This window comes from Schistocerca serialis, chromosome 9 (genome assembly GCF_023864345.2).
Source record: "Schistocerca serialis cubense isolate TAMUIC-IGC-003099 chromosome 9, iqSchSeri2.2, whole genome shotgun sequence".
Lineage (NCBI taxonomy): Eukaryota > Metazoa > Arthropoda > Insecta > Orthoptera > Acrididae > Schistocerca > Schistocerca serialis.
The window spans coordinates 226,859,007-226,931,095 of NC_064646.1; positions in this window are offsets into that span (position 1 = coordinate 226,859,007).

Sequence of the window (72,089 nt, forward strand, 5' to 3'; positions counted from 1 at the left end):
CACAAAGACAGGGTTATTACAATTGTAGTAGCAATAGTTACGAAACGTTTAGAAAAAGATAGCAATTTAGACTGAGGTTCTCTCTAGTGTTTCTGCAAGACGTATTTTAATTAATCATGATGTCACGAAATATAAAATGAAAAATCAGTAGTTGTTGTAATACTGAGCAGATCGTAGTGGCATTTATTCTTCTTAATCTCGGTATACAAAAATGACGAATAATTTGCTCGTAATAACTAATGACGTCTTTGCACTATAATGAGAAACGAGTGCTAACTATTTTGTCTTACTTTGCGTTGTCAGAGTCATCGAGTAAAATTATAACACATTTAAATAACCGTACTGCACCTCTTATGTAGCAGACGTAAGTTCCGAGACCAAAAGACCCTCTTTATTCTCTTTCACAAAACATCGTATTTAAAATAATGACTGGGATGTTACAAGGCCTCCAGTGTGGAAAGACGCTTTTGTTTATAAACATGCTTGTCACTATTCTAGTTGCATTCGCTTCTCATCACAACTAGTTTAAAAATCTTTCTTTTAGAATATTTCTTTCGCTGAAGTTCTTCTTTCACATTGCAAAAAGTGTTTTTTTTACATACTATCGGCGTATTGGACGATTTATTACATATAAGGGTAGCACCATTCATATTTACAAAAATTAAAGTGTGCATAGAAAGTCGGCCCCGATAGCTGAGTGGTCAGCGCGACGGAATGCCATACAAAGGAGCCCGGGTTCGATTCCCGGCTGGGTCGGAGATTTTCTCCGCTCAGGGACTTGGTGTTGTGCTGTCTTCACCTTCATCATCTCATTCAAAGGGGTAGCGACAGGCAGGGCATCCGGGCCACCCCTTGAATTAACCATGCCAATTCGGACCTTAACCATGCCGACCCAGCGAAAATGCTGGACAAAGACACAAGAAAAAGTAAGTGTGCACAGAAACATCGGATTAGCGTAGGGCAAAGACAAGATATCTTACATACAAGAGTATGGCCATACAATATATACACGTGTTCAGTATTTATACGCCAGAAGCATGCAAACACTTCTTTTTTTACATGTCGAGATTTCTCTTGAGCAAAGACCTTGGTCTTGTTTTGTTAAGCATCCCTCTCTGGAAAGGACCATCAATCGAGATCTGAAGCTAAGTATCTTGAAAATGCCATCCAGGATATCAGATGTCAGCAGTACATATAACGGCTGTACAACAAATGTCAGAAAACTTGTTACATAGTTATCTTCCAGAAACTCATATCATAGAGTAAGAATTTGTTTTCATACTGTTAAATAAGACAGAAATACATATATATCATTATTATTATTATTCGACTTTAAATAGTTAGGGTTCAGTGGGAAACAGTCTAAATGTGTACTCGGTAGGTGCCTCTTCTGTTATTAAATTTTCACCAACTTCACCAGGTGGTATAGTTTGGACATCATCAATCTAGCAGTTGTGTACTCTGTTCACAACAGCATACAAGAGCACTCATAAAACGTCTTTGTAGTTTGTCATTCACATTTATTTAAATTACGACACTCAAATTGCTATGGTGGCCATTTCGCTAAGTTGTGTAGCAACAATATAATTTGGCAATCTGTAATTCTGCCATCTCATCACAAATCCCAGACCAGCTAATAGATCAATATCACAGGCAAGAAGCGCAATCAGACGCTACCTAAATACAAGTAATGTGTCTAAATAGCAGCATCCAAAATTCAGGTATTTGCTTACTTGTGCATAGGTTCCTCATCAAATCTTGTTTGAGATCCTGGTGAGAATATAAACATTTTATTTTCTTATGCCCAGGACAGCATAGTAAATATGCACTAGATCTGGTATTCTCGTGTTCGTAAATGGTCTAGTATGCAATAACTGCCATTTTTTGTTTCTCTTGCTGCTGAGAAACAACTTTGGATGATTTCTTATAAATAGTTTATCTTCCGCAAAAAAATTTTGTACCTTAGACATTTTAATTTCAGATAGGCGTTTTCTCTGTCATGCCTTATCTGTAAGAGTGACCATAGCCTGGTGTACCCTCTCTTATCATGACGTTTCATTCCTAGCAAATTCTGGTATTGGATTCGCCTATTCATACTTCTCATATTTGCTTAAGATTAGTTCATATGGTGTACAGCTGAGAGAAGAATGTGGTAAGCTCTTCATGATTTCTTCAAATGGTGAATGGCAGGTCACCCAGTTGCTTCGTTTGTTGGAACAACGTGTTCCAATAACTTAATTAAATTCCTCAAACACTGGTCTTTTGGTTTGCTTCTGGATGGTACTGCGATATTAATACTTGTTTCATTTCCGGTTCCTGCAGGCAACACATCCAATGTGCACTATTAAGGTTACTGACATTGTCTGAGAGACGTGAAATGGATGCAGCAAATTTTGGAATATAATCCTGCACAAGTCCTCTAATTATAGGAATACTTACAGCATTCTAGATGACGTAAAACTCTACATACTTTGAGAACATGTTGTACAGAGCAACTATATACCTCACTTCTGCACAACCAATTGGAAGTAGTCCACATATATTCACAATCACTATCAGTAACGACCTACCAGCGAGAATTAAAAATTGATCTTTTTTACATTTGTTTGACAGTTTAGTTTGCTAACATATAAGATAAATCACATATTTACAAAGTAATAATAAATGCCAATATTTTTTGTGCACATTACCACAACAGAATGGCTTCACACATGATGCACGTACTAGATCAATTACTTCTCACCAGCAATGGGAACATGTGCACACTAACCTCCAGTTTGAGGATTTTGCCAATAAAACAGTATGTAATTATATACCCTAAAGTGAGCCAAAGTTTTTGTTTTACATGGTCTCAAACAGAATCAGCGTCCTGTAATCTAGCCATGTCATGGCAAACGTACAAGTAGTATTGTCTGTGAGCTACAGCTTCATTAGTATAACTTATAAATCACAGGGTTTCTCACTACAACAAGGTAATTTTTCCAGCCTATAATGCGTGCTGTTATATTATTCTAGCGTTTTACATGCTGAATGTTGAACCACCTAGCCAGCCTGGCATGCAGTAATTTGCAGTTTAACAAGAAGCTAAGTGCCTGGTGGTCGCAATATACCTTTGTCTTATTTCCAGCTAATTGACAGTGTAATGTCTTAAATGCCCACGCTACCAAAAGTGCTTCCAACGTGGTAGTAAAATAAGCATTTTGCTGCCAGACAAAACGCAGCTCGTGAATGCAGTAGTACTAATTACAGCTTTTCTGTCTTTATTTCTAATTGCACCATGCACCAAAGCACACATTCGATGCATCTGTTGATAAATTTAAATCCAGACACATGTCTGGGTGAATCTAAATCTTGGGGGATACAAGAGTTTGTTTTATATTGTCAACTTCTGTCTGACATTCTTTTGATGTTCATCACTGTGATCGCTTCTTAAAAAAATATTAGTGTGACCCCGCCAATAGACGCACTGGAGCTGGAATGCTGAGACAGTTTCTGACTGGCGCCATGGACTGTGCTTTGAAGTCGCTGTCAACCATAAGCATGACCCAATCAGCAACGCCAACGAAATAGATTTCCGTGTTGTGATAAGTGGCAGCAACTGGTGGGGGGGGGGGGGGGGAGGCTCATGTTCAGCGTTAGTTTATAACAGTTCTTGTATGGAGTTCCAGGTTTGCTGTTCATGTCTACAGTTTGTAGTGGAGGTCAGCCTGCGAGACTTAGTCTACAAGTGGAGTCGTCTATAGCCTGATAATAGGAACAAGTGTTTGATACAGTGTGTGACACTCTGGTACCAAATACAGACATAGTCTTGATGACATTGTTTTCAATAACACGCGCCTCGAAAGGCCGCTGATTAGTTGTATTTCTATGTAAGCTCATCCAACAAGTTGCTGTGCAACTTTAGTTAAGTATTGCAGCACAATAAAGTGTATATTTGTGTGTTGCTAGTGTTTGCACTGTCAAAATTCCTCCATCCACCTCAGAGCACCTAAACCTAATGCGACAGGTGCCAGCCATTCTATCTAGATGTCCCATACACATCAAATATAACAGTGCTTCATTTTCAATAATCGATTATGTACAAAATGACAGTAGACTGACGCCAACCCAAGGAGTACTGTATATTGTTGTCTTGTTCTGTCAACGGCCTTGCCACAGTGGTGACTCCAGTTCCCATCAGATCACTGAAGTTAAGCACTGTCAGGCTGGGCTAGCACTTGGATGGGTGACTATCCAGCCTGCTGAGCACTGTTGGCAAGGCGGGTAAACTCAACCCTTGAGAGGCAAACGGAGGAGCTACTTGATTGAGAAGTAGTGGCTCAGGTCTCGTAAACTGATATACAGCTTGGAGAGTGGTGTACTGACCACATGCCCCTCCATATCCACATCCAGTGATGCCTGTAGGCTGAGGATGACACGGAAGCTGGTCGGTACCATTGGGCCTTCCAAGGTCTGTTCAGATGAAGTTTAGTTTTAGTTTTTTTTAGTTGTCTTGTTCGAGGGGCAGAAAAATTAGTTACTGTGCTGATTTTGCGCTAATCAGAGTAAATATCACAGTGTTATTAAATGGACAAAAAACTTCATCTCTTTATGCCCAAACTTAGACATTTGAAGACTGACATTAACTTCTGCCTTCTGGAACTTATTTAGAACTTTCTCAAGCAAATCCAAATGATCATCTGATGTTTGTGACATTGTGAAAAAATCATCAAAAAACATAGTCACTCTAACAAGTAATTCATGTCCAAGTATAGGTGTACATAAATATCAGGAACACTTTCAATCATTTATTGCACAAGAACTAAATACTGTACACATGTCATACATATTGCATATTGAAGAGAAATTCGTTTTTTTTATAAGCATTCGATATGCAAACCGTGAGTCACCTGGCAGATATCAATATGGTAATCGAATTCTTGCCATACCCATCCCAGCATGGCATTGTCAACAGCGGTAGTCATTTCCCGTATCCTCTCCTGGAACTCTGCTACATCACATGGTAGAGGCGGTACATACACCAGATCTTTAATGTGTCCCCACAGAAAAAAGTCACACAGAGTGAGATCTGTTGATCGGGGAGGCCATTTCATGAAACAGCTCACTCTGCACCTGAACTGACTATGTTTAAGACTAGTGCTGACTCTCGGCAAATTACTAAACTATGCTGTGGCGGTATACATGAAAGAAACTTTTAGAATTTCTCCTCAAAATGACATATGTATGATATCCGAAAATGTTTGGTTCTTGTGCAATAAATAATTGAAAGTGTTCCCAGACTTTATGTACACCACATACAATGTCTAATGCCACAATAAATATTCCAAAACTTACATCCAGACTGAATGACAACACCTTTAACTGATAACGTCTGCCAGAGTAGGTCAAGGCAGTGTGTTTCCTGAAATCTTTTGCCGTAGGAATTTGCCAGTAGGAATCACAGAGATATATGCTAGGTAGGGATCTCACACCATGGGTCCTTTGAATCTGCTCATCAATACTTTCAGGGCGCATTCTGACAGCTAACATAATCTTATCAATTGCACTGGCATCTAGTATTAAGTTTACATTTCCTCCAGATTTCGACATGGCCAGGAGTGGACTACATTACAGATTTTTAGATTACTCTGTAGTGTTCCACTCCAACATTTTACGCACTACTCTAGTGATGACTGATTTCTTTGTCTAGGGTATGGAGTCAGTGTGACAATATATTTTATGACGAAATGTGCGAAGCTACATTCATATCCACAAGTTTTCTCAGGTTTTCCTTCAAATATATTTGTGTGCTTTAGCAGAGTTTCTTTCAGTTCATGTTGCTGAATACTGTCTAAATAATCGGATATGTTATTTTTACTGATTACTTGGTACAGAATATTTTGAACAGAACTTAATTCAGGCTACAGAGTATGGTGACTGTGAGACTCATTACTAATGATTTCCACCAAAATGCTTTGGCAAAATTTACTGTGGTCAGTATCCTCGTCCAATTAATCCACTGCTATGTCCTGACCATCAATAATAATTTAACACTTTCCTGAGGAGAGATCAGTTCTTGCGTTCCTCCCAAGCAGAAAGCCATCCATTAAAGTACAATCCTCTGCTAAATTTTCAATTACTGGGGAAGTGTCCAGTTCTTGTGTTCCTCCCAAGCAGGAAGCCATCCATTAAAGTACAATCCTCTGCTAAATTGTCAATTACTGGGGAAGTGTCCTGAATAACTACATTTCCTATTTTCAGTGGCAAGTGGGCAACTATTTTTTTTAATCTGGTACCGATTGCTCCCATGATTTTTCAACTGGTAACTGTCAGAGTAGGTACTTTGACAGATCTGAATCACAACAACGATATCCCCACATGTGCTTCACTTAGTTCCTGATATAATCCATTTGATATATCACTCCTGTCATTGTAACAGAGCATGTTCATAACATTCTCACTGCAGTTACTTCTGCCCATGACCAACATTCTGGGACTTCATGCTGTCGCTCATAGTTTTCCTGTAAACGTCTCCATGTGAGCCGTTCCATTGGATAGCAACCTTTAGTTTCCAGAATGGAATTTTCACTCGGATATGAAATTTACTGGCAGATCAGAACTGTGTGTCTTCGGTTTTGCTGCAATTCTTAATGACTCAAATGTTCAGTTTACTATGCCCAGAGAGAAACATGGACAGGAGTACATGACATTACAGCGGTGTTTCAATGCCAAAGAAGAATGTTTTTTTCAATTTCAAATTCATAACTACGGTCCATATGTATCTGTGTGTCACGTATTCATGTCATATCTTTCCTGTCCCCACTGTCATCTGCTGATATGAGTGTGTGGTTTGTCTGTAGCTGGCACCTCAGGTTTCCTTAGTTGAAAGGAGGTTTACTTGAATGCTAAGGGTAGTTTAGCCAGCCTTTGTGTAGAGCTTTGAATACAGCTACGTTCAGGGCCGGCCTTAGCCATCCAGGTGCCCCGGGCGAGTCGTCCAGTTGGCGCCCTTTATTGTATAAATAGCGAACCTGGCAGTGCTTTGCAACACGGTATTTGACTGTTTTCTAGAAATCGTCTTAAGTGGTTAATGGCGTCATCTTATGATCATAACATGGTTTTTTCCATCGTAAATTTGAGTATTTTATTTTTTTAAATGGAAATGAAATCCAAATAATCTGAAAGCCCGCTAAGACGCTCCATGTGAGTCTTGTGTAGCCTGTGACGTCAGTCCAGCATGCTGCTGTCGCTGCCGTAACAGTCAGTATAGCAGTGATATATTGTTTGGGCATTCACGTTTTGGGAAATTGTCTAAAAATATTGCGTAGTACTGCACTGTACATCTACAACAACTCCAGAAAATTGTTTTTGCGTGTTCCAAACAAAGAAAAGATGCGTAAAATGTGGTTGAAACAGGCTCGTATATCCCAAATATTTCTTTTCTTTTCTGAAGCACCCCTGTACTAAAGCGAACAAAACAAAACAAGAATTATTCAGATTGGTCAAGCCATTTCTTTGTTTTGGTGAGACTAACACACAATTGATTTTTATATATAGGAGGTAATATGTATAACGAAAAAACACTAATTTTGGATTGGGTACCATATTTTTATTGAATTTAATATAACTGTAAGCCATAAACCTATATTTTCTGTCAGTCATCTGAACACAAAACATATTACGCCTAATGAAAAACAATTATAAGCGACTAAAATTTTACTTTTCTCGCTTTTCTGTCGGCAAAGTCTCTGATCAGATTAGCAAAGTCCAGGTTTTCTGCAACTTCATTTTCAATGGACAGTGAGGCCAAACTGGTTAGTCTTGTTTGAGACATTGTAGACCGCAAGTACGTTTTTATCAACTTCAGTTTGGAAAAACTGCGTTCGCCGCTTGCGACAGTCACTGGTATTGTTAGCAAAATACGTAACGTTATCCAGATGTTGGGATATAACTCTTGAAGATTATGCTTTTTTATGAAGTTTAAGGCTTCAATAGGCGTTGCCTGGCTGTCTTCGAGATAGTGTTGCAGGCCTAAAATTTCGTCGCACAGCAAATTTCCATCAATATCTGACTTCATGTTGACAGTTAACTTTTCTTGTAATTTAGAACAGCATTGTATTAGTTCTTCTTTATTTTGATTTTTTTAATGTCAAACAAGAAACTCCACGTCGCAGAAAATTCTTGCATCTGTTCAAATCTTTCTTTCATGGATATGTGCACGGTGTCCAACAGTGCATTGAAAAACTCTACTTTAAACTTCTTTTTTGGGTCAGTTATTTGATCATCAACAGCCTCTTCACCCGGCCTGCGTTTAATACGTCTTAATCGCATTTGTGGTTTAAATAATGGCTGCGTATCAAGATCCTAAGCCAGTTCAGTTGCTGTTACAATAGCTTGTTCGAAACCTGTTTGTCTATATGTTTCCAAATAAGAGCAACATTTGTCAAGGATTCCCATAAACTCGACAAAGTTGATTGTGGGTGACTGACTTGCTTTACTCACAACGTTAATTTGAAACAGAACATCATACTATGTCACGAGAGAAACAATGAAGCTGAAGTCTTTTAATTGTCCTCCTAGTGTTGTCGCTTCGTGTGACACCGCAGCATCGCTTTGTTCAGTAGCTTCGGCCAAGGAAACCAAAGCGTCATGCATTTCGCATAATTGATAACGAACCGCTTTGACGCTATCAATTCGAGCTTCCCAGCGTGTCTCACTTACATTTTTCAGGGTGTATATCTTCAAATGGTCGGTCAAAATTTTCCATCTATTTACCGATCCAGCAAACAGATTAAACATTTTTTGTAACATTCCGAACAGTGTCACGGATTTTACTGATGATTTTGCCGCATCACACAATACCAAATTATAACTATGGCATCCACATGGCACAAAAAAAGCTAGTGGATTTAACTTCTTAATTCTGTTCTGGACGCCTTTATTTTTCCCCTTCATGTTCGCGCCGTTATCGTAGCCCTGTCCTCTGCAGTCATTAATGTTAAGGTCAAGATCACTCAATGTTTTTAAAATGCTTTCTGTGAGGCCTTCACCGGTTGTATCATCTATTTGCAGAAATGAGATGAAATGTTCTTTTACACTTACGCCATCCTCTGTTATGTCGGCGCATCTTAAAGTTATCGAAAGTTGTTCTTTGTGGCTTATATCTGGAGTACAGTCAGCTATGATTGCATAATACTTTGAACCCTTTATGCGGGATACGATTGTAGTCATAACGTGTGATGCCATGAGTTCTATTAATTCATTTTGTATATTTTTGCCGCAATAATTGTCAGCCAAATCACCATTCAATGCCAGTCTGACGTGCTCTTCCATGATTGGATCAAACTTTGCCAATAACTGTACAAGACCTAAGAACTTTCCATTATTTGGGGTAAATAATTTATCTGATAACCCTCTGAATGCCATATTATTTTCAGCCAAATACAAAGTAATGTGCATCAATCTTTGAAGCACATTGCTCCATCGTAAACTTTCTTTAGAAATTAGCTTTTGTTCTTCCTTGTCAATAGTTAATCCAGCTTTAAACCTGATTTCAGCTTCAGTCCATTGAGTAAATGCTTTTTTGTGGTTAGGACTATTTTCATGCAGTTTCAGAGCTTCACTTAAATGTTTCCAATTTCTGAAACCCACAGTGGTAGTCAAATTAGTAGTTGACTTTAAATCAAACAGTCGACAACAAAAGCAAAAGACACTGTCGTTTGATACAGAATAAACTAGCCACCGTCGTCTGATAGTTTCTTCGTTTGATAGTTTTCTTGTGTAATGAGTTGAAGAGAAATGACGCCCATTTTCATCTTTTGGAAAGTTATTTAGACATACTTGTGAGGGTCCACATATTATAATGCGATCTATATCTCTAGTATTAAGTACTTTTGGCCACGTACCTACATCAGAAACGTTGTATTCTTTTATTGCAAGAACGTTGATACTTTCATCGACCACAGATGTCATGTGTTGATTTTGACTTGGAGAAATATCTGAGGATTCATGCAAAGATGTACTGCGCTGGTCAATTTGATCACCTTCAATAGGTGATTGTATATTTTTTGTGTATAATTGTTCACAGTCTGAAGAAATATTTGCTGATACATGGACTTTTGATTCAGTATCTGAAGTATTTGCCTTAGAATTTCCTTTAAGGTACTTATAAATATTCATGTGCTTTTTAGTTTCTTCAAGAACTTTTTCTTTTTCAGCTTTTCTTTTCCGATTTTCTGAACCAGAAAGCTTTTTTTTAATCATTTCCTTCTCTTCTGGCATGATTTAATAATTTGACAAATTATTGCTTGGACACTGCTCTATTTCGCGACCACAATATTCGATCTATAACAAATAAAGAAATTCACCTATCAGTAGACGTAACTAGGAAAAAGCCTGAACTGAAAGATAAAAATGTTTTCCGCACCTACCAGAAGACACAGTCACGACACTCGTTTCACTCACAATTATTCAGCCACGAAAATATGACCGCTGCCTCCGACTCTTACTGACAATTACTGACATGCGGGTGCAAATCGTAGCGCTGCCAACATATGCAGTCTAACAAACATTGTGTGGCGCTGTATTATTTCAGTAAGTTAGGGGAGAATTCTCAATAAATGCAGTGCACGCATTGCATGATCTATTAATTAATGTACATGAGTCATTAAGTCACAAATATTCGATATAAATACATTCGTATTAATTAAATCGTAATGTAATGTATATTTCACAGTCTGTATTTTCTTTTATTTGGAGCGACCGGTAGTTTCTGCTGTAAACGAGAGATGGTGCGGCTGCATGGGCTCTTCCTTGTTGCAGTTCTTCAAACAAATAAGAGAGGCGCTTTGGTAGAGCCCGTGCTAGCCCGCGTCAAACATGGATGGTTGCAGACAATACGAAGATTGCATTCAGCATGATTTCTCTTCTGCTACCCCGAATTCATCGCGCATTCGTGAGATTAGCGACGTATGTTGAATGAGACTGATTAATATTTTAGTTTCGCGAAATGGGTGATTGTAAATTGTAATTATTTTTTTTTTTTTTACATGCGTTTAGTATGTGGCGCCCCTTGGGCCCCGGCGCCCTGGGCGACCGCCCGAGTCGCCCCACCCTTAAGCCGGCGCTGGCTACGTTGGGTCATAAAGGTATTAGTGGCCATTGGTCAGCAAACATTGTGAGGTTGATACAGGTAGAAACCGTTTACGCTCGCTGGGCCCTTATGGGCTGCTGTGTAGACCCCGGCGCTGGGGCAGGTTAGTTTTATTCTTCCATAGGGCGCCGATGGGTAAGGATACTCTGAGCAGTATCTCTAGTTGCTACATTTATGTGTGTAAGAGTTAGCATTGTTTGAGTTTCTGGTTGTCACTCTGGTGTGTGGCATTGATAACCATGCCGCAACACTTATTTTAGCCAGGGAACAGTATTAATTTCATTCGTATTCAATTTATTTGATGAGATATTTTCGCAACTGCAGCTTGGTGTGTTAGTTTCGTGTATCATGTATGAATGTTAGCGCGTAACTTTTTTTAAAAAAAGTGAATGAAATAAAATATCCTGTTAAATTTGGAATGAAATGTTTTGTTAAAAAATCTCTTTTGTGTTCGTTAAGAGCCATGGCTAAGTTTTTTCAGGGTGCTATCGCCGGAAACATCATACGTATTCCAACGTGAAGACGTCCATCTTACTCAAGATTGATAAAAAAAATGTCTTTCTTTGATGTTATGCGATAAGCAAATGAATTATAATACTCAATTAATTATTTATTTTTCTCTGTGATCCTTGATGCTCCAGTATAGCTGCCTAAGTTCAATGGCAGCGTATGCAATTCAGATAACTGTTTTTAATAAAACTATACCTCTGGCCTACAAAAAGAAATGAAAAAAATTACAAGACGCCGTTCTGCATTTATTTAGATTATTCTCTTTAATACCTTTTGTAATTAAGTGATTATTAAAATAGGTTAATCATTTTTAACACCAATGGTGTCGCTGCAACAATGGAATTACACAAAATGGCCAGGGCAACATTTAATTATTACGTAAATAATAATTATTGGTCAGAGAAGGTACTTTTTGCTTCTAACGAAAAACACATGCTACCAAACTATTTGCACCTATATTTAACAAAAATTATCATGACACTACATATGATTGAAATAATTATTTACAGACCGTGTCTACATGCGACCGTCACGAAGGACATCAGAACCAACCAACCACAGAAGACAAAGAAGAAGACAAGAGCGTGAAACAAAGAAATCTTTTTCTTATATACTATGGTACAGAGATAATAGTAATTACAAATCTATGAGCACGTATAGCGGTTCAGTCGAAGTTACATATCGATAAGTTGATTTACATTACTTTTTTCAAGAAGCGATACTATAATGTGTCGTGTACTTTATGGAATGCCTGTGTTAAATTTCATGTAATTTATCGTCCAGTTTGTATTTCATCCCCACAGACTTAGCAGCCCGTACTCTGCTCCACTACGTGCGTTTCTTGGTAAATCATGAGGCTCCAGTTCGACATAAACGCCTCTCATGTTCGAATTGAAGCTTCAGATTGCGTTCATGTTTGGTAAATTTATTTACAAAATTACTGAGTTGTGTGGAATTTCAGAAGTGTACTTTTTCTCTGAAACTGACCACTGAAGCCAGTTGCGCTCTGACCCAGTAAGCTTACTTGTGAAGTAGGGAAACTTTCTTCTAAATTCTATCTTTCGTTGTGTGAGCGATCATGTGAACGTGGCGAGTGTGATCTTCATATATCGTAACCAGTAATTTATCAGACAACTCCTTAATAATGTTTAAATGAAATTTATCATGATTATTTTATATTGTATACGTGGATTGGTATTTTATTAAATCATCAAATGATCTTTGAGGTGGCGCCTTTTATCAGTTTAACTAAGTAATATTTATATAAATAAATAATAAATCAGAAATTTTGTGTTTAGTACTTGTTCAAGGAAAGGTTCTGCTTGCATAGTCATCTTGGGATTTAGGAAATCAGAAAAGACATATTTTCCGAAGCTGATCCTACAAGTACCTTGGAGTAGTAAAAGACGGCACTTCATAATGTTCTCACTGCAGTTTCCTTCTACCCATGACCAGCATTCTGGGGCTTCATGCAGTGACTCATAGTTTTCCTGTCTGGAGATATTAGGAAAGTTATGGACTTCTTTACCCTCATTTCTGGAGCATTACTGTTCCAGTTCTGATTTTGTGGCCACTCCTACCCGTTATCTTTCCAAAAACATGAATTTACGATTAATGGCATTATACTAATTATAACAATGTTATTGCCTCTTTTTTGCCAGGGCATTGGTGAGCTAGATTGGCTACAGTTGGACGTCTCCCCTGACAATTTTTTCTGCCCATTACCACAGAAATTCAGTTGCCGTTGCCACCACTACCAACTGATCCATTATTATTATTATTGTGCCGATTGTTGAGCATGCCAGGTTTTCGTATCATGACGAATAGTACTGATTCCTTCTTTCACCTCTTCTTATTTGATGTCAGTGGAGTTCAACACTGACATAAACTCCTCCAGGTTGCTTTCTGGGGCAATGATTAGTCATGGTGTATACGACCCGGGACAACCGGAAGATCCGGGAAAAACCCGGGAATTTTTTCATATGGGAGAAAACCGGGAAAAACGCGGGAATTTTTTAGAATTCCGGGAATTTCTCATTGTTTTAGTTTACAGTTAAATTTTTGTAACTTTGACTGGTGAGAACCAACACTCTAACAAAGAATATTAGTGTATCTCGCTACTGCAGAATAATACTGCAGCAATAAAAAACGAACGAGAGAAAAAGAAACGAAAATAAAATTTAAGTTGCAGAGGAAATTCACCATATACAACAACAAAACACAGAGCTCTTACAAGCGTCTGCCAACAGCAAAATGTGTCAAAGCCTTTAGAAAGACTACGCAATGTTTCATAACAACAAATTGCCTTCGATTGGCGTGACGTCACAACTTTGCATTAGATTCGTTTGAGCGGTTGCGAGCGAGTTTATCCGTGTGGCAGTTAGCTGTATAAGCAATAGCAGCAAGCAGCCAGATGCTATCCGGAAAAATTTTACTGGTGCTCCTCAGCTGCCAGATTCGTGAGTATGCGCAACAGGCCCGGAACTAGCGGGCGAGGGCAAACCGGGTTATCTGCCCCGGGCGGTAGTTTCAGGGGGGGGGGGGGGGGCGCCAAATTCATATTATTGAGGAAAAACCTTGTTTCACAAAGCCCATAGCACCAAGCGCACGTCGGTCTATCGATTTCTCATATGATTTTGAACGCATCCCTGTTGGTTTTTGAACGTTTTTGAACAAATTCTAAGTCGATTTCTGAAATTATCGTAAGTTGAATTTTGAATGCGTGCATAGTGTACGTGATGTCTCTGCTAGGGGAATCCTCGTCGTATGTAGAAATATACTTTCCTGCAGACAAATGTGGACGGGCCTATACGAGCTGAGCTGAATAAAGCCGAACGGATGAATGCCAGTCGCTGTTTATGTGATTGACTGGGTTTGCAAATGATCAGTGTTGTTATAACTACACTCCTGGAAATTGAAATAAGAACACCGTGAATTCATTGTCCCAGGAAGGGGAAACTTTATTGACACATTCCTGGGGTCAGATACATCACATGATTACACTGACAGAACCACAGGCACATAGACACAGGCAACAGAGCATGTACAATGTCGGCACTAGTACAGTGTATATCCACCTTTCGCAGCAATGCAGGCTGCTATTCTCCCATGGAGACGATGGTAGAGATGCTGGATGTAGTCCTGTGGAACGGCTTGCCATGCCATTTCCACCTGGCGCCTCAGTTGGACCAGCGTTCGTGCTGGACGTGCAGACCGCGTGAGACGACGCTTCATCCAGTCCCAAACATGCTCAATGGGGGACAGATCCGGAGATCTTGCTGGCCAGGGTAGTTGATTTACACCTTCTAGAGCACGTTGGGTGGCACGGGATACATGCGGACGTGCATTGTCCTGTTGGAACAGCAAGTTCCCTTGCCGGTCTAGGAATGGTAGAACGATGGGTTCGATGACGGTTTGGATGTACCGTGCACTATTCAGTGTCCCCTCGACGATCACCAGTGGTGTACGGCCAGTGTAGGAGATCGCTCCCCACACCATGATGCCGGGTGTTGGCCCTGTGTGCCTCGGTCGTATGCAGTCCTGATTGTGGCGCTCACCTGCACGGCGCCAAACACGCATACGACCATCATTGGCACCAAGGCAGAAGCGACTCTCATCGCTGAAGACGACACGTCTCCATTCGTCCCTCCATTCACGCCTGTCGCGACACCACTGGAGGCGGGCTGCACGATGTTGGGGCGTGAGCGGAAGACGGCCTAACGGTGTGCGGGACCGTAGCCCAGCTTCATGGAGACGGTTGCGAATGGTCCTCGCCGATACCCCAGGAGCAACAGTGTCCCTAATTTGCTGGGAAGTGGCGGTGCGGTCCCCTACGGCACTGCGTAGGATCCTACGGTCTTGGCGTGCATCCGTGCGTCGCTGCGGTCCGGTCCCAGGTCGATGGGCACGTGCACCTTCCGCCGACCACTGGTGACAACATCGATGTACTGTGGAGACCTCACGCCCCACGTGTTGAGCAATTCGGCGGTACGTCCACCCGGCCTCCCGCATGCCCACTATACGCCCTCGCTCAAAGTCCGTCAACTGCAAATACGGTTCACGTCCACGCTGTCGCGGCATGCTACCAGTGTTAAAGACTGCGATGGAGCTCCGTATGCCACGGCAAACTGGCTGACACTGACGGCGGCGGTGCACAAATGCTGCGCAGCTAGCGCCATTCGACGGCCAACACCGCGGTTCCTGGTGTGTCCGCTGTGCCGTGCGTGTGATCATTGCTTGTACAGCCCTCTCGCAGTGTCCGGAGCAAGTATGGTGGGTCTGACACACCGGTGTCAATGTGTTCTGTTTTCCATTTCCAGGAGTGTATTAGCGAATTCCAGAGATTCAGACTATCAGAGTGGAAAAAAACGACTAACAGGAATAACAGGCAACAAAGATTGCGTATTGTCTCTACCGTGTGTCCAAGAAAATGAAATTTTGACAGAAAATTTTTGGCCAGACCGCTACACTGCTAAGGGCCAGTTACACAGTCCCCGGCTAGCAGTTGCTAATGTTCTATTCTGGGAGTAGCGTGGAAAACGCGTTGTACGAACACGTAATAACGCCCAACCGGATAACTAAACCGGTGACGAAATTAACCAGAGAATAAGTTTTGAGACTGGCAGTAATAGTTACAGAATTAGTGATGAGATTGTTTGTTAGAACGAGGAAGGAGAAGAAACGGGGCCTCACACAAATTACGGGAGAATATGACGATTCGAAATTTATTTAAAAATTTGGTACTACTACATTTCGATCTCGTGCTTCAGAAGCTAGAGAGTATGAGTGAAATGTGAAACTATTTCCTAACACAAAACTTTTTCTTGTAGTATGCCTAATAGGCATTTGATATTGGTACTTCGTGAATTGTATTCCGTCGTGTTATAAAAATGACCACTTGTGCCAAAACAGTCTCGTCTATTTGGTGTGTGTAACAACTGCTGCAATATTCGGTAGGTCTATTTCGTTTTGTATAGCAGTGACAAAATACACGTAATCACATCGAGAAACCACACCAGTCTTGGGTACAATTTGTATTAACAGCTTTTCTAGTATTAGACAACGACATTTCGTTTTCTCATATAGCAAAACGTTGATGAGGCAGTAGATTCTTTCCCAGAAAGGAAAGTACGCCATATAAAGCTGTGCTAAGATTAGAGAGAAAAGAAGCTAGGACTTAACGATTGAAGAAACGTGTACTGTCTTGCTTATCCTATATTTAATTTTATGTCACACAAATCAGCAAGTTATTAGCTAATAGGCAGTAAAGACTGCAAATTTCTGAAGAGTTCTTGTTCTGCCGGTTAAAAATAATCCCAACCAGTATTAATTCCAAGATTTTTTTTTAAAGAGGAGCAGGATGTCAATAAAGAGGAGCAGAATGTCAAACCGGCCGACTGGGAGCAGGAGAGGCACCACAGGAAATTTTAATTCCCACTGGGGTGAATATAGTTTGATGGCACCCATTCCGTTACAAAATATTACATGTTTGAATTCCTCAGAGCGAAATACAAGATACATGCGATGGAAGAATACTGTGTGGAGAGGCGTGGCACTGCACTTTGCCACACTTAAGACCAAATAACATGCCCTACGTTCCCTCGAATTTATCTGTTTTATGTATCAGACTCTTCAGGAAGATGTGTGCTACAAAATGATATTTTTGAAAAGCCGATTTTTAAATTTTTGGCGTCCTACCCCAAATGCTCAAAGAAGGAGGGAGCGCCACTATCTAATATCGCCCGGGTTCGTAAATATCCCAGATCCGGACCTGATTTACAGAGCAGTCTGAGTTGTAGTGGAAGGTGGTAGTCTCCACGTGACCCGTGTTTATGTTAAGTGATTTTGCTGTTTCCTCTTCGTTTATTGCTCTCACTTCAAATGAAAACAAAGCGGATTTCTGTGGCCAGGAGCTATCAAGTGAATTAAATTACATTCACATAGTTACGGAAGGCTAAAATATGTAATTAGTTTCAGATTTTATTTTGTTTCCACCTTTCTGACAGTCAAGCGTTAATCGCCTTGCAGAACAATGAAGTTATTTTTGTCGGTTTGTTAAAGAAATTTGACTTTTACTAATCTTTTCTGCTGAGGCAGTCAATTTATTTGAAACTAAGTGTTTAATTCCACACTATTGGCTAGATTCAACTGTTCGCTGCATTTCAGGTTCACATTTTCATCATCTAGCACGTATGGCATTTTGCCTTAATAAAGAACCAAACATGAGATAATACAGTACAGGTACTCCAAGAAAATTTACATCTGAATCTGGACATACGAATGTGCACTTTAAGCCGAATGATGCATTTTAGTATAGTTCACAAAAGTGCCATGCCCTTGGAGTGTCCTCTAATGTCTTGTTTCTTTTATGACATAATGTAAGATCTTTTAATGTTTTACACGTACGAACGTACGGGCTTCCTGCGTCATCGTAGTTGCGCAAGCGCTGCGACACCTGTTATTTGGCGCGCTCTGGTAACTGCTGAAACGATTCTATTTCCAACAGGTCGCGGGAAAATATTGCGAATTGTCGTTTGGAAAGCGTTACTTTCAAAGTAAATTTCCTTTCACGCAAGATGAACTCTGTGCGCGCGAATGTCCGATGAATTTCTTAAATCACAGAGCATTTGACTCTCATTCAAAAATCAAATCTTTGAGCGCGACCATTTAGAATATTTTCGAGCCCAGAAGATCAGACATTTATGTCGTTGTTAAATAATTTACTGGAACATTTTTGTGACGTATCCTTAAAGTGTAACACTCGCAAAAATGATCATTATGTGTTAAAGCTTAGCTTCTCTTGCAGCTTATTAATCTTAGTGACCAATATTAAACGTAAAAGCTTTTCTTTCCTTGTAGCTAAACTATATATCTATATATGTATATTAATTTAAACATTACCTTTTCCTATTTGTGTGTTCGCGCTACTTTACAGTGATGTTGCTGTTGGCTGACTACATCACGTGTCCTACATCTGAATATCCGCTGTCATCGGCTGGCGAGATCGCTTGACATGCTGGCTTACAAAAGCGCATCGCAATCTCGATTTCAACCCTTCGGAAAGTAACATGCAGTATTTCGTGGAAATAGAATTTATACTTTCGTAATACGAAAATATGCAGTGTACATGTTTCTGTACATCAGACATCTTTCTAAAACGTGTTTTTTCTCCTGAGTTTCGTTTCCAAAAGTGCCGGTAACTTCTACGCCGGTGTATGAAACCACAGCCATTTAAAGGATTGATAAGTTTTACAGTTTCGAGGAATTGTATACTGTTACTTAACACAGAAAAAATGTATTTTCATCCGGGAGAAAGTGTATTTTTAACCGCTAAATCCGGAAAAAATCCGGTAATTTTTTTCGTCGTCCACGTATACACCGTGTTAATGTTTCCCCTATTTCAATAAGCAATTCGTAAATCCTGTCTGTTTGAGATTAGTTGATACTAGTACTTGGTTTTCTTTGTATACTTTTCAAGATATTTGCTGAGATTGCCTTTCTTTATGTTGTATGGATCAGGATTAAATACTTCCTTGCAAAGCCTCAGCACATTTGAAATCCTCTTAACTATCACAGACTCGGCTGCCTCAATGGTCCAACCCATTATATGCATCCTAGAAACAAATTTGACCCTGCATATGTTTCTCCATGAGTGCTGCTGTACAAACTCTCGTATGAATACTACTGGAAGCTGCTTCCCTTATCAGATACAAAAATCTGCAATGGCCTCTGTCTGATTAGATTTACTTCTAATAGTGCAGACATTAGCGATGGTAGTGTGGCATCAAGCAATAGGTTTGTTCAATGGGAATCTGAGCTGCTGGCTTTTTATAGTTGTAAAACTATTGTAGGCTACCAAAGATTACCACAAGTAAGTGTAGACTAATGTGGTTTATCAGCCTTCGTCAGTTAATATCATAATAGCATTATCTATGAATTAGGTATATTGCATACTTATCGAGTGTTAGCCCATTCCAATCACTTTGTTTGAATATGTGCTCAGTACCTTACCTGATTCCCCCACAAACTGAAAGCAATGAATGGTCTAGAAACTACGTGAGGATATATAAAGGGCTGCATAACCTATGGAACATTTTTGTTGTATATAGTTACTGTCCTGTCAGTCACTTAAAAACAAACAATATTTGCAACAAAATTAAAAATGTTCACTTCAGGATTTATGAGAAAATTGATGATATGTAATGTAAAACAGAGGAACGTTGAAGGAAAAAAATGTAGATTTATCATATAGCTCTAGAAAAAGCAATGTCTTCAAAATAATTTTAAAATTTTGCAAAATCACTTCATGGAGCTTTTATAAAACATGTTCTTGTTACTCATAAACAGCTTTCCCACTTATCAATAGTAAATGGAAATGCTTGCCTTTGATTATGATGAAGTACATTCTACTGAGTACAAAAACAATAATTACATGAACGTTTTTATTTTTTTGTATTTAAACTGCTCTTGCATTAAAAGAAATTGCTTTGTCTATGTAAAATCACATAAGGTATGTGATCAACTAATTTTTATTTCTCATAAAAAGCGATTTGTATATTTTGTAAGGATGTAAAATACATAAAGGACTGAATGAATTGCAGCTCTAATTATGTGCAAAATAGACAAATAAACAAAAAACCAAGAGAAATCGTCACCTCCCACTTCCTCTTCGACAAACCCTTTTATGTTTCTTTCCTTACCGACGCTGCTAACATTGTTGGTAATCCTACCACTTACTACATCGTTTATGTGCAGTGCCAAAACTGCTGAAACCTAGATTTGATAGAGCGCAATTATACTTGAACCATAACTCTTTTGTTGTATTGTAACTCAGGGCAAACTGAGATGTTGCATCAATGCTAAGTGCAACTGACTCCGTATCCCACATAACTGCTCACATTTAACTAAATTCCTTTTCAACTGGCCGAATGTTCTCTCTAATGGCATTCAGCAGAATCTGGACCTGCGGTTTCTCTTAAGCCTTGCCCAATACAGCGCTCTTTATCAGAGTGGACGTTCGTTAAGTTGCTTGTCACTGCTTCTTTAAATTTATTTTCAGTTTCTTCTTTGTTAGTTGTTTATCAGCCTTTTGCTCATATTCATTAAATTTTGTGCCAGTTATTTCGCCACTTTATTTGTTCTACTTCTCCTTTTTCCCACGCGCCATTCGAGAATGGTATGGTAAAGAAGTAGTATGAAAATGGTTCGATGAACCTTCTGCCAGGCACTTAAGTGTGAATTGCAGAGTAACCGTGTAGATGTAGATGAAGTCCATTTACAAAATTTCAGGACTTGTTGACGCTTATGTGAAGCAGACTGCTCTTTGAAAATTCTTTCCTCTCAACTGAAATATTACTTACTTGAGCGCGTAATTTCTGGACAGATGCTGCTACCGCCGTCGGTCTTAAGTTAATTTGAGAAACCTGACCTGATGTCCTAACCAGCACTGTCGAAATTTCACCTATGTGCTTTAGCCCAGTAGACATGGTTCAGGTCAAAATATATATTTTCTTATAGATATTTGCCAGCTGATCGGTCGCTTTGATTCTATGAAACGATAATACTTCCACTTCCATATCATACACAACATCACTTAATTCTTCTGTGTCCTGTTTTTGTTTTTGTTACTCTTTACTAAACACGATAACAATAACAGTCACAATCATAATCTTCTTTTTAAATTAATTACCTTTCCTAATAATTCTAATTTTAATTTAAAAAAGTACGCACCTAATGGTGTACAATGTTATGAAACAATCTAGCAGCCATCTTGTCTCCACAAAATGCTTCGAGTAATAGGTAAAACCACGCTATTTAACAAAAAAAACCATTAGTTCTACCAGATTAATTTTGAATACTGAGAGCACTAGTGCAAACTCAGAAGCAAACGAAAGACAAGAGTAGTAACACTTCCTTAATTTGTATGGCTCAATCCATCAAAGTTGATCTCATCTTAGAAATTTGTTTTTGATTCTTTTTCCTGGATTCTTCCAATCAATAATCTAACAATAACATTTTTCTTCTCTAGTACAGCATAATTTTTTGGTCATGAAAAGAAGTAGGTAATATTTGTAATTACAAACGGTATCATAAACTTTCACAATTATTATTACTTCACAGTAATATAATGATAAAAAGTTACAGGATATTGCACCTTGTATTTACCGTTCCTGCAACTTTGGAAACCATTTCTAATATTCCTATCTCTTTTTCTATTTTAGTTCCTATTATGTAAATATGTTACCAGTTCAAGCATGAAATTCAACCTTTGGTGACCAAGTAGGAATCTTAACATGTTAAAGAGAAAGCTAAATCCGTGAGATACCGATCGATGTGAGAGAGAGGGGCATGTGAAGTGGCTATGTACAAGATGGCAGATGATGTCGCCTCATGTCAACAGCGAGAGGTTGTCACTCGCTGCGAGTGAAAATGGCGACGCCTGTAGAAAAGTACTGTCTTCTTCTCAAGGTAATGGACAGGAAAACTGTAGTCTGGCTCTAGACGGTAAGTGCCAAGAACAGAGTGAGTTCTCTTCTAAGTTCTCTGACAGCGCCAGTTTGTCCGAAGAGAAGATGGCAAAGTGGGAACTGGGATAACAGTGCTCCAGGGTTTTATGATCTCAGTGTGCCCACTCTTCAGTGAGCTTCTGACCTCAAAACACATGTCTGGTACCTGCTGCTGGCAGGAGCTGTGACCAAGCAAGGACTAGCTGCTGGAACTTTTAGAGAACAGACAACATATTCCATCCACAGAGGTTTCACATCCTAACTTGGACCCAGACATCAAAACCCAGTCGCCATGGCGTTAGTTTGCCCCCTCAAAGAAGAAGAAGAAGAAGAAGCTGTTAGAATTTTTATCTGAATTTCGCTATTGCCGCCATCTTTACCATATAATTAATTGCTCTTAAAATGGGCAATTTAGAAATGAAGTTCTGGAATTCTTTTCCTCAGTATGTCAGGAAACTATTTATTATTGTTTCCTTCTTCTCTGAAATTTTAGTAATGGTTTAATTTGCATTTAAATTTTGGGAAACATAGAAATAAATTAATAATAGAAAGTTCACCAGCGATTTAATCACACACATTGGGTTCGTAATATACAATGATGTGTGCGAATTATTAACTATTCGGGATATTTTTGTTTGTCAGAGGTCTCTCACGGAATTACATGTAGGATTGGCGACATGAGGGCAGCCTCGGTAGCGTAGGTATATTACAGTTTCTTCCTTGTTGGTCGTTGATAGGTTACATTTGTAGTGTAAACTAAGCTCATTAGTCTGGCCCAGTTATGCAGAAGATATCTATAGTAGGCACTCGTCTTGAATTTATTTTGTGAAAATTCTGTTTTCTCCACAAGTATAAAACAGTTAATTACGCCAAATAATAGTAAACTAGAAAGAACATCTATATCTCATTCATTCGTTCAAAGTTCAGAGACAACATGAATAATCAAAGAGTCTGTACTGCATATAAGACATAGCAGATGATTTACTCACAGTTAACAAAATATTCAGGACTATTATGCAGTGGTCGGACGAACTTCACATTAAACCCAACATTTCGTCCCCATCTGTGGAGGATAGTTTCAAGGTGGATGGTAGCTTCTCTGAGCGTTCGAGACCATTAGCAGCAGGGTAGTAGCTTCGAATTCAGTTCATTCCAAGCAATGTTGACAGTGATTTAAAGAGATAAGGCTTGGATTGTTTGCCCTGATCGGTAGTGATGTGGAGGAAATGCCGAAGCGCGAAATCCACTAATGAAAGAAGGTTGTGACTACAGTTACTGTTTTTGCATCTTTCATATATTTCATTGGGTAGGCTTCAGGCCAACGAGAGGAATGATTAATCGGTGTCAGCAAGCGTTGACACCCTTTTAACAGCGGTAAAGGTGCAATGATGTCGACGTAAACATTCTCAGATCGTTGATTCAGTGCTTTGAAAGTATCGAGCGGAGATGTAACGTGCAGAGTTAATTTGATGTGCTGACAAACACTGCACTAACGGACAAATGACTTGCAATCCTTCTCGATATTTGGTCAAATAAGTAACTTTTTTCACTTTTCTTACAGCAATGCTTACTTCTGGATGACAGAGGATGAGGAGAGAGAAAACTGCTTACTTGCGAAAATCTTCTGTAACAAACGGTCCCACTTGTGACGTTGGTACGTTGCAGTGCAGAGCTACATTCATATTTGAACACGTCAGAGTTGTAAGCCTGACATGGCCATGTCTTGTCTCTCTTCTGAAGGGAGGTGAATATGAGCTGCTCATGATCTGTGATAAGTGTGAAACATCTACCTTTAAGTGTGAGCCTACACTTCTTGGCTGAGGCATGTACTATGTAGGCCTCATGGTCGTGTGTTGATCAATTTCCCTGTCAAGGTGGTTTTTTACTTAAGAAAGCTAGAATTTTTTTGTCATGTAGTACATGTCATTGTAATACAGCTCCAATGGCGGTCGATAATTCTTTTATCATAAATACAAGAGTTGTGTCAGGAAGAGGTTGAGTTAATAATGCAGCCATTGCAGTAGGAGTTTTCACTCTGAGGATGGATGCTTTCTTCTCACTGGTCCACTGTAGCTCTGCCAATAATGAATGGTTGGCACAAGACGTCGAGAAAAATTTGTCAAGCCCAATAAAAGGAGTAATTCACGTGTTGTAGTTGGCTGGGGAAATTGATAACTACCTTCCACTCTTTTCTGGGATAGCAGGATTCCTTGTACACGTTGCCCTGAATAGTTTATTTCTGTTACTCACAGACAAATTATGATGAGTTGATCACCAAGCCACATTCACGTAGATCATTGAACTGTTGCTGTGTGGGTGTTAGATACTTTGCCTTGTTAGATGACATTACCAGCAGGTTATAGATATACACCTACCAGATATCTAAGTCTCTAGTTATTTCATCCATGAAGCACCGTAAAGTCTCGGCGGCATTGATCTATGCGAATCATATTTTCAGAAATTCCTTAAGTCCAAATAGAGTGCAAACAGTGGTTTGGGTATGTTATTCGGTATGGAGGGTAAGTAATAAAAAACATGGAGAAAATTCTTTTTATGAATGTACATAGTAAAGTACAACATGTGGCATAGGGAAGCTATCAGATATCTTTCTGGCATTAAGATGGCGATATTAGTAAAGCTATCCGAAATCTGGAACGCAATGACCAAACTTGAACCCTGGCAACATTACGTGCAGTCATTGACCCTCAAAGTACGACGTCACAAGTCATGCCCTCTTTTCAGTTACTACACACTGGTGGGATATCCCTGTTCAATCCAAAAACTGGTTTTATGTTTAAAAAATAAATAAACCTCACCTGAATTGCAGAAAATGGCGCCATGTCCAAAAAACTGTTGCCAATATAACAGTATTCCCATGATGGTAAAAAATGTAAGCTTCACCTGAATTACATAAACTGGTGCCGTTCAGCAAACCTATCGCTCTCTCTCTCTCTCTCTCTCTCTCTCTCTCTCTCTCTCTCTCTCTCGCCCACTCTCTCTTACACACACACACACACACACACACACACACACAGATACATGCATACATACACAAACACACGTACCTGCATTTTGCGCCATGTTCAAAGATTTTCCAAACGAATTGCATTATGTGTCAAAAATTTACAAGCTTTTTTTAAATTCCGTAAATTGGAGTCATGTTCAAGGTCTCCAGACGATCTGTATAATTTATGAAATATACGTTTATCACATGTACCTCCACATCTAAAATGCATGTCAAAAATACACGACCAACACAATTTTTGTGTCAAGTGTCACAATCTTATTTTCAGGTTTAAAACATGTAAAGGGTGTTACAGTACTTCCGCATCTCAATTGTTCTATTATTTTACAAAGCACATGAGGGTTATGTATAAATACGAATTTTGGAGGAAGGCTGCAACATTTATTGACCAAAACTACGAGATGTAAACACACAACATATCCAAAACAAAAGAACTGATCAAGCATAATTTTGGATGGAAAGAAGGCGTTTTGATGCCTATTTCTTTAATATGCAAATGTAATTTCATAATGCTGCGAATATGAAACGTAAACATACAGCATTGCCAAAGAATATGTTCGACAAAATTCCACAGACATAGAGCAACGCTCGATAATTAGGAAATACCACCTTTGTGGCGAAATAAAATTACTAACCATATAAGTAAGAATTTCGATTATCAAAATGCAAGTTAGTTATTGTAATATTTAAGTTTAATTCCAGATCTCTGATCATGAACGGAAATTCGATCTTGCAACAATTGTTACTCAAAATGCGTAAGGTTTTGTGTACAAAACACATATGGCATTAACGTATTAATTTAACCGTTTTGTAAACTACCAAAATACACATCAGTCATACAAAAATCTCTAATAAAACTTGCAAGTTAAGCAGTATTTGCCGATGACTAGAGTACAATATTTGTACCACACTTACTGAGGCACATTTATCCATTAAATATTTCCATAGCTAAATTATCTGTATTACTTATCAAAACACTCGCAGTCTGCTCATTGACACTACTCCGACGACTTACACGTTTGTCGATGACCTCAGTTTTATCTCTGCACCACACTTTAAAGAAATTGAAATACATAAAATTTGTTCTGTAATACTACTGCTGCTCTGACTTCCAGCTTGAAGTGCCGCTATTGGTAAGCATATTTTGATGTTTCTACCAAAGTAAACTAAGCTATTTCTACATCTAAATTTGTCAAAAACTCGTCCTAGTTTTATTAACACCGATACCAGTCAGCCAAACATTTTAGAGACAACACCTATGCTACGGTATTAACATTATCCTTCAGTACAAAGCATTTATCATCGTTTCCGGATAATTCTATGGTAACTTATTTTGCCACACAGAGGAGATTATGTGACACTTCAGTGAAATAGCTTACTTAAAATCAGTAATAAACATTTTAATGGATAATAAATGAGGGTTGCTATGCTTTCAAGTACTTTTCAAAGACACTCAAACTTTATGGTGGGGTGTTCGTCTCACGGTATAAAACCTTCATCATCATCATCTTCTGATAATGTTAACTTATCTTGTTACACAGTGTAGGTTACATGACACTTTGCTACTCTGTAGATCAAGATGTTACAGCAAAATTGCGACAAACTGCATGATAATTCTGGAACAAAATTCTAACAAAATTCTCCATATAACACAATGTTTCCAAAACATGTGTGGGTTTCATATAATGTGTTTAAAGTAATTTTTAAGCTTGGTTTGTTCTTTTTCCAATAGAGACAGGAAGTAAAACAAAAACAAGTTCTGTTGTAAACATTATTTACTGATGCGTATGATTTGTTTTTTACCATTTTTGTATATTTTGCATTTTTACACAGTAGTGGTGGTAATGGTAGTAATAGTAATAGCAGTAACCGTAGAATATCCTTCTTTTCATAATACTCCTTGGAAGCTGTTGATGTCATAACATATGGCACATACTCCCTCCTTTGTCTTTTATAAGTAACACAGCATCTTCAGGGAGTCATTGTCTCAAATTTTTTGTGCCATGTCTGAGCGTCTTAGCAAAAACAATTCTGTCCACTTTTTTACACGTTTCCAATCTTTGAATGAGTATGCTACTTCAGCTCTACAACTAGTTTGTGAAAACCTTCCATCAGTTAACTTCTGCCAATAGGGAATCTATTCTTTTAACTCTTCAAGATTCGCGTAACTAACTAAGTTTCATATTTTTCAATCAGTGTACAGGAGGAGCCATTTGTATTCGAACTGGACATTTTTCAAAATTTTTATACTTCACATTTGTTATGGGATATTTGTACTGTTTACTAGCACTTGCTATGGGCTATCAATCTTTTTACTGCTCCCAACACACGAAGCAATTGATGTTATACATAACTGAGGATCATTTTTTTTTATTTCCCCTACTCAATCTGCATATGGAGAACTGGAACAAAAAGTATGATAAGCAGGAAGGCAGCGATAGTTGACACAAATAAATACGCAATCATAACTGAAAGAGTGTTCTAACCTGAAAATAGGTGTCAACTACTCGATCTTAAAACTGCATCGCTACAACAGAACTTGATAGTGTGTTTCTGCAGTGCGTGGCAGCTACTGGATATTAAAACTGTATTGTAACATCAGTAGCTGAAAGTGTGTATGTGCAGTGTATGTCAGCTTCTGGATCTCCAATTGTAATGTTATACCAGTGTGTACGCACAGTAGATGATACTATGGGGAAATTATGGCCAATTGACAGGGTGACAACCATTGCACCATGTACTATTGGATGCAGCAAAGATGGCCGCTTTATAAGGTGACTGCTATAACCCTGAACTCTTGACAGTAGTAGATGTAACGTAACTTGACAATGAGCCTCGGCTATTGGATCTTAAAACTCTGTTCCACCATCAGAAGCTGACAGTGTATGTGCTATAACTTGGTAGTGGATGTTGGCTACTGGGTCTTCCTCATTTTGTATTTGGTTCCAGTTAAGCATCAAATGAAACTGTATCATACATCATTGTCTCCCTACATCATTGTGTTACACCAAAACCTGTAACAATATACTTCCTGCATAGACAGCAAAATAGTCAGAAATTGCCGCATACATCGCCATGTTACAGTAAAATTACTACATACATCACCATTGTTACTCGAAATTTTAATAAATGGCCCCTGTTATAGCAACAATTGAAACAAATCGCCACATACAGGAAAGTCTGACCCCATACATCACTGACTAAGCAATCTCAGAACTGTTTCAGCAAGTTGCAACTTGTTCCACTATGAAAAACTGAGTGCTAGTTCCGCAAGGTCTGCAGGAAAGCCGGCCGGAGTGGCCGTGCGGTTCTAGTCGCTACAGTGGAAAATATGATCATGAACCTGGTCAATCAGAACAGGGAGTTCATTATCATTTGGGAGGGGAATGTGCTCAACAAACTTGGCAGGAAGGATTAGGGGATCGCCATAGAGAACGTTAGCCAGTAAATCCTATAAATCTTCTTTGTAGCTGGTGCATACTCTGAGAAGAATAGATGGAAGCACCTCCACCCAGGCACCATTGTGGCCGGCCGAAGTGGCCGTGCAGTTCTAGTCGCTACAGAGTGCAACCGCGCGACCGCTACGGTCGCAGGTTCGAATCCTGCCTCGGGCATGGATGTGTGTGATGTCCTTAGGTTAGTTAGGTTTAATTAGTTCTAAGTTCTAGGCGACTGATGACCTCAGAAGTTAAGTCGCATAGTACTCAGAGCCACTTGAACCAAGCTATTTTCTGCAGGAAAGCTTCTGTGAAGTTTGAAAAGCAAGAGACGAGGTATTGGCGGAATTGAAGCTGGAAGGACGGGTTGAGTCGTGCTTGAGTATCTCAGGTGGTAGAGCACTTGCCCGCAAAAGGCAAAGGTCCCGAGTTCGAGTCTCGGTCCGGCACACAGTTTTAATCAATCAGAAAGTTTCAAAAACTGATTAGTGAGCAGGTTGAGACTTTTGATGGCAGTAAGTCAAGACTTGCTCCAGCAACCAAAAACACTTAGTCAGATTCGTGATGTCACGTGTATAGGTCACTATCCTACCCACGGGATCACAAGTCATGCCCCCTTTTCTCTGTCACATGCGGGGTCATTGTCTTCTAACACATGATGTCATAAAGACAAGGCCGGCCGGTGTGGCCGTGCGGTTAAAGGCGCTTCAGTCTGGAACCGCGTGACCGCTACGGTCGCAGGTTCGAATCCTGCCTCGGGCATGGATGTGTGTGATGTCCTTAGGTTAGTTAGGTTTAATTAGTTCTAAGTTCTAGGCGACTGATGACCTCAGAAGTTAAGTCGCATAGTGCTCAGAGCCATTTGAACCATTTTGAACCATAAAGACAGGTGGTAAATAAATGTCGTGTGACTAGGGTCTCCCGTTGGGTAGACCGTTCGCCGGATGCAAGTCTTTCGATTTGACGTCACTTCGGCGACTTGTGCGTTGATGGGGTTGAAATGATGATGATTTGGACAACACAACATGCAGTCCCTAAGCGGAGAAAATCTCCGACCCAGCCGGGAATCGAGCCCGGGCCCTTAGGGTTGACATTCGGTCGCGCTGACCACTCAGCTACCGGGGGTGGACAAGACAGATGATGGAATCCATTATATCATGGTGGTGTTGCATGGGTAATGAAAATAAATCAGCCATTCACACTGCAGTATTTGACTCGCCATTAAAACGATTGTCACTGTGATGTCATGTATTCTGCCATCTTAGATTGTGACATCATACAGTCAATCGCAGTGATATGCACGTAGATGACATCACAGTAAATCTGGTGTTGTATCACCACATCCCCCTTTTGGGATGTAATTTTTTAAACAGACAACATCAGCAGATATCTTTCCTTACACCCAGCTGATGAAACCTTTCAACCAGGTGCGTATAATAATTCAGCTTGACTGTTTCAGACTTCTTTCCCAGACGGGCATCACAACGAATTTGAATTTCTGCAATGAACTGGTTAAATTAACTTCCTGCAAGCTTGGAAGTAGAGAGAGACAAAAAGTGAATCATTCGCATAACATCATTTTCATGAGAGTTCCTTGACTTCTCAAAAGTTGACACAATTCGTAGTAAAGGGAGTGTTGTGTCGCCACGTCCCCCTTTTGGTATCTTATTATTCAGACAGACAGCATCAGTAGACATCTTACCTACACCCAGTTGATGAAACTTTTCAATCAGCTACGCATAATAATTCAGCTCGACTGTTTCAGATTTCATTTCCAGAGCGGCGCAACTACGAATTTGAATTTCCTCGATGGACTGGTTACGTTAACTTTCTGCAAACATGGAAACAGAGAGAGACAAAAAGTCTGACATCTGCATAACATCAATTGCATGAAAGTTCCTTGTCTTTTCAGAAGTTGACATAATTCTACTGTCCTCAACAAAACTCAATCATGAAAATTATCAGTCTTCTCCTGGGGAAATCAGACGCAAAGTCCATCTACCGATTCCATATAGACTTTCACTTTAGAAACCTTGATAGACAAGAAACAATTTTTCACTTCACCAATGCTTTATATATTAACATAGTCTTTTCAATAACAGTGATGTTTATCATAAGTAGTCAAGCCAAGGACAAAAACACAGCTAACTACCATTACATTTCCGCTACAGTACTGACCGTCCATTTTTAACTTGTGTCATACAATTAAATACATTTAATTTATTTGAATCAGAGGGCGATAACACACACCAGCAATATCTTATACCATGCAAGGCCTTCACCTGGTGAATGATAATGGTCAGTTCTCTACTTGGCAGCTACACCAAAGTTACTGTCATCGTCCTGTTGTTGTGCTGTTCCATGACATGAAACGCACACAAAACAAATAATTTAAATACACTATTCCAGTTTTACAAATGAACAAATACATTGAACACCCAAAGAAACTGGTACACCCGCCTAATATCGTGTAGAACCTCCTCGAGCAGGCAGAAGTGCCGCAACACGACGTGGCATGGACTCGTCGAAAGTTTCAAGTAATGCTGGAGAGAACTGACACCATGAATCCTGCTGGGCTGTCCATAAATCACCAAGTGTACGACAGGGTGGAGATCTCTTCTGAACAGCACGTTGCAAGGCATCCCAGATATTCTCAGTATTGTCCATGTCTGGAGAGTTTGGTGGCCAGCAGAAGTGTTTAAACTCAGAAGAGTGTTCCTGGAGCCACTCTGTTCCTATTCTGAACGTGTTAGGTGTCGCACTGCACTGCCCGAATTGCTCAAGTCCGTCAAAATACACAATGGATATGAATGCATGGATGTGATCAGATAGGATGCTTACGTACATGTCACCTATCAGAGTCGCATCTTGACGTATCAGGGGTCCCATGTCACTCCAACTGTACATGCCCCACACCATTACAAAGCTTCCGCCAGTTTCAGCAGTCTCTGATGATATTCAGGGTCCATGAATTCATGAGGTTGTCTCCATACCCGTACACGTCCATCCGCTCGATACAATTTGCAACGAGACTCGTCCGACGAGGCAACATATTTCCAGTCATAAACAGTCCAATGTCGGTGTCAACAGAAAAAGGTGATGAATAAAGTTTTGTGTCGTGCAGTCATCAATGGTATCTGAGTAGGCCTTTGGCTCCGAAAGCCCATATCGATGATGTTTCATTGAATGGTTCGCAAGCTTACATTTGTTGATGACCAAGCACTGAAATCTGCAGCAATATGCCGGAGGGTTGTACTTCTGTCACGTTGAACGATTGTCTTCAGTTGTCGTTGGTCCCGTTCGTGCAGTACCTTTTTCCGGCCGCACCGATGTCGGAAATTTGATGTTTTACCGGATTCCCGATATTCACGGTACACTTGTCAAATGGTCGTACGGGAAAGCCACACTTCATCGCTACCTTGAAGATGCTGTGTCCCATCGCTCGTGCGCCGACTATAACACCACGTTCAAACTCTCTTAATCTTGATAACCTGCCATTGTAGCAGCAGTAACCGGTTTAACAACTGCGCTAGACACTTGCATTATATAGGCGTTTCCGACGGCACGCCGTATTCTTCCTGTTTACGTATCTCTGTATTTGAATACCCATGTCTGCACCAATTTCTTTGGCGCTTCAGCGTAACATTGACAACAGCCTTACTGAATATTTAGCGTTATGCTTGTAGAATATATACAACATACGATTACCTGCAAACTGAGCAGCAGAAGACATGGTGTAACTGTTTCAATCTATTGTTATGTGGCCTAATCATTAATTCTGACAAAAGTAGTGCACTTAATAGAAGAATATATCAGGCAGAACATTGTGTATCGGCACCTGAAGACGGCAGCAATATGATAGATAATTTTTCATATAAAAGTGAATGAAGAATAAAAGTTATAAATTTATATAAAAATTTTTTGTTACTTCAATTTAGATACTTTTTGTACTTCTACTGACAGTCAGGTGCCCTATCTTATTTTAGAAGAAGAGACAGACGTTTTGATTAGGTCATACTCTCCTAATACACTTTGTAGTCTATTTCTGTTCTATCGCTAGTTACCATCTAATACCGTTATGACAACAGATGTTACTATCCCTTTCAAGTAGACAACAATAATTATCTGTACTTCCAGTATCACATCTTCTAATGCTACTACCATTTATTATAAATGTTGAATACAGTAAAATACCTTCAATACTTATAGTTCTGTTTTGGCCAAATTTACAATTATCATTTTATGTTCTGTCATGTAAAATATTTAAAATAAGATATTACCTTATTGCAACTGGTTTGGAGCATTCATTTCCATGATGTCTTATACCATTTATCATTTCTTAAATTCTTTTTTGTTTTCAGTCTATCAAATAAGTAAATTAATATTAAGCTGATGAATGCATACAAGGAATCTACTTAAGATAATTCAACGGTTAAAAATGAGTGGCTGAAATAATACTTGAGTGTATTTCTCTCGAATTTTTTTTTTCGTGAGGACCTACCTAAATCTGAATCTGCAGCTGAAAACATGGAGAAACTGCACACAGTGTTATTGGACGATCGGCAAATAATGTTATGTGAAAATAATATCTTAAAAGTATTGGGACAAAATCTAAAGCACAGTTTAGATAATAAACCATAGGAAATGCAATGTAAGTTCAAAAAAGTAAAGAAAAGAAAGTGAAGTGAATGTAATCTGACGACCTGGTCTCGAAAATTGTGAAATCGGGGATCATCTTAAGGAAAGATTATAGTCCTTGTTTTCCGAAATTCAGAGCATAGTTTTATTGATTATATTATGAAGGAAAAAACAATAACTGGCTAAACTTTGAAATTCTTGTGGACCAACTGGATAAGAAAAGTAACTTCTTTATAAGCCTGGATTCCAAAAGAAAATATGCTATTCCTTCAGAACAATGGAACTATGCACGAAACTGTTTGGCAATAGGAAAACTGAAGAGTTTGAAGTGTGTATTGTTGGAACGGACACCCGATTCACCATGCTTAGTGCTCTCTGATATCTGCCTCTGCCAACATTTAAAATATTTGTAATTTGTGGCTGGATAACGTTGTTGTTGTTGTTGTGGTCTTCAGTCCTGAGACTGGTTTGATGCAGCTCTCCATGCTACTCTATCCTGTGCAAGCTTTTTCATCTCCCAGTACCTACTGCAACCTACATCCTTCTGAATCTGCTTAGTGTATTCATCTCTTGGTCTCCCTCTACGATTTTTACCCTCCACGCTGCCCTCCAATACTAAATTGGTGATCCCTTGATGCCTCAGAACATGTCCTACCAACCGATCCCTTCTTCTGGTCAAGTTGTGCCACAAACTTCTCTTCTCCCCAATCCTATTCAATACTTCCTCATGAGTTATGTGATCTACCCATCTAATCTTCAGCATTCTTCTGTAGCACCACATTTCGAAAGCTTCTATTCTCTTCTTGTCCAAACTATTTATCGTCCATGTTTCACTTCCATACATGGCTACACTCCATACGAATACTTTCAGAAATGACTTCCTAACACTTAAATCAATACTGGATGTTAACAAATTTCTCTTCTTCAGAAACGCTTTCCTTGCCATTGCCAGCCTACATTTTATATCCTCTCTACTTCGACCATCATCAGTTATTTTGCTCCCCAAATAGCAAAACTCCTTTACTACTTTAAGTGCCTCATTTCCTAATCTAATTCCCTCAGCATCACCCGACTTAATTAGACTACATTCCATTATCCTTGTTTTGCTTTTGTTGATGTTCATCTTATATCCTCCCTTCAAGACACTGTCCATTCCATTCAACTGCTCTTCCAAGTCCTTTGCCGTCTCTGACAGAATTACAATGTCATCGGCGAACCTCAAAGTTTTTATTTCTTCTCCATGAATTTTAATACCTACTCCGAATTTTTCTTTTGTTTCCTTTACTACTTGCTCAATATACAGATTGAACAACATCGGGGAGAGGCTACAACCCTGTCTTACTCCCTTCCCAACCACTGCTTCCCTTTCATGTCCCTCGACTCTTACAACTGCCATCTGGTTTCTGTACAAATTGTAAATAGCCTTTCGCTCCCTGTATTTTACCCCTGCCACCTTTAGAATTTGAAAGAGAGTATTCCAGTGAACATTGTCAAAAGCTTTCTCTAAGTCTACAAATGCTAGAAACGTAGGTTTGCCTTTCCTTAATCTTTCTTCTAAGATAAGTCGTAAGGTCAGTATTGCCTCACGTGCTCCAGTGTTTCTACGGAATCCAAACTGATCTTCCCCGAGGTTGGCTTCTACTAGTTTTTCCATTCGTCTGTAAAGAATTCGTGTTAGTATTTTGCAGCTGTGACTTATTAAGCTGATAGTTCGGTAATTTTCACATCTGTCAACACCTGCTTTCTTTGGGATTGGAATTATTATATTCTTCTTGAAGTCTGAGGGTATTTCGCCTGTTTCATACATCTTGCTCACAAGATGGTAGAGTATTGTCAGGACTGGCTCTCCCACGGCCGTCAGTAGTTCCAATGGAATATTGTCTACTCCGGGGGCCTTGTTTCGACTCAGGTCTTTCAGTGCTCTGTCAAACTCTTCACGCAGTATCGTATCTCCCATTTCATCTTCATCTACATCCTCTTCCATTTCCATAATATTGTCCTCAAGTACATCGCCCTTGTATAGACCCTCTATATACTCCTTCCACCTTTCTGCTTTCCCTTCTTTGCTTAGAACTGGGTTTCCATCTGAGCTCTTGATATTCATACAAGTCGTTCTCTTATCTCCAAAGGTCTCTTTAATTTTCCTGTAGGCGGTATCTATCTTACCCCTAGTGAGATAGGCCTCTACATCCTTACATTTGTCCTCTAGCCATCCCTGCTTAGCCATTTTGCACTTCCTGTCGATCTCATTTTTGAGACGTTTGTATTCCTTTTTGCCTGTTTCACTTACTGCATTTTTATATTTTCTCCTTTCATCAATTAAATTCAATATGTCTTCTGTTACCCAAGGATTTCTACTAGTCCTCGTCTTTTTACCTACTTGATCCTCTGCTGCCTTCACTACTTCATCCCTCAAAGCTACCCATTCTTCTTCTACTGTATTTATTTCCCCCATTCCTGTCAATTGCTCCCTTATGCTCTCCCTGAATCTCTGTACAACCTCTGGTTCTTTTAGTTTATCCAGTTCCTATCTCCTTAAATTCCCACCTTTTTGCAGTTTCTTCAGTTTTAATCTACAGGTCATAACCAATAGATTGTGGTCAGAGTCCACATCTGCCCCTGGAAATGTCTTACAATTTAAAACCTGGTTCCTAAATCTCTGTCTTACCATTATATAATCTATCTGATACCTTTTAGTATCTCCAGGGTTCTTCCAGGTATACAACCTTCTTTCATGATTCTTAAACCAAGTGTTAGTTATGATTATGTTGTGCTCTGTGCAAAATTCTACCAGGCGGCTTCCTCTTTCATTTCTGTCCCCCAATCCATATTCACCTACTATGTTTCCTTCTCTCCCTTTTCCTACACTCGAATTCCAGTCACCCATGACTATTAAATTTTCGTCTCCCTTCACAATCTGGATAATTTCTTTTATTTCATCATACATTTCTTCAATTTCTTCGTCATCTGCAGAGCTAGTTGGCATATAAACTTGTACTACTGTAGTAGGTGTGGGCTTCGTATCTATCTTGGCCACAATAATGCGTTCACTATGCTGTTTGTAGAAGCTTACCCGCATTCCTATTTTCCTATTCATTATTAAACCTACTCCTGCATTACCCCTATTTGATTTTGTGTTTATAACCCTGTAGTCACCTGACCAGAAGTCTTGTTCCTCCTGCCACCGAACTTCACTAATTCCCATTATATCTAACTTCAACCTATCCATTTCCCTTTTTAAATTTTCTAACCTACCTGCCCGATTAAGGGATCTGACATTCCACGCTCCGATCCATAGAACGCCAGTTTTCTTTCTCCTGATAACGACATCCTCTTGAGTAGTCCCCGCCCGGAGATCCGAATGGGGGACTATTTTACCTCCGGAATATTTTACCCAAGAGGACGCCATCATCATGTAATCATACAGTAAAGCTGCAGGCCCTCGGGAAAAATTACGGCTGTAGTTTCCCCTTGCTTTCAGCCGTTCGCAGTACCAGCACAGCAAGGCCGTTTTGGTTATTGTTACAAGGCCAGATCAGTCAATCATCCAGACTGTTGCCCTTGCAACTACTGAAAAGGCTGCTGCCCCTCTTCAGGAACCACACGTTTGTCTGGCCTCTCAACAGATACCCCTCCGTTGTGGTTGCACCTACGGTACGGCTATCTGTATCGCTGAGGCACGCAAGCCTCCCCACCAACGGCAAGGTCCATGGTTCATGGGGGGGTGGATAACGTTATGAGTTCAATTAAAATATTGTGGCAGAGGCAGTTGGACATTCTGCAAAAGTTTAAATCAAAGTTAGAGTATACTGTTAGAAAAAGTCAACACGTTGCTGATAAAAGAAGAATGCGTCGCAAAGTAATTACAGTTTCGACATAAAAACGGTTCTTTCCTGTAAGGTTTGTCTAGACACGACTGGACGAGCTTCCAGGTTGGTTCCGAAAGCGGTAACTACATTCTCTTGTTACCATTTGGCAATGAACATAACTCTTTCTTCATGATTCAAAGGAATTCCACACCTACTGTGAAAACTATATTTATAATTAGCACTGATCTTTTTGCTGGTTCACTAACACTTTGTCCCCCTGTAATGTTTTAATTTCTTATGCTGAAAAATAATATCTCTTTTTCGAATTCATTAAACTGCATAGCGCCGTAAGAGCAGAATAAACCGTCAAATTGAGCTTAGAAAATATATGACAGGAAGCAGTCCTTAAACATATCGTTAGTTAATCGCTAAACCGATATTTGTATTGTAAGGAATGAAACGATGAGTAGGCAGCAAGATGTAAGGAAAAGGGCAGTGGGAGAGATCTGGTCTACAGTAGTTGTTGAAGGGACGTAGAGATGAGTCAGCAATGGATTTTAGCGCGTTCACCCCCACATCGGCGGAAGTGGCTGCTTCAGTCGCTCTTCAGCTTGAGAAACGTTTGAAGCACATGAGAGAGTGTAAACCGGGCCGCCGTCGTAGCCTTACCGGACGAGCACTGAATTTAAGTGCTCGAGGATACGTTTCTCTTCCCAGAGGCTGCACTTTACCACTTGGCCCATTTATTACAAAATATTTGCCTGCAGTGACGAGAAACTAGTAAGTGGAACATAGAAATCTAAGGATTCTGATTTAAAATTTGTCTTGGAAAGACTTTCCTATACGCTTAGTCATTCTTTCCACTAATCTTTTCGTTTTCGATTTCATCACATTTCTCATGCAGCCATTTCGCCTTAGCTTCCCGGCCCTTCCTATTCATTTCATTCCAAAGTGACTTGTATCTCTGTATTCCTGCATTTCCTTGAACATTCCTGCACTCCTTCTTTCATCGATCAGCTGAAGTATTTCTTCTGTTACCCATGGTTTCTTCGCAGTTACTTTCTTTGTACCGACCGATTCCTTTTCAAGTTCTGTGACTGCCCTTTTTAGAGGCGCCCATTCCTCCTCAACTGAACCTCCTCATTGACAGTCCCCTTCCAGATATCTGAATGGGGGACTAGTCCGGAATCTTTTGCCAACGGAGAGATCATCACGACACTTTTTCAATTACAGGCCACATGTCCTGTGGTTACACATTAAGTCTCTTTAATATAGTGGTCTCCATTGGCTTCTGCAGCCTCATTTCGTTGATCATTGGTGATTCTTCCGCCCTTAGGAGCAGTGTCCCACTCCAAGGGCAGCAGAGTGGCCTAAACCTCTGTCCGCTCGTCCGCCCTCTTTGACGAGGCCGTTGGCTGAAATAGGGGTGACTTCTTAAGCCGGAAGTCTTCGGCAGCCACTGGTGACGATTTTTATTCAAAAATTAAGCGGGGACGAGGTTTGAACCTGGGACCGAGGATAATCTAATAGCCAACCAAAGACACTGCCCTTAGACCACTGGAGCCTCTCGCACTTTTCTGATCCTATTATTGTATAGTATCTTTCTTTAGCACCGCATTCGATTGCTTCAAACTTCAGATGGCTCTGAGCACTATGGGACTTAACGTCTAACGTCATCAGTTCCCTAGACTTAGAACTACTTAAACCTAACTAACCTAAGGAGATCACACACATCCATGCCCGAGGCAGGATTCGAACCTGCGACCGTAGCAGCAGCGCGGTTCCGAACTGAAGTACCTGGACCCGCTCGGTCACAACGGCCGGCTGGAATGCTTCCAAAGAGTGACATGACGCAGTGGTTATGGCACAGTATTCGCGTTCGCGAGGAACAGGGTTCAAATCCCCGTCCAGCCAAACAGATACGTGTTTCCCGCGGTTCCCTAAAGTCGCTTGTGGATGACGACATTGAAAAAGACTTTCCATCCATGTCTTGTTCAAGTTAGCAGTCCGTCTACAGTGACCTGAACATTTTTCCTCTTTTTACATTCCACGTTGCTCGAGATAGTACGATTATCATCTAAATATGAAATCGATGGGTTCAAGAGGGTCATAATCGACACCTTTCTGGATCTCGGCAACTCCACGCGACTAGAGCCCAAGAGGCCAGACGTAATGTACGTTCGATCATGCAGTAATGTACAGCCACATGACATATCTTGACTCAGAAATGGACTTGCTTGCAACAAGACATGTATCTGTGTGGACAGAGCGACGACGTCTGGAGCACCACGGACTGTCAGTATGGCGAACATTGTTACGAGTTCCCTTGACAGAGCAGCAGAGTTTATGTGTCAACAGTGCTGCCCGCCCTCCCTCCCCTTCAAACGACAACACAGGACACATCAGTTGCACCACATTCCCCTTTTACATGAGCTCTAGTTCTGTGAACAGCATCGCTATGAACATATCCATATGTGGAGGCTCTGAAGAAAACGATTGCTGCCAGACTGCATGTGTCACTGCCATACGGGCCAGCGTAATGCTAGAGGCGCCATTGGATCACAGGTTTTGATTTCTGACGTATTAGGGCTGGTTGCTGTGTCCTATCTTCGAGGTCTTCATGACATTACCTTTCGAAACGGTAAAGCAAGACCTCATTTTGTCCATGCTGCACTTACCCATCTCAATAAAGAGAGTGTTCGACTGCTGTTCAGGTCATCCCTTTCCACACGTCTAACATTCATTGAAAACGTCTGTTTCAGAGGTGCCAAGAGGCTGGAAAGACACATCTTCCCAGCCACTGCAGCTCATGATCTCAAGTATAGTTGATGAGAAAGAAATGACACGATGTCCAACCGACTTAGAGCCATTTTTGCCAGAAGATATGGCAGCTCCATGTACTAAATTTAGCACCCTGATACTCCCAAATCGACTACAAATTTAATCATGTATTCTTCCTACTATACCGTAAATGCACAAGAAGAAAATTTCATTACATGCTGCCCTTCCTGTTGTTGTAATTATTGTAATGGCAGTCAGGTCAATTTCGTCTTATCATAGTATGTCTCATCGCAGTATGGAACTGCTCATTCATATCTTGCCTTTCAGTCGCTCGATTCGGTTGGAAGCCATGAAAGCTGCATGAATCTTCGTTAAACATTTCAACACTATGGAATCATTAACATTCCTGTTTACTGGGGCAGGAGCGAAGTCTCACTCTGTTTGGGTGTGTTCCCGCGATGGTTAATGACACGATAGCTGCAACCGTACAGAATGTCGAAGTCATTAAGGCAAAAATTTTGAACGACCGGCTTGTTCAACTTACCGCAACAGTTCAACATTATCTATGGTGCAGTGTACAATATTGTTCACAACAAGTAGAAATTTTGTGCTCGCTCGGTGCATAAGAATCTGACAGATAACCACAAGGGGAAGAAAATGATGACAAGCTTGGATCATTTAACGCTTTACGCCGCAGAAGGGCATGACTCTCTGAAAGGAATCGTCACTAGTGAAGAGCTTCGGGGGAACCCCTACACGCCCGAAACCAAGTAGGCCTCTATGGAATGGAAACATGCTGGTTCCACAGTATGAAAAAATTTCAAAGTGACTGAGTCTGCTGGGAAAGTGCTTGTGACAGTGTTCTAGGATATGCATGGACTTCCCTGAACACGGAAACACTGGGAATACTGCAGCACACATTAAAACTTTGGTTAAGTTGCGTCATGCCCTTCGTGACAAAGGCCACAACATTAATCTGACGGTGCCAAACTTCGTTATGAGAATTCTCGCCCCCATGTTGCTGCTCCTGTTCGTGAGAAAATAGCCATATTTGGGTGGGAAGAGCTCCAGCATCAACCATATAGTCGGGATCTTGCACCGCCTGACTTTCGTCTGCTGGGTCCCATGAAGGAAATCCTGGCCGGCCAACGCTTTGCAATAGATGCGGAAGCGAAATCAGTATTCCGCAAATGGCTACACTTCAACCAAACGGACTTCTATCTACAGGACATACTGAAATTGGTAACAAGATTGGAGAAATGTGTTGAGAACGTTGATGATTATGTAGAAAAGTAGGTAAAAAAAGGTAAGTTAATATTCTATTTCTTTTGTTAGCTGTTAAACTTTTTGGTATTAGAATTATTGTGCATTACTTTCCGATCTTCCCTCTACATTGTACGTACGACACTGTAATATACAAGTAATTCTATTAACTTTTTTCTCTGGGGAATCGATCAGAATGTTTATACTGAAATTTCCACACAATTCAAACTCGCGTCTTTCCTCAAAACCTACTCTAGTCAAGTCTGGAGGGGAAATCACTCTAGTCTGAACTGGAGGATCTGTAGAGGCGTATTATGAAAAGATTGTTTCCTGGAAAATTAAGACCCTCCTGTACAATCTTCAAATATTTATTTTTTACTGCACTTTGATATGTTAAATCTTTTGAACAAGACATTAAGTTTAGCATAAATGCCCACTCCTCCCTTCCTTGCATAGCAACCACACCAGCTGAACCTTTGCAAAGAAGCCATCAGTATTTCTTCGTTAAATAGATGATTGTCTGTCAGTGTCAAGATTTGTTAGCAATTCGTTTGGTTGACCTTTAATTCCCCTAATATTTAACGCACTATCTCCCAGCGTTATAAGAAACATCCTCAAGCAGTGAGACATCCTACCCGACTTCGTCCGTAAAATATCTAGCTCTTCCAACCGTTATCAATTTGGCCTTAAGTGAGCCCAAATGCGCCTACTATACTGTTACTTACAAGCTTGAGCTACCATCCCTTCCCAGTCCTCTTCAGATGTAGGCTACGTATAGCACAGCTGCGTATATGGATACTCTCGTCTGGCACCACCGAAATGTGTTGCTTGCAGCAATTAGCAGCGCCCTCTCAAGTCACATATTAACTCGCCTCGCGGCAGTTTTAAGATGGTGGGAGAACATTTGTGACCCGAGTTTAAGCAGCAATCCTGACCAAGTCACCGTCTATATCACAAGCCCTCTCCCTGCCAAGACCAGTCCAGGCATCTGACTATCACTGTTTGATCACTGTAACACATGAAGCCCTCAAGTATTGTGTCACCTGACTGAACACAACACCTTATTTAAAAATACTAGTGACTTGATACACCTCACCTAATGTCTCCCGCAGCTGTGGGTCTGCACCGCCACAATGAGTGCAATCTAGCAACATAATCCTCTTCTTAATTTTCCAGTTTAGCTTCTCCTTTCCAACAACGTTGGGTGACTGGTGTATATTAGAAGAGATGGACAAAAATATGCAAACACCACAAATACAACACATTGCCATGCCTAATAAGGTGTAGGAAACCCGTTGATGTTTATAACAGCTTCCAGTCGTCTCGGAATGGATAAATTCAGATCCTGAATGGTTTCCAAGGGAATCACATACCATTCTTCCTGCAAAACAGTGGTAAGTTCAGGTAACGATGATTAAGGTGGATAGCGATCACACAACCTTCTCTCGAAAGTAGATCATTTAGGTTCAATAATATTAAGATCTGGTGACTGTGACGGCCGGGGAAGATGTGACAGTTCAACATTCTGTTCACAAAACGAGTCCTGGACGAAGCGAGCTGTGTGAACTGGCACCCTATCATCATGGTACACAGCATCATCATTGGGGAACAAACATTGTAAGGCATCCAGATTTTACAGACCTTACATGAGCTTGATCATAACGACAGGATGATACAGTATGAGATCCTCAGAAAATAATAATTACATTATATGAATAAAAGGCAATTTCAGTTAATCTCATGTACTGAAAACTAACAAAACAATCTCTACCAATATGCACAATGGCATGGAACAAACAAGTTAAAGCGAAACGCATTTTGGAGACGAACTGAGCAGGTGGTTAATTGTATCATAAAACTCCCATTTTTCAAGAGAGCGGCGAGCTTCAATGCAGAAAGGGATAAGGCCAGAACAATACATTATTCCTTTTAACGTAAACAAGGCCGGGACAGAGGGTAAGTGGCTGTATGTCATTAACAGGGCTTGGCTGCGACCCAGCAAAAAAAAGTGTATTCACTTCTAGTGAGACGGTGATTCGCTGAAGCCATACTTGGCGATGCAGATGAGACGTGCTGGGGAGATTCCCATTATATAAAAGCATTTTGAGACCTTACGGCTCTGTCTGTCTCTCATCTCACAGCAGACTGCACAAATGTGTGGAAATAAGCAAGGGTGTTGAGAGCTTTGCTTTCTGCGAAGCATGGATGATACGCTTCGTGTATCATGGCGACAGATAGCAAAGAGGCAGTTAATTATTCCTGTGGGAGTTTTTGTGGGCGAAGAAATTGTGCACATTTCTCTAACCCACAGTGAGTGTGCAACTGCCATTATTTCGACTATGGAAAGATTTACGTTATACAGAATGCATGAAAGTTGCGACTGAGTGAATTCAGTCAAGGCCAGAGTAGGGAATTTGCGTTTTAGATCTATCACAGAGACAACACTGTTGCAGATGCCACTTGGAAAAGTACCATCGCACATTAAGCCACAGTAAATATTGAGTCCATATTTTGCTCACTCCAACTTGCGTACACTTTGACCAGTGAATATCAAAAGCTAGGATACTAACCTACCGTCACACTGAGTACATGTGAGTTTTTTTCATTAGTTCAAAAAGCATATTTATTCTCCAACAACTCAGTGCATTGACCAGCTATGACAATGTAGATTTAAATGAGCTGATGAGGATTTTTAACAATCATTCTTTCCTGTGATAAAAAATTGTCATGTGTAGAGATAACGATTTTAATAATTGTCAATTCAATATGTCTGAGAATTAAATATTTTGTCAGATGTAATTGAACATGAATGTTGTTTATCACTTGACCCCAGAAAGCAACAGTTGATAAATTATATGTAGAATAAAGAAGGGAATAGCTGTTTTGCCTTTCTAGAATAGACCCCAAACTTTCGCTTTTATGAATTCATGCATTCTAGGTATGTGATAGCAGCATTTCTAATGATTTTTGTTATGATCCACACCTGATATTAGCTACCTTACAGGGCCAGGGTCATATTTATTTAGAATGTCTGTTTGACACCCTGAGCTTGAGACGACAGTTCAGACGTTTTGTCCATTTGCATGCTAAGTGGTAAGCTAAGTTTGCACACATTAGTTCACTCACTGTGCAGATACTAAGGTCGGATGTACAACAACACTGTACAATAGGAATGACCCGATCAGCCAAAATCGACACATAGTCTTTGTCAGTAAAGCAACCTTCCAGAGTAACCATGGCACCCTGGAGTACGACGATATGGCTACCCAAATCACCAGCCAACCCCGCCATTTTGCACTATTGGGGCGTAAAATCAGGCAGAAGCTAGATACAGCGAAAGGACTCATCTGACCAAATGCCATTCTTCCATTGCTCCATAGAGCAGGTTTTACGGCTTCGGCACCACATTTTTCTTTTACGTGTAATTGCATCACTGATGAGTAGTTTTGGAGTCCCGACCAACACGAGAAGCAATATCGCACAACGATAGACCATTGTTTCGACAGATCACGAGCCTACCACTGTCGAATTCCAATACGCACTTCTAAATACTTCTAATTCCTACGCAGGGCGTAACACAATCTTCTGACAAACAAACAACACTCAAGTGTGATTTCTGAATGAGAAATGTGCTGTTTAATCTTTTCTAATGTACACAAGGTCGATGACGTTATACCTGCCGACTTTGTACGGTTGTGACTGAACGCTAATGATGTGCGTATCCAAGTATGTGGTGAACTTCATGCCTATTTGGTATTTGCTGCATACCGGAAGCCATCCTTGGCTTGCATTTCAGCAAGATAACGCCAGCTCGCACACGGCGAGGGCTTCTATTGCTTGTGTTCGTGCTTGCCAAACCCTACCACGACCAGCAAGGTTACCGGATCTCTCTCCAATTGAAAACTTTCAGGGCACTATGAGCAGGGCCCTCCACCAAGCTCGGGATTTTGACGGCCTAACGCGCCAGTTGGACAGAATTTGGCACCGTATCTCTCAGGAGGATCTCCAACAACTCTGTCAGTCAATGCCAAGGCGAATAACTGCTTGTATAAGAGCGCAGGGTGGACCAATGCGTTATTGACTTGCTCAACTTGTGAAGCTCTTCCTCTTCAATAAATCACTCAGTTTTCCTGAAATTGTAATAACTTGATTGTCTGTAGATATACATCACCTTTACCGATTTCCGCCCAATTCGGATAATTTCCTTCGTGATTCGTCATTCTTTTGTCTTAGAGTGTATTACATGCAGCAGTACTGTTTCTGACGAGAATACCTGTCAATAACGGACGAAACGCAACCAGTATATTTCTTGGTCTGCTGCTGTGAAAATCTGCCTGTGCCTCTTATTAGCACAAGAAATGTAACTGAGTAGCCGTCCACCTGAAGGCGATGACGAGACTCATTGATTATTGTAGTGATTTAATAAAATAATTGGGAAACTTAGCCTCATTTAGAAGGGTATCAACCATGTTTCTTCCCACATACCATGCGCCATTGAAAGAACAGCAATGTGAGAGACTGAGATAGGGGAAAGAGGGTCATACGCGCACAGTATTTACCCTCCGCCACTCGCCACACGTGGTACAGTGACTTGCGCGTTACAAATATCTGCAGCCTGCGATGAAAGTTGAGAGAAGTATGTGCATTCAGTTGTCTTTGTCCTGTGCTGGAGCTTGAAGCTTGCGATCGCTAGTTATTTATTGTCTAGAAGAAAGCTTGTTTTTGTTGAAAACGTAGAGTGAAGAACTGGAGGTACGTTTCATTTATTTTATAGCTATGGAGAAGCTGAGAGAGCACAACCGCCATAAACAGCAAATAACTTGAGCTTGACTGCTAACACAACCGCAGCGCATTTAGACCTGTCCAGCCACGCAAGTAAATCTCGGTGAAAGGCTATTAATAGTGTAGCATTATCCGTAAACGTGAGTCTCTGTGCGGATTTTGCATGAACAATAAATGAGTATTATGTTACGTACTAAAGCAATTTCTACACCCATTACAGACTGTAGGGCGCATAAATTCAGTAAACTGCAAGACATTGTTCAGTCTGCAACCATTCCATACGCTGTTGATGTCTGCAGACTAAAATCAACTCATGCAGAATCTAAGAAATAAACCGCTCGAACAATGTTTTGCGCCACCCTCATGGCGTACCAGTTTGAGTTTTATTTTTTTCATAGTCAGCCTCTATGTCAGTACTCTCTTAACCTCATTAAACCGCTACACGCAGCCACCCGTCTAATGGAGGTACACCTAAACCTACACACTTCGCTCTTGAGTAGCCTGCGCGGTGTCTTCATTCGTGAGCGGGTCGGTACGGTTACGTGGCCGCTGTTTATTTTGCCCTCGAAAGGTCGTTTCAGGCTGGCTCTGAGCACTATGGGACTCAACTGCTGAGGTCATTAGTCCCCTAGAACTTAGAACTAGTTAAACCTAACTAACCTAAGGACATCACAAACATCCATGCCCGAGGCAGGATTCGAACCTGCGACCGTAGCGGTCTTGCGGTTCCAGACTGCAGCGCCTTTAACCGCACGGCCACTTCGGCCGGCCGGTCGTTTCAGGTTTAAACTATGCGCGCGTTGTCACTTGGAGTAGTTAGAATCTTCCCCGAAGAATTAACGCACCACAGTGACGTCATTCTAACATTCAACCGTTATCGCGACGCATAAAACACTGAAGATCTGCCTCGTAATTGTTGCCCTCAGTGAACAACTACTTACAAATTGTGGTTTGTAAGTTTCGTGAGCCTTTTGTGGGTGATGTTCTCGTATATCGTATTCCGCTTGAGTTGATGTTAATCTGCAGACAACAACACCATGTGGAGTGGTTGCAGACTGAACAATTGCTTGCAGTTTACTGAATTTGCCACCTTCAGAACGTAGCAGGGGTAAAATACGGGGAGCGAAATGCTATTTACAATTTGTACAAAAACCAGGTGGCAGCTATAAGAGTCGAGGGGCATGAAAGGGAATCAGTGGTTGGGAAGGGAGTGAGATAGGGTTGTAGCCTTTCCGCGATGTTATTCAATCTGTATATTGAGGAAGCAATAAAGGAAACAAAAGAAAAATTTGGAGTAGGAATTAAAATCCATGGAGAAGAAATAAAAGCTTTGAGGTTCGCTGATAACATTGTAATTCTGTCAGAGACAGTAAAGGACTTGGAAGAGCAGCTGAATGGAATGTACAGGTTTCTGAACGGAGGATATAACATGAACATCAACAAAAGCAAAACGAAGATAATGGAATTTAGTCGAATTAAGTCGGGTGATGCTGAGGGAATTAGATTAGGAAATGAGACACTTAAAGTAGTAAAGGAGTTTTGTTATTTGGGGAGCAAAATAACTGATGATGGTCGAAGTAAAGAGGAAATAAAATGTAGACTGGCTATGGCAAGGAAAGCGTTTCTGAAGAAGAGAAATTTGTTAACAACGAGTATAGATTTAAGTGTCAGGAAGTCGATTCTGAAAGTATTTGTATGGAGTGTAGCCATGTATGGAAGTGAAACGTGGACGATAAATAGTTTAGAATAGAAGAGGATAGAATTTTTGAAATGTGGTGCTACAGAAGAATGCTGGAGATTAGATGGGTAGATCACGTAACTAATGAGGAGGTATTGAATAGAATTGGGGAGAAGAGGAGTTTGTGGCACAACTTGACTAGAAGAAGGGCTAGGTTGGTAGGGCATATTCTGAGGCATCAAGGATTAGCCGAGCGGTCTAGGCGCTGCAGTCATGGACTGTGCGGCTGGTCCCGGTGGAGGTTTGAGTCCTCCCTCGGGCATGGGTGTGTGTGTTTGTCCTTGGGATAATTTAGGTTATGTAGTGTGTAAGATTAGGGGCTGATGACCATAGCGGTCAAGTCCTATAAGATTTCACACACATTTGAACATTTTTGAGGCATCACAGGATCACCAATTTAGTATTGGAGGGTAGCCTGGAGGGTAAAAGTCGCAGAGGGAGACCAAGAAATGAATACACTAAACAGATTCAGAAGGATGTAGGTTGCAGTAGTTACTGGGAGATGTAGAACCTTGCACAGGATAGAGCAGCATGGAGAGCTGCATCGAACCAGTCTCTGGACTGAAGACCACAACAACATACTGAATTTATGCGCACCACAGGTCGGTAATGATTATAACAAACCCACGGGCGTCTCAACGTTGGAAATGGGATTGCAAGGTTCTGTGAGATGCCGACAGAAGTTGCGCTGGATCTTGCGGAACCAACGTTGTGGGCCTGTTGAGTCACGTCTCCAGCGGCTCCGTACTACAAACACCCTATGCCACAAGAAACAGGACGGCCAGTGGCAGCCACGCAGCCCACTCACACTTGGAGCCTCTTCGCTACATGACACTATGTTGCAGACGCCGCCTAGTCGTGGCTCTGACACAACCGTTCGTGCTTTAGTTCAGAGAGCATCTCCTTTGTTGACATTGAGAGCTGGACTCTATCTCTTGCTGCACTATTTGTAGTGAGTCTTCATACGCTTTGAGAAATACAAGTTAAGAAAATCTTCTGGCTGCTGCATTAACTTATTCACTTATCATTTCTGCTCCTGTCCACCTTTCCTATACTGACATCTGCTGTACTACTTTGTAGTCCATCTCTCCTTACCGTTGTGTACGAAGTAGCACGTAGCATACATTCAAGTCGGAACTCTAGAAAATTGTAGCGAAATATATGGAGATCTGCAGAGCACGTCGACGCTTACTGCGTCGAATGGCAATTGAATGTCAACATACGAGGGGCGGTTGAAAAGTTTCTAGGCCGAGATATTTGCCGTAATGTCTCGCTCAGACACCACCACTTACTTTTGTGGTGACACTTTGTGGGTATGCAAGTCAAATTTCGCGGCTCCAGCTTCGTTAATTTTGTAGCTAGGATGCCTTGTATACTGTACTGTAAGCAAAATGGCGAATATCGAGAGAATCAAGAAACGTGCTGTGATTGAATATCTTCATTTGAACGCAATTACACCCAAGGAAACTGCGGAGAACACGCGGAATACACTTATGGACAGTACTTCGTCTTATGCAACACTGAAAAACTGGGTGTCCGATTTCAAACGTGGAAGAACAAGTGTGGAAGATGCGCCAAGGAGCGGAAGGCCTGTCACCGTTCCCGCTGGTGAAACAGTGATTCCAATTCACGATACGATTTTGCAGGATGCCCCAACAACGTTGCAGCACATTGAAACCACATTTGGAATCTCCCAAAGGCGTGTTCATGATATTGAATATGGGATATTTTGGGAATGCGAAAGTTTCATCTCAGTGAGTTCCGAAAATGCAGATCAGGGACGGGAGCGTGTGCAGTGCTGTGAAGAAATCGTCCGTCAATTTGAAGCGGAAGAGGATGACTTTATTGCGAGGTATATGACAACAGACGAAACGTGGGTTCACCACTCTGATCCTGAGATAAAACAACAGTCGCCACAGCGTAAACATCCTTCCTCCCCGGGTGCAAAAATCAGCCGGTAAGGTGATGGCATCTGTCTTCTGGGATGTAGAAGGGATAATTATGGTGGATTTCTTGCAAAACGCCGTAACTATCAGTGCATCATACTACTGCACCCTCCTGCGCCGTTTGAGAGAAGAGATAAAGCAAAAAAGTACAGGATATTGGCGAGCGGAGTTCTTTTGCGTCAGGATAACGCACTGGCGCACAACGGCATCGCAACACTGGAAACTCTGCGTGACTGGGGGACAGCTGCCTATTCTCCAGATTTGGCGCCATCCGACTTTTTTCTTTCCCCAGACCTAAAAAAAGACCTCAAAGGACGAAGATTTGACAATGATGAAGCAGTGATTGATGCTGTGAACGCGTGGTTGGACTCGAAATCGAAGACCTTTTATTTGAATGGTTTGCAGAAGTTACCTGATCGTGCCAGCAAGTGTATTAGAGTACACGGGTATAATATTGATGCCGACAGCTGTGGCCGAGCGGTTCTAGGCGCTTCAGTCCGGAACCGCGCTGCTGTTACGGTAGCAGGTTCGAATTCTGCCTCGGGCATGGATGTGTGTGATGTCCCTAGGTTAGTTAGGTTTAAGTAGTTCTAAGTCTAGGGGACTGATGACCTGAGAAGTTGAGTCCCATAGTGCTCAGAGCAATTTGCACCATTTGATGTCGTTATCCTGAAGGAAGTCACAAGATATGAACGATGGGGACACGAACTGTCGTCCATGAAGAGCCATTCGAACCATTTATAATATTGAAAAATAAATTGGTATTATGAAGTTTCTGTCATTATTTATTTGTTAGGCTACAAATTTTTCGACCACCCCTCGTAAATAAATGTAACGTGTTGCGCATAAATAGACAGAAATACCAATTATTTTATGACTAGACCATTGCAAAACAATCATTGGAAGTTGCTACACGCGTTAAATATCAAAGAGTACGGGGTGATTTAATGCAGAACGACCACATGAAACTAATCGTACGTTAGGCAGATGCCAGACCGAGATTCATTGGAAGAACCTTCAGAAAATGTGGTCCACCCACAAAGGAGATAGTTCACAAAATGTTGATTCGAACAATAATTGAGTATTGCTCATCGGTATGGATCCATATCAGATGGGATTGATAGAGGAAATGAAGAAGATCCGAAGATGACAAGAATATTTCGTTACAGGTTCAATTAGTAAGCGCGAGGGCGTCACTGGCATGCTGAGACGCTACGGCAGAGGCTTCTGCATTGTGATATGTTTTACTGTTGACATCCCGTGACCGTACTTTTCTATAAAACTTAACCAGTATATTGCTCCCACCCAGGCATATCACGAGAAAAGTGATATAAAAGTTGATAATGCTCCAGTGATATAAAAGTTGAAGATGTCACGAGAAAAGACCTTGAAGATACGAGGGAGTGCTGAAAAGTAATGCCCCCGATTTTTCATGAGAAAATTCTGAAAGCTTTTCAAAATGTTATAAACGTTCTACATCTTTATCCTTCGTGTCAACATATTTGCAGCCCTATGCCGCTAGAGGGCTCCGAATTGTACCATGTAACATGGCGGAGTGTAACGTAACGACGTCGGTGCATGAGAAAGGTCGTACTCTAATCGAGATTCCAATTAGAAGCGGTCTCTCCTATAGCACGACAATGCCAGATCACACATGAGCGCTGCGACAGTTGCAGCAATCCGACGCCTTTGGCTCAGATGTCATCGATCATTCTCCGTATACACCCAGCTTGGCCCCATACGATTTTCATCTGCTGCGAAAACTTAAGGAACACCTTCGAGGACTACCCTTTGATAGTGACGAAGCGGTACAAGCAGAGTTGAGGTTGTGGCTCCGTCAACAAAGCAAAGCATTCTGCAGTAACGACATCAACAAACTGCTCTCTCGTTGGTGAAATGCTGATCCTGAATTAGTCAGGCAGCTATCCCTCCAAAGAACAGCGCATAGGTACATCTTCTGTACGCACCCAAAGCCTGCGGCATTCGTAGCAAATGAAATCCGTGCATAGCGTATCTCTACACCTCACCAGCGGTTAGAACCTCGCATAAATACAGATCATTTGAAAGGCATTTTGTAATGGACAGCTTTCACAGTGTCGTATTAACCAGGATGATTCTACACGGCACGGCCCAGTCACGTTAATGCGACCACCAGCTATGTCCGACGTCAGCGTGGAATAAATAACCAGTCACAGACGGCAGTTGGCATTGCCAGCGGTGGAGAGTATATAAAACGCGTGGAAAATACTACAGTCTTTGTGTAATGCGGAAAGGGAGCGATTTGTCTGAAGGCTGATCACTGACGTCTGGGACAAGGCTGGAAGCAAAGTTTGAAAACTGTTCCCGTGCCGCCGTGGTTAAAAGCATACAGTGCGCGGCCAAACGGCGCTATACAAAATCAGCGCCGAGGCAACTTTGATGCACTGGTTCAAATGGCTCCGAGCACTATTGGTCTTAACATCTGAGGTCATCAGTCCTCTAGACTTGGAACTACTTAAAGCTAACTAACCTAAGGACATCACACACATCCATAGCCGAGGCAGGATTCGAACCTGCGACCGTAGCAGCAGCGCGATTCCGGACTGAACCCCCTAGAACCGCTCGGCCACAGTGGCCGGCAATTTTGATACACCATGGGCCGTGGATAACAGAGGTGAACGACGGCTGCGGACATATGTACGGTTGAATAGACGTGCAACTATTGAGCAGCTGCCCGTCCAGATAAAACAAGATGCTACCAACAGTTTCTCTTCAACGACAGTTCAGCGGAAGTTCCTGCGTATGGGCCTCTGCAGCAGGCACCTGGCTCTTGCAACTGCGCCGACTGCTGTTAATCGGCGAGAAAGGTTGGAATTTGGACGCTAATACGCAACTGGGCGTCCACGGAGTGGCGTTTTCAGATGAATCACGTTTTACGCTCCATCGGACAGACGGCCGTTGGTGTGTACGGCGTGAAACGTGTGAAAGCAAACACCCTGCAACAATCCTCGAAAAGACCCAGGCTGGAGGAGGGAGCGTTGTGGTCTGTGGTATGTTTTCATGGCATTATTAAACGTACAGTGGTCAACACAAGTACGTATATATTTTTGGGGACCATCCACCCCCACATGCAGTTTGTTTTTCCTCGGCAACATGGCATCTACCGACAGAACAATGAAAAGTGTCACACACATCGAAGAGCACAAGGATGAAGTTTCCATACTCACCTGGCCACAAGACTCTCCAGATTTAAATGCGATCGACACTCCGTGGGGCCAACTGCATAGGGCTATACGCGGCACGGATCTTCAACCGAGAAACGGAGCGCAGTTGGCCACGGTGCTGGAGTCTGTATGTCTTCACATCCCCGTCGGTACCTAAAAGAACCTCACTGACTGTTCAAAAAGATTTCGGGCTTGCAGCCGGTCGTCGTAAACACCATATATGGAACTCTGCTGATTTTATTAACAGACTGGGGGCTCTCCACTTAAGTAGTTCGGATCTTCTAGTGAGTCTTGATGTAGTTTCCCTTTTCACAAAAGTACCTCTTGCGGATTCCTTGATTCTAATTGGTCAAAAGTTTGAATCGGACATTACTGCTTTGTTTCGACATACTCTTTCCTCAACTTATTTTATGTTTAACCAGGAATATTTTGAACAGCCTGACGGTGTCGCCATGGGCAGCCGACTGTCTCCTCTGGTGGCTAACCTCTTTATGGAGGATTTTGAGGAGAGAGCACTTGAATCAGCGGTCTGTAAACCAACTGTTTTTTGGAGATACGTCGATGACACTTTCATAGTGTGGCCCCACGGAGAAGAAAAGTTAAAGGAGTTTTTTCAGCATCTTAACTCCATTCCTGTGAATATTCGATTTACCATGGAATTAGGGAGAGATGGCTGCCTTCCATTCCTGGATGTTTTGGTTAAACGGAAGAGTGACGGCACTGTGGGACATCCTGTCTATCGTAAGCCCACTCACACTGATTTGTATTTGCATTTTTCAAGTTGCCATCACCCATCCCACAATGAGTGTACTTAAAACCCTTGTACACAAGGCACACACAGTGTCGGATGCAGAGAATTTGCCTAAGAAAGTGGCACATTTGAGGACGGTGTTCAGAGACAATGGGTACTCGACCCGGCAAATTAACAGGGCCTTCTCAACTAGAGCCAGGATCCAGGAAGTGGATAAAGAGGAGGACGCGCCAGCCAAGTCCCTAGCGTTTCTTCCCTTTGTCGGAAATATCTCCTTCAAGATAGCAAGATTCTTAATCATTTTAATGTGAAAGTGGTTTTTCGTCCGCCTTCTAAGATTTCGGATTTGCTGGGATCGGTGAAGGATGATGTTACTGCGGAAGGCGGGAATTTACAAAATACCGTGTCAATGTGGTATGGCCTATATAGGACAGACAATGCGTACAGTGGAAGAGCGTTGTACAGAACATCAACGTTGCACCCGCCTACTGCAGCCCAGTAAGTCTGCAGTTGCGGAACATTATATTTCTAACGGACATTCTATGGAGTACGACAAAACTTCGATTTTGGCCACTGTAACAACTTTTTGGGACTCCATTATCAAAGAATCAATTGAAATACGCATTGCGGGAAATCTAATGAACCTGACAGTGGTTACCAACTGAATAACGCATGGAATCCCGTCATCTCCGAAATTTGCTCGAGACGAAGACGCCAGAGGACTTCGATAGCTGCGGCCAGCGACAATACCGACGGCAGCTGAGTCTTACAGTTCCACCAGCGAGGGCGCTGCCGCTGGGCGGTGTGGCCCTTCTGTCTCCGCAATTGCAACGCATGCGCGGCAGTACTATCAGCTCACTACATAAGATGGGGCGGAGAACGTCTTCGTCAGTCCTCGGTCGGTTCACCTGAAGATGGCTGGCAGTTGTCCAGCCGAAATATCGTGCAATAAAGTTTACGACGACCGGCTGCAAGCCCGAAATCTTTTTGAACAGTTGATTAGCCGGGAAAATTTCGAATTTTACACCTCAGTGACGGTCTCCCTGTATGTGCTGTAAACCGTGGTTATTCAGAGTTTCGACAGGTGGTCACATCAGTGTCGCTGAATAGTGTATTTTCATTACAATTCGTAAGTGATTATTGTGAAGCAGTGTAGGAAGTAATATGTGGCAGCCAGGAACACCAGAGCGGTGAAGTCACACACACACACACACACACACACACACACACACACACACACAGTGCCCACAGAACACTGTTCACAAGGCCCAGAATTTTATAGTCCATTCCCAGCAACTTCAAATTTAAATCTGAAGTGAGCGAATGCCTTGACGCTGCATTCTTTAAATTTTACCGGTGCGTGAACACAGAACCCTTCAAAATTACTGGACCAGGGACACGAAGCGCCGCGGTGTGCGTGGGTCGCAGCGCCAGACCTGGAACGTCATTGTCGTCTGCGCTGGATTCCGGCTGCAACGCCGAGACGTCTCCGCTGAGGTGGCTTTTTTTGCAAGAGTGCCGCCGGCGTCGCCAAAAAGCGGCGGCGGGCAGCGGCGCCGGGCGTGTCACCCGGACCCCCGCCACACCCCCTCCCTCTCCTCTGGCCGGGCCGGGAATCTCCGCTCAGGCTTCCCACACAGCCCATTCGAGACGCCAATTAGACCGCAAGGCCGCAGGGCTGGAGCGCGCTTCTTGCAGTCGCCACGCCGCGCCACGCCTTTGTCGGTGCCCTCGCGGCTGCAGGTGTGTGCGCAGCCCGGTACACCCTCATAGGCAGCGGGATCTGTTGCTGCCAAACCTATATGTTGTTATTCTGCTCTTCAGTCCTGAGACTGGTTTGATGCAGCTCTCCATGCTACTCTATCCTGGGCAAGCTTCTTCATTTCCCAGTACTTACTGCAACCTACATCCTTCTGAATCTGCTTAGTGTATTCATCTCTTGGTCTCCCTCTACGATTTTTACCCTCCACGCTGCCCTCCAATGCTAAATTTGTGATCCCCTGATGCCTCAGAACATGTCCTACCAACCGGTCCCTTCTTCTTGTCGAGTTGTGTCACAAACTCCACTTCTCCCCAGTTCTATTCAATACCTCCTCATTAGTTACGTGATCTACCCATCTAATTTTCAGCATTCTTCTATAGCACCACATTTCGAAAGCTTCTTTTCTCTTCTTGTCCAAACTATTTATCGCCCATGTTTCACTTCCATACATGGCTACACTCCATACAAATACTTTCAGAAACGACTTCCTGACACTTAAATCTATACTCGATGTTAACAAATTTCTCTTCTTCAGAAACGCTTTCCTTGCCATAGCCAGTCTACATTTTATTTCCTCTTTACTTCGACCATCATCAGTTATTTTGCTCCCCAAATAACAAAACTCCCGCAGTGGTTAGACACTGGACTCGCATTCGGGAGGACGACGGTTCAATCCCGCGTCCGGCCGTCCTGATTTAGGTTTTCCGTGATTTCCCTAAATCACTCCAGGCAAATGCCGGGATGGTTCCTCTGAAAGGGCACGGCCGCCTTCCTTCCCCGTCCTTCCCTAATCCGATGAGACCGATGACCACGCTGTCTGGTCTCCTTCCCCAAAAAACCAACCAACAAAACTCCTTTACTACTTTAAGTGTCTCATTTCCTAATCTAATTCCCTCAGCATCACCCGACTTAATTCGACTAAATTCCATTATCTTCGTTTTGCTTTTGTTGATGTTCATCTTATATCCTCCTTTCAAGACACTGTCCATTCCGTTCAACTGCTCTTCCAAGTCCTTTGCTGTCTCTGACAGAATTACAAGTTTTTATTTCTTCTCCATGGATTTTAATACCTACTCCAAATTTTTCTTTTGTTTCCTTTACTACTTGCTCAATATACAGATTCAATAACATCGGGGAGAGGCTACAACCCTGTCTCAGTCCCTTACAAACGACTGCTTCCCTTTCGTGCCCCTCGACTCTTATAACTGCCATCTGGTTTCTGTACAAATTGTAAATAGCCTTTCGCTCCCTGTATTTTACCCCTGCCACCTTTAGAATTTATGACACGTAAATTGTAGACGACGTTTTCGGAGTTTGTCTGAACCGCCTCCAATAGAACATTCAGAGCCACAACGAGACTGCAAGTACTCAAAAATACACTACTGTTTCTAAAAAGCGAAATACTCAGAAGCAATGGTCTGTAACACGCCACGACAAGACGACTCGTAGAATGGTGGAACGATAACAAGTGATTTAAATAGCAGAGGGGTGGCGTGCGCGTAGCCCCAATAGCGCCCTTTCTTGTGTGACTGGACAGGTCAGTGTTACACAGCGCTCAATCGGTGCGGGATCGTCTTACGAAGTGGAAACGTGTGACCAAGTTCTACCACTCCTCGCCGCCATCGCAGGGTGGAATATCGGCATGTGAGAGCGTTCGAATGGGATAGAATGATTGGTCTCCGAGAGGCGGGACTGTCGTTCCGTGACATTATGGCTACAGGGCTCGCTACTTCAACAGTGAGGCGTATGTGGAGCCAGTGGAGAGAAGAGGGCCGTACACAGCACCAATGGGCTACGGACGGCACAAAGTGACCACTGCGAGAGATGACCGCCATCTTGTTCGTTTGGCCGTAACGTACAGAACAGCTTCGTCAACAGTGTTGGCGCGTTGTTGGAGCTCTGCAACGGGTGTGGACATGTTTGTGTCGACGGTTCGACGCCGTGTTCTGCGGCTTGGACTGATGGCACGCGTGCCATTGCGTCCTCTTCAATTGCCAGAACCCACCAACGCCGCAGAGTGCAAAGCTCTCGTGAATGCCGACCCTGGCGTGCCGAGTGGCAAAATTTCGTGTTTTCAAACAGATTAAAACTGTGTGCCGGACCGAGACTCGAGCTCGGGATCTTTGCATTTCGCGGGAAAGTGCTCTACCAACTGAGCTACCCAATCACGACTCAACCCCCTTCCTCACAGCTTTACTTCTGCCAGTATCTGGTCTCCTACTTTCCAAACTTTTGCAAGCTAGGAGACGAGATACTGGCAGAAGTAAAGCCTTGAGGAGGGGCGTGAGTCACGCGTGGGTAGTTCAATTCGTGGAGCACTTGCCCGCGAAAGGCAAAGGTCCCCAGTTCGAATCTCGGTTCGACACAAAGTTTTAATCTGCCAGGAAGTTTCATATCAGCGCACACTCCGCTGCAGAGTGAAAATCTCATCATGTGTGATGTTTTGCGACGCCATTACTTATAAGACGCGATCTCGCTTAGTACGTCTTGGGGCAATCTGAACAACTACAGCTACATCAAGGAGGTTTTACAGCCCGCGGCACTGCCTCTCCTGCAGCCCGGTCCACATGCCGTATTTCAGCAGGACAACGCCCGGCCGCATATGGCGAGGAGTGCGCAAGCCTTCTTGGAAGAACGTCAGGTACTACTGCTTCCCTGGCTGCCAGTTGGCTCCACATGTCACCCGTCGAACGTCTCCTGGACATGGTCGGTCTGTAACTTGTTCGTTCAGGTTCTCCTGCAGCCACAGTTGATGCTTCGTGGACGCGTCTACAAACCGCGTAGCAGAGTATTCCCCAGCAGCGTATTCAGGCACTCTTTGATTCCATGCCACGGCGTCTAACAGCTCTGATTGCAGCACGAGGTGGCGCGATTCCACGCTGAATTTCCAAAGCCACAGTGCATGTACAGATCTGTAATGCCAATCATTTGTGTAACGTCATGTCCCTAGTCGCCGAATAAATTTCATTCTGATCACATCACTCTGTCTTGATGTACTACTTTTTCCAAGCAGTATGCAACAAACGTGGAAACTGACACGAAGTGTACTACGAGTTTGAACTGCAAATCACTAACATTTCAGCGCAAATAGGTAACTGTAACTGCATCTACTATTCTGTATATAAGGAAAGTTTATGCAGCAAGTTTCTTATTCATAAATCGTATACTCTGAGACAAAAAAGCGACGCATCACGAAGGAATTATCTAAATGGGATGGAAATCGGTAAATGTGACGTACATGTACAGAAATAAGTGATAACAGTTTCAGAAAAATTGAATGATTTATTCAAGAGAAAGAGATTCACAAATTCAGCAAGTCAATAAGGCGTTTCTCCGCCTATGGCCCTAATGCAACTAGTTATTCAGCTTGACATTGATTGATAAGAGTTGTTGGATGTCCTACTGAGAGATGTCATGCTAAATTCTGTCCAACTGGCGCGTTGGATCGTCAACATCCCATGTCCATAATACTCCAAATGTTTTCACTTTGGGAGAGATCCAGCGACCTTGCTGGCCAAGGTAGCGTTTGGCGAAGCATGAAGACAAGCAGCAGAAACTATGGCCGTGTACGGGCGGAAATTATCTTGCTGAAATGTAAGACCTTGATGGCTGACTATCTAAGGCAACGAAACGGGTCGTAGAATATCATCGACGTACCTCTGTGCCGTAAGAGATCTGCGGATGACAACCAATGGGGCCCTGCTATGAAATGAAATGGCATCCCAGACCATCACTCCTGGTTGTCGGCCCGTATGGCGGGTGACAGTCAGGCGGGTAACCAACCACTGTGCGGGGTTTCTCCAGGCACTTCTTCGCTGGTCAGTGGGGCTCAGTTCTACTCTAGTCAATAAGATTCCAGTTCGAATGTGCCCGAGACCACTGCAATCAGGCTTGATGGTGTACAGAGGTCAACGGCATCAGCGCAAGGGGCGCAATGAGCTCAGTCCTCTTTCTGTGAGCCGCCTGCTAATGGTCCTTGTAGTCACTGAACCATCAGCTGCACGTCGGATCGATGATCTTGATGAACCCACGGCTATGAGTGCCCGGCCATGGCTCACCCATTCCTACCAACATCGTCGAGTAGTGCAAAGCTCCTATTCAAATGTCGAGCGATTCCCCGATTATTCCAACCGGCTTCATTGAGTCCAACGACATGTCCTCACAAATACTAAGATCTGCGTATACTGTTCACGTGCCTATCAGCGAGGCATAGTGACTGTCAAACTGAGTTCACGGATTCAATTTCGTAAGCACTTTTGGCCTGGTATCGACATGTCCCCTCTTTATTATCCTTGCGAGCTGCGCTTTTAAATTGAGCTGCAGCCTTACACATTCCTGCATCGACAGTTAAAGTTTACACTTTTGCATTTTGCGTCGATACCTATATGAATATCGATTTGTGACCAATTTGTATAACTCCTTTTGGTACATCGTGCTTTCTCTCTCTCTCTCTTTCTCTCTCTCTCTCTCTCTCTCTCTCTCTCTCTTTTATGTAGATTGTTTGAGAGATGATCGTGTTATGCCCCGTGTAAGAAGGAGAAACGTCTCACAGTACATATTGCAATTCGACAGCGTCAGGATAGTGAGCTGTGGAACTACGATTTATCGTTACTCAATATTGCTCCTCACGTTTGTCGGGAGCCTACGACTGGCGTAGGAACATTGCAACGACAGATTCAAGTAGACATCAAAGATCCCACGGGATTAGCGCTTGATAGGACAGACATGTTCTTCGCTCGGACGCGCTAGATCGTGCCGCCGTGTCATGTGCCTTGAGTAAGGAAATCGGCATGTATGCAGCTAAGAGTTATCCATACGAACAATGCAACGACGTCTGGTGCACTACGGACCCTCTGCACAGTGAACACTGTTGCGGGGTCAATTGACGCATCAGCAGGGAGAAGTGTTCGACAGTGACGCGCCCAACATCACCCGACACATGATTTCCCCACTGGTCCTTCCAAAAGTCAGATTTTGCGTAGCGGACCACGATGCGTTATCTGTGTTGGCAGCTCCAAGGAGAACGAGCGTTGCCAGATTGTATTTGTCATTGTCTTGCAGACGAACAATTAGCGTGATGGCATCTCTTACACATTTAAGCACGTTTTATTCGTACTACATTCCACAAGCAGGATAATAAAAGTTTCACTGTTCTTTATCCTTCCAGGTATTGCAACGTTAATGGCCAGCAGTATAATAATACATGGCGATTCATTGAAAAACAAATAGAACCGGTTGTATTCCCAGTAAATTCATTTCACTAAGTGTTGTTTTTGGTGCAGTGACTTCTACAAGGGCAACTTACTTATTACACGGTCCAGTCACTTTAACGCGATCACCGCCAATGTTCGACATCAACATGGACTAACAAGAGAGTAGCTGACAGCACTAGCAGTGGAGGGTATATAAACGGCAGCGGGGGGCTGCGATGAACAGTGCAGTCATTGTCTTAATGGGGAAACGGAGCGATTTATCTGAGACCAAAATTTCGTGATCATTGGCTTTCGAGTGGAAGTATTATCAAAATGGGTGAGTTCGGGAACTGTTCGCATGCCGCCATGATTGACATCTACCGTTCATGGCAAAATGGTGCTATACAAAACCAGCGTAGAGACAACTTGGTGCACCAGAAGCCATGGATGACAGCAGTGAATGACACCTGTGGAGATTTGTACGGGCAAAGAGACGTGCCACTGTTCAGCAGCTGACCGCTCAGATGGACCAAGGGGCTCCCAACAGTGTCTCCTCACTGGTCTTTCAGTGAGCTTTGCTGCTTATGTGCCTCGACAGCGGGCGCCTGGTTCATGTACCCATGATGAGTGCTGTTCATCAGTGACGAAGGCTGGAATTTGCAGGCAGTTACCGCTACTGGATGTCCATGAGCGACGACAGGTGGCCTTTCCAGATGACAGATGGCCGTTGGCATGTATGTCGGAAGGGGCCAGACTGGAGGAGGGAGCGTCTTGGTCTGGGGACTGTTTCCGTGACATTCCCTGGGTGATCTCGACATTCTGGAGTGCACAGTGTTCCACAACAAGAATGCATCTTGACAAAAAATAAAAACAACTACAGCCGTCCTTATGATTTTATTTTATTTTGTCGCTACCAGTTTCGACGCTTCATTGCGTCAGCTTCAGCCTGTTTTAATGCTGTACAGGTTTATACGATCACCACGCATAACCCATCAGTTGGCAGTATTACTAGATTCGCAGATAATATGTCAGCACTTCAACCATCAACTGCCAACTGCAGTGGTGAACGTTGCAAAAGTTGTTTATTTACGCTTTCCACAGGTGGTCATATTATTATGGCTGGATGGCGTATTAATAATAGTAATTATGGTAATATGGCAGAAGTTAGGAATATGAGTATGCATTTAATATGAGACACCATGTTTCCTCAGGCTATAGGCAGTCGACATCAGTCGGAATACTCTAAAACTAACGTACAAGTTCCCACCAACATTTGTGTAGGCGCATGCGTCTGTTGCAGTACTTACCCATTGTCGGCCAGATGTTTGTACTCTGGAGCACATTAAAGTTTTTGTACGCACGTTTTGGCAGCAGATTTCATATCGCCCAGCATATCAGAATTCATAACAAGGTAATTAGACTATGAAGTTCATATATGTTTCTCATATCATGTTTCTGTAATTTTAATGTATGTTAGTTCAGTATTGAATCCTAACCTAAAACGTAAGATTACTAGTCTCGTATTTGTACCATATACTTCAGTGTGAACATATATCGTTTTCCGTCAGGCAGGCAGCAACAGCTGGCCGAGACACACGCAGCAACAGGGAAGTGACTTTTCTGAGTTCCTAACCAGGAGCTAATTTTATAATATTATCTATGCGCTTTAATACTTTAGTTTCTTGAGTTTCTGTGTGTTACTTTAATATCTAATAGACACAGTTCCCGCGTTTTCGTTTACGTCGGAAAGTAAACCGATTTTATGACATATTACAAGTTCCTAATGAGGGGCGAATTATTTAGTTTCTCCTGAGAGCTTCGGTAGTTAGGTTTTTGAATCTTTGCATATTAATCTAATTTATTAGACATAGCCCCTGCGTTTTTGTCAGCGTCTGCAGTAGAGTTCCGCAGCACGTGCCGATAGACCGATTATCTGGGCAATTCAGTTTTTCACGGTCTTTAGCAGGGACAGGGACTGTGGTTGTTGTGTGTGGATGCGAGCAGAGTCGATGACACTTCGCTCCGAGCTCCAGGCTGTGACGGCTTCGATTACATAGCTTGAGGCTGCAGAGGATGCGCACCACTATTGTGGGCAGGCTGGGAGGATCCAACGGAAGTCCATCCCCTCCGAGTCCTCCGATCGGTCCTTACAGGCGGCCAGCCCAGTTACTGCTCGCACTGAGGCTGACCCCTCACCTGCAGTCGAGTGAGAGGTCGCCCCAGGGCATAGCAGGCGGCGAAAGGCGTCCCAGGGTGCCGCACGTAAGGCCACCCTGGTTAGTCCAACAAACAGGTTAAAGGTGCTGTCTGTGGCTGACACAGTACCTCAGCCAGATGCCGACGCCTGTCCTGTTTCAGAGGAAACCTCTTAGCCTGCAAGATCCAGGCAATCACAGAGGGTGGGATTATTGGTAGTTGGGAGCTCCAACGTTAGGCGCGTTATAGGGCCCTTTAGAGACATGGCTGCCAAGAAGGGGAAGAAAGCCAATGTGCACTCCCTATGCATACTGGGTGGAGTCATTCCAGATGTGGGACAGGTCCTTCAGTATGCCATGAAGATCACAGGGTGCAGCCAGCTGCAAGTGGTGGCTCACTTCGGTACCGATTATGTGTGTCACTTTGAATCAGAAGAGATTCTCTCTGGTTTCGAGCTGCTAACACAAGTGGTATAGGCTGCCAGTCTTGCTTACGAGATCAAAGCAAAGCTGACCATTTGCAGCATAGTCGACAGGACCGATTGCGGACCTCTGAATCAGAGGCTCAGACGGTTCTGCGACCCTGTAGGCTGCAGATCCCTCCACCTGCCCCATAGAGTGGTTGCGTTTCAGGTTCCGCTGAATAGGTCAGGGGTCCACTACACGCAGGAGGCGGCTACACGGGTAGGAGGGGCTATGCGGCGTGGACTGGGCGATGTTTTAGGTTAGAGGGTCTCGGGAAAACACAAGAAGGGCTTCAGTCACAAAGGGTGCAGGCTGAACACAGGAAGAACTTAGAAACAGGAACCATTGGTATAACAGTTGTAAATTGTCGTATCTGTGTTGGGAAAGTACCAGAGCTCCAAGCGCTAATAGAAAGCACTGATGCTCAAATTGTTATAGGCACTGAAAGCTGGCTAAAGCCGGAGATAAGCTCAGTCGAAATTTTTGCGAGGAACCTAACGGTGTTCCGAAAGGATAGGCTTAACATGGTTGACGGTGGCGTGTTTGCTGCTGTTACAAGTACTTTATTTTGTCCCGAAACTGAAGTAGATACTTCCTTTGAGTTGGTATGGGCAGAGGTAATTTCTGAATTTCGGAGTAAAATAATAGGTGGATCCTTTTACCGACCTCCCAATTCAGATGATACAGTTTCTGAAAGGTTCAAAGAAAACTTGAGTTTGGTTTCAGACATAGTTGGTGGTGACTTTATTTTACCCTCGATATCTTGGAGAAAATACGTGTTTAATTCCGGAGGTACACATAATACATCATCCTAAATTGTGCTAAACGCATTCTCTGAAAATAATTTCGAGTCGTTAGTTCATGAGCCCACGCGAATAATAAACAGTTGTGAAAACCCACTTGACCTCTTAGCAACGAATAATCCTGAGCTAACAACGAGCATCAAAACGGATACAGGGATTAGTGAACACAGGGTTTGTAGCAAATAAATTAACAAACGACGGAGCTGATCCTCTTTGGTACACAAAACGGGTCAGAACACTGTTGCAGAAACAACGAAGGAAACATCACACATTTGAACAGACGCAAAATCTCCAAGATTGGACATATTTTACAGAAGCTAGAAATTTAAAGCGGTCTTCAATGAAAGATGCTTATAATAGTTCCCACAACGAAACTTTGTCTCGAAGCCTGGCAGAAAATTCAGAGAGATTTGGGTCGTACGTGAAGTATGTTAGCGGAAGACATAATGAATGCTTTCTCTCCGCTATAGCAGTGGAGATACTATCGAAGACAGTGCTGCCAAAGCAGACTTCTCCACACAGCCTTCACTAAAGAAGACGAAGCAAACATTCCACAATTCGAATCAAGAACCGCCAACATGAGTAAGGTAGAAACAGATATCCTCAGAGTAGCGAAGCAACTTAAATCACTTAATAAAAGTAAGTCTTCTGGTCCAGACTGTATCCAATTAACTTCCTTTCAGAGTATGCTGATGCAATAGCTCCATACCTAACAATCACACACAACCGTTCGCTGTATGAAAGATCCGAACGTAAAGACTGTAAAATTGCACAGGTCACACCAATATTCAAGAAACGTAGTAGGAGTAATCCACTAAACTACAGGTCTATATCATTAACGTCGATATGCAGCAAGATTTTGGAACATATATTGTGTTCGAACTTTATGAAGTATCTCTACGAAAACGGTGTATTAACACACAGTCAACACGGATTAGAAAACATCGTTCTTGTGAAACACAACTATTTGCTCTTTACTCGCATGCAGTGTTGAGTGCTATTGCCAAAGGATTTCAAATTGATTCCGTATCTCTGGATTTCCAGAACGCTGACATTGTACCACACAAGCGGCTTGTAGTGAAATTGCGTGCTTATGGAATACCGTCTCAGTTATGTGACTGGATTCGTGATTTCCTGTCCGACAGGCCACTGTTCGTAGTAACTGACGGAAAGTCATCGACTAACACAGAAGTGATTTCTGTGTTTGGGAGACAATCTGAGCAGCCGTCTTAGGTTATTTGCAGATGACGCTGTCGTTTATCGACTAGTAAAGTCATCAGAAGATCAAAACAAACTGAAAAGATATCTTCATGGTCCAAAAATTAACAACTGACCCTAAATAACGAAAAGCGTGAGGTCATCCACATGAGCGCTAAAAGGAATCCGTTAAATCAGTCAAATCTAAAGGCCGCAAATTCAACAAAATACCTAGGAAGTACAATTACGAACAACTTAAGTTGGAAGGAACACATAGAAAATGTTGTGGGGAAGACTGCGTTTTATGGGCAAGACACTTAGAAAATGTAACAGATCTACTAAGGAGACTGCCTACACTACACTTGTCCGTCCTCTTTTAGAATACTGCTGCGCGGCGTGCGATCCTTACCAGACAGGACTGACGCAGTACATCGAGAAAGTTCAGAGAAGGGCAGCACGTTTTGTACTATCGCGAAATAGGGGAGAGAGTGTCACTGAAATGATACAGGATTTGGGATGGACATCATTAATACAAAGGCGGTTTTCTTTGCGGAGGAATCTTCTCACGAAATTCCAGTCACCAACTTTCTCCTCCAACTGCGACAATATTTTGTTGACGCCGACCTACATAGGAAGAAACGATCACCATGATAAAATAAGGGAAATCAGAGCTCGTACGGAAAGATACAGGTATTCGTTCTTTCTGTGCGGTATATGAGATTGGAATAATAGAGAATGTGGTTCGATGAACCCTCTGCCAGACACTAAAATATGATTTGCAGAGTATCCATGTAGAGGTAGATGCAGACTGTTGAGTTTTTATTAACGAGCTAAGTCCATTACAGTTCAGTATTAGTAAATAAATTAACTGCGGTGTCTTGTTGTACAAAAATTACACTACTGGCCATTAAAATTGCTACACCAAGAAGAAATGCAGATAATAAATGGGTATTCATTGGACAAATATATTATACTAGAATTGACATGTGATCACATTTTCACGCAATTTGGGTGCATAGATCCTGAGAAATCAGTACCCAGAACAACCACCTCTGGCCGTAATAACAGCCGTGATAAGCCTAGGCATTGAGTCAAACAGAGCTTGGATGGCGTATACAGGTACAGCTGCCCATGCAGCTTCAACACGATACCACAGTTCATCAAGAGTAGTGACTGGCGTATTGTGACGAGCCAGTTGCTCGGCCACCACTGACCAGACATTTTCTGTATCCAGAAAGGCCCGTACAGGACGTGCAACATGCGGTCGTGCATTATCCTGCTGAAATGTAGGGTTTCGCAGGTATCGAATGAAGTGTAGAGCCACGGGTCGTAACTCATCTGAAATGTAACGTCCATTGTTCAAAGTGCCGTCAATGCGAACAAGAGGTGACCGAGACGTGTAACCAGTGGCACCCCATACCATCACGCAAGGTGATACGCCAGTATGGCGATGACGAATACACGCTTCCAATGTGCGTTCACCGCGATGTCGCCAAACACGGATGCGACCATTATGATGCTGTAAACAGGACCTGGATTCATCCGAAAAAATGACGTTTTGCCATTCGTGCATACAGGTTCGTCGTTGAGTAGACCATCGCAGGCGCTCCTGTCTGTGATGCAGCGTCAAGGGTAATCGCAACCATGGTCTCCGAGCTGATAGTCCATGCTGCTGCAAACGTCATCCAACTGTTCATGCAGATGGTTGTTGTCTTGCAAACGTACTCATCAGGGATCGAGAACTGTCTGCACGATCCATTACAGCCATGCGGATAAGATGCCTGTCATCTCGACTGCTAGTGATACGAGGCCGTTGGGATCCAGCACGGCGTTCCGTATTATCCTCCTGAACCCACCGATTCCATATTCTGCTAACAGTCATTGGATCTCGACCAACGCGAGCAGCAATGTCGCGATACGATAAACCGCAATCGCGATAGGCTACAATCCGACCTTTATCAAAGTCGGAAACGTGATGGTACGCATTTCTTCTCCTTACACGAGGCATCAGAACAACGTTTCACCAGGCAACGCCGGTAAACTGCTGTTTGTGTATGAGATATCGGTTGGAAACTTTCCTCATGTCAGCACGTTGTAGGTGTAGCCACCGGCGCCAACCTTATGTCAATGCTCTGAAAAGCTAATAGTTTGCATATCACAGCATCTTCTTCCTGTCCGTTAAATTTCGCGTCTGTAGCACGTCATCTTCGTGGTGTAGCAATTTTAATGGCCACTGCAAAAAATAGAGTGAAGGTGTCCATTGTTTCCGCTTTTAAGATACCGAGAACGAAGCTCTCCAACAAAAAGTAAGTCGCTAGGAGAAATCATAGTGAAGAATATACGATAAAAGCTACTGAAGTCATTAGAATTAAAACGTACGGCTATCTGAAAGCAGAAAAATGTTCAGTGTACCACGACCTAGGCGTGCTCGCGTGAGTTCTAAGGTGTGTTGCATACCATATTTATGAAACAATCAACTGAACGTAAACTTTACAATCAAAGCGTATAGCTGCTGTTTTACAGATGTAGGAAATGAACAACAAATAGGTGCATGTGTCTATATTATTTTATTTTGGATTGATTTACTTTGTAGGTGATATTTTATTTGTGTTTTCTAGCTTGCTGAAATACACTTAGCGTGAATGTTGTAAACACAAAACTTCGAAGAAAAACAATTTTACTTGAATTTTACTTTGTGTACACGTGTATTTCGTTTTTAATCTGAAGTAAAATACACTGAAGAGCCAGAGAAACTGGAGCATCTGCCTAATATCGAGTAAGGCCCCCGCGAGCACGCAGAAGTGCCGCAACACGACTGGCGTAGATTCGATTAAAGTCTGAAGTAGTGCTGGAGGGAATTGACACCGTGAATCCTGCAGGGCTGTACATAAATCCATAAGAATCAGAAGGGCTGGAGATCTCTTCCGAGCAGCACGTTGCAAAGTATCCCAGATATGCACAATACTGTTTGTGCCTGGGGAGGGTGGTGGCCAGCGGAAGTGCTTAAACTCAGAAGAGTGTTCCTGGAGCCACTCTGTAGCAATTCTAGACGTGTGAGGTGTCGCATTGTCCTGCTGGAAATGGCCAAGTAGGTCGGAATGCACAATGGACATGAATGGATGCAGATGATCAGGCAGTATATCTACGTACGTTTTACCTGTCAGAGTCGTATCTAGACGTATCAGGGGTCCCACGTCACTCCAACAGCACACGCCCCAAACCATTACAGAGCGCCCACCACCTTGAACAATTCCCTGTTGACATGCAGGATCCATGGATTCATGAAGTTGTCTCCATACCCATACACGTTCATCCGCTCGATACAAGGTGAAACAAAACTCGTCCGACCAGGCAACATGTTTCCAGTCATCATCAGTCCAGTGTCTATGTTGATGGGCTCAGTCGAGGCGTAAAGCTTTGTGTCGTGCAGTCATCAAGGGTACACTAGTGGGCCTTCGGCTCCGAAAGCCCATATAGATGATGTTTCGTTGAATGTTTCGCACGCTGATACTTGTTGTTGGTCCAGCACTGAAATTTGCAGCAATTTTCGTAAGGGTTGCACTTCTGTCACATTGAACGATTCTCTTCAGTCGTCGTTGGTTCCGTTTTGCAGGATCTTTTTCCGGCCCCAGCCATGTCGGAGATTTGATCTTTTACCGGATTCCTGATATTCACGGCATTCTCGTGAAATGATCGAACGGGGAGAATCCCCACTTCATCGCTACCTCGGAGATGCTATATCCCATCGCTCGTGCTCCGGCTATGACACCACGTTCAAAATCACTTAAATCTTGATAACCTGTATTGTAGCAGCAGTAACCGATCTGAAACCTGAGCCAGACACTTGTCTTATACGGGCGTTGCGACCGCAGCACCGTATTCTGCCTGCTAATATATGCCGACGTCAGCGCCGTATTGTGGCTGTGTTTGAATACGCATGCCTATACCAATTTCTTTGGAGTTTCATTAAATTATTTACATTAGACTAAGGTTTTGAATCAATAGAAATGGAGTATAAATTTTATGGCCCGGCTACTATTGACAATAGAATGTGGCCTATCAACTAGCAGTACGAGACGGGATAAAACATCCCTTCACAAACGAAAAAGGCGGAAGAGGATGGATCGATCACTCTCTAACTTGTCACAAAATAAGACTCAGTCTGCAAAAGTCCTGTGGTACCTCAATCGCAAGAGCTTTGTATTTTTGCCGAGAAAACGTTGATGTCTTTTTGATCACTTTGAGAGAGAATTTGACGCTCATGATTATGGTACACACATATACACTATGTTCATGAAATGGGGTTGTGCGTAGTTCAGAAAAAAATTTCAAAAGTTGTTGGATTAGAAGCTAAACGACAGATAGCAAGCTTGACATCTGCAGAATGAGGTGGATTAGTTACGTGTGCCTCTTCTACGAGCGCTATTGACGAATTCGTGCCACCAATGTTCATTTCCCCAGGCAAAAACGAAAACCAACTACTTTTTGCCTTTTCTGCATTAATATCAAAGGTGGCTTCTTGTTATGTTTCTCCATACTGTCTTCCATACTTTTGGTACCTTCCCATAGTGTTACTGTCATTTTGTGAATTGATATGAGTTTTAGAGAACCTTCTTCTCTGGTAATTTTATTGTGATTTATGTCAGTCATAAGAGCAAAAGAATATCTGTTAACCTCAGTCTTGACTTAGATTTTAACATCCTGTAAATAATCCTATACCTTGTTCATGGTAAGGCAACCCGCTAATGACAAATATAATATGTTTCACACGTAAGCTTGTTGTTCTCACTGACACAGCATTATCATTGTGCACACTGTTCAGACTCGACGATGATTGTTTTATTATTCAGTAAAGGCAACGATCATTGCATTCACTCGTCTTGTCTACTTATTTACCTGTTTATTTATGAGGAAGAGCTGCGTCGATTTGCCGTATAATCCTTAATTTGCTTCATGTTTCTTCATGACTATTTGTCGAACAACCTTCTAGTATTTAGATTAATTAAACAGTAACATTGCATACCGGAAATCAAGCTTTAACTTTCAGTGGCTTCTCACACATTGCTGCAAAATGTAAGAATTCTCCTAAGGACATTTGTTTAGCGGATATTTCTGTGTAGTGTATTACCGTGCTTTTCTTGTTGATTATGAAGAGAGAGAGACAGCGGAACATTGTGTTGGCATGTGGTTTACCCCGCTTGAAAGCCCCCACAAACGTCACCTGGGGTAATGTGGTCATTTGACGTCAATATCAGCTTCACTCTATCAGGCACGGCGTAGAGTTTTGTAGTTTAACCCGGTACAAAGTCTGCTTATCTTCGAACATTTCTTCAATCGGGATTGTAACCATCTACCTCCGGTGGCACTCGAGTACAGATGCTCGAAGAGGTATAGATGTAGCTTAATTAGAAACGTGAAATCATGCTGAAGAAATCTCCCTGGCGTGCTCCGTTTCGAACCATAACGTTGAGCAGATATGAGTTGCATTGCTCGTCGACTGTCGTTGCTCTAACTCGCATAATACGGAGAACAGCCAATTTGTTTCTCCCTATTCTACAGTTACAGTGCCAGGTCCTTCCCACGGAGCGAAATGGCACAATGGCGCATCCAGTGGATTCGTATTCTGAAAGGGCAGGTTCCAAATTTGTGCCCCACCACCAGATATGGTTTGTCCATGTTTTCGCTGTACTCCTACAAGTAAAGAGAGGAATCATTCTCCGTTCACCTGCCACATTAAATTGGATAAAACCCCACGTTTAGTAATAGTCCGCATAGTCGTCGCCAGGGGCTATATATGAATGCAGTGAAACTGGGGAGTCGCCCAATTTTATACCCAGGAGAATCTGACTCACTAGCTTACGTCATTTTGATGCAGCGGAGATGGAAAATTCTGAGTGTTGCCTTCTGCTACGAGAAATTACGTCTTGCCACACTGTGTGACATTTCGCTACTGGGGCCAGGTATGAATTAACTGCTTATCTCTTCCCATACTCCTGTGTCCTGAGCATTCGAAGAATAACTCAGTTCCGATTGAGGTGGAACGTCTGTCAACAGTGGGCATAAGATAAACAATTCCCGAATCTGCACAATGGATATTTATTTGAAAGTGTCCTATTTTGGCACCAACTATATATCTGACTGCGTGGTTGAATATTAATCTTCCCTTTGTAAGAATCTTATGTTCATAGTACTAAGAGTTCCCGAAATTCCAAAGAACAAAAATAGTCCACACTGTTCCGTGAAATATTCTTCACATTATTTTGTACTGTTATCCCAATATGTCCATGTGCAGTGCTTGTTGCTTTCACGTAACAACACTTAAAGAGTCTGATATACTGATGCAGTACGAATAAGTGAAATGCTCGTTGTTTTGACACTGAAAATTGGGAGAAACTGAGTCGTAATGATATAAGACGAGCAGACGCAATGCTCGTTCAGTGGCAAAATAATAATTTAGTTATCCTTGTCGTAGGCCACTGTGTACAAAGACAACACTGACACACTGAAATGCTCTAGTCAGTACCTTATCCGGTTATACTGGTTTTTTAACGGGTCACCTAACCTGGACAAGCCCTAGGAGAAGTTCAACTATATTGAAACCTATGCCAAGACTGATAGTAACACTTATTTATCTTCTCTGTGATTGATGTACACTGATGAGCCAAAACATCATGACCACCTGCTTAATAGATTGTTTGTCCGTCTTTGAAACGATATACATCAGTGATTCTGCATATCAGGGATCTCACAGTTTGCTGGTAGGTTTGTGGAGGCATGTGGCGTTAGATGTCCATGCACTGGTCATATAATTCGCGTAATTAACGGACAGCTGATATGCGTACGCGCTGATGGCGCCCGATAGTGACACACATGGGCACCATAGTGTTTAGATCAGGCGAATTTCGTTGCCGAGATATCTTCGTGAGTTACTATAATGCTCTTCAAACCATTATAGC